The following is a 72,089-nucleotide window of genomic DNA, read 5'->3' on the forward strand; positions in this document are numbered from 1 at the left end:
TGGCGGGTCCACTGAACAGAACAGGTATACAGAGGCGGGTTCACAGAACAGGTAGGCAGTGGCAGGATCACTGAACACAATAGGTATGCAGTGGCGTGTTCACTAAACAGGTATACAGTGGCGGGTCCACTGAACAGAACAGGTATACAGTGGCGGGTTCACTGAACAGGTATACAGTGGCGGGTCCACTGAACAGAACAGGTATACAGTGGCGGGTTCACAGAACAGGTATGCAGTGGCAGGATCACTGAACACAATAGTTATGCAGTGGCGTGTTCACTAAACAGGTATACAGTGGCGGGTCCACTGAACAGAACAGGTATACAGTGGCGGGTTCACTGAACAGGTATACAGTGGCGAGTCCACTGAACAGAACAGGTATACAGTGGCGGGTTCACAGAACAGGTATGCAGTGGCAGGATCACTGAACACAATAGGTATGCAGTGGCGTGTTCACTAAACAGGTATACAGTGGCGGGTCCACTGAACAGAACAGGTGTACAGTGGCGGGTCCACTGAACAGAACAGGTATACAGTGGCGGGTTCACAGAACAGGTATACAGTGGCGGGTCCACTGAACAGAACAGGTATACAGTGGCGGGTTCACAGAACAGGTATGCAGTGGCAGGATCACTGAACACAATAGGTATGCAGTGGCGTGTTCACTAAACAGGTATACAGTGGCGGGTCCACTGAACAGAACAGGTATACAGTGGCGGGTTCACTGAACAGGTATACAGTGGCGGGTCCACTGAACAGAACAGGTATACAGTGGCGGGTTCACAGAACAGGTATGCAGTGGCAGGTTCACTGAACACAACAGGTATGCAGTGGCGGGTTCACTGAACAGGTATACAGTGGCGGGTCCACTGAACAGAACAGGTATACAGTGGCGGGTCCACTGAACAGAACAGGTATACAGTGGCGGGTCCACTGAACAGAACAGGTATACAGTGGCGTGTTCACTAAACAGGTATACAGTGGCGGGTCCACTGAACAGAACAGGTATACAGTGGCGGGTTCACTGAACAGAACAGGTATACAGTGGCGGGTCCACTGAACAGAACAGGTATACAGTGGCGGGTTCACAGAACAGGTATACAGTGGCGGGTCCACTGAACAGAACAGGTATACAGAGGCGGGTTCACAGAACAGGTAGGCAGTGGCAGGATCACTGAACACAATAGGTATGCAGTGGCGTGTTCACTAAACAGGTATACAGTGGCGGGTCCACTGAACAGAACAGGTATACAGTGGCGGGTTCACTGAACAGGTATACAGTGGCGGGTCCACTGAACAGAACAGGTATACAGTGGCGGGTTCACAGAACAGGTATGCAGTGGCAGGATCACTGAACACAATAGGTATGCAGTGGCGTGTTCACTAAACAGGTATACAGTGGCGGGTCCACTGAACAGAACAGGTATACAGTGGCGGGTTCACTGAACAGGTATACAGTGGCGGGTCCACTGAACAGAACAGGTATACAGTGGCGGGTTCACAGAACAGGTATGCAGTGGCAGGATCACTGAACACAATAGGTATGCAGTGGCGTGTTCACTAAACAGGTATACAGTGGCGGGTCCACTGAACAGAACAGGTGTACAGTGGCGGGTCCACTGAACAGAACAGGTATACAGTGGCGGGTCCACTGAACAGAACAGGTATACAGTGGCGGGTTCACAGAACAGGTATACAGTGGCGGGTCCACTGAACAGAACAGGTATACAGTGGCGGGTTCACAGAACAGGTATGCAGTGGCAGGATCACTGAACACAATAGGTATGCAGTGGCGTGTTCACTAAACAGGTATACAGTGGCGGGTCCACTGAACAGAACAGGTATACAGTGGCGGGTTCACTGAACAGGTATACAGTGGCGGGTCCACTGAACAGAACAGGTATACAGTGGCGGGTTCACAGAACAGGTATGCAGTGGCAGGTTCACTGAACACAACAGGTATGCAGTGGCGGGTTCACTGAACAGGTATACAGTGGCGGGTCCACTGAACAGAACAGGTATACAGTGGCGGGTCCACTGAACAGAACAGGTATACAGTGGCGGGTCCACTGAACAGAACAGGTATACAGTGGCGGGTTCACAGAACAGGTATACAGTGGCGGGTCCACTGAACAGAACAGGTATACAGTGGCGGGTTCACAGAACAGGTATGCAGTGGCAGGATCACTGAACAGGTATGCAGTGGCAGGATCACTGAACAGGTATGGAGTGGCAGGATCACAGTACAGGTATGCAGTGGGCTGAGGGCTCACTGAACAGAACAGGTATGCAGTGGCAGGATCACTGAACAGGTATGGAGTGGCAGGATCACAGTACAGGTATGCAGTGGGCTGAGGGCTCACTGAACAGAACAGGTATGCAGCCAGGAAGAAGTTAAGCCTAACTAATATTTCCCTATGAGAGACAGTCTGCAGCAGCTCGCCCTACTCTCACTAATGCAGGCACACGAGTGGCCGTAATGGCCGCCGCTGCCTGCCTTATATAAGGGGGGGGGGGGGGGGCTCCAGGGGCTAGTGTAGCCTAATTGGCTACACTGGGCCTGCTGACTGTGATGTAGAGGGTCAAAGTTGACCCTCAGTGCATTATGGGGCGAACCGAACTTCTTCCGCAAAAGGTTCGCGTGCGGTATCCGCACGCGAACCACCTACGTTCGCGCGAACCACGTTCGCGCGAACCACGTTCGCCGGCGAACCGTTCGGCCCAACTCTATACACCATATTGGGCTCTCGATTTCTCTTCAACTTTAGGGTCTGTTGACGGCTCATGCATGCGCAGCAGCACGAACCCGATCAGGCTTGACTTTCCCTGCTGAAGCCCAGTCGGGCCTGTGCTACTGTGCAGGTGAAGGTCGAGGAGTATGGGGGAAGCCTAGAGGATTCAGAGGCTTCCTTCTCCCTCATGACCGGTGCATGTTATTGTGTAATGACATGTGATGGGTCATGGAGAAGAAGCAACCAGCGGGGATGAAGATGATGTGGAGCAGACGGAGCAGCATGCTGGGACAGGTGAGATGCTTTGCTTACAAAACTTCGCAGGGGTCCCAGGGAGCAAGTCAGGGGAGACCTGGGGGGGGGGGGGGGGGGGGCTTGATCAGCTGATCAGGGGGCTTGGGGTAATGGCTGCCTTTAAAGGCTGGACTTATACTTTTTCTACCCCAGGCCAAGTAGTTTACCCCTATGCCAGTCCATGTGTAGATCCCTCTTCTATGTGTAATATCCATGTACTATAGCCGCTCTCTTTCATGTACAGCTCCCTTGGGCATCAGCTTCCCTTTTTCATGTGTTACTTCCCTATTACAGCCTTCTTTTTTTATATGTAGCCACCCCTATTTCACATCTAGGTCCCCCCTTGGGCTTCAGCTACCCAAGGCCCGGACCTTTGGGACCTTTCCTGAAATCTGCCCCTGCTCCCTTTGCCTCTATGGTAGCTCTGGCCATGCATAGGTTGAAAGCAAGACATATATTTACTGAAGTTAACCAATATACAGTCTGCATGGTTTAGGTAGGCCCATTGACAAGGCATCACAGGGCATGGGAAGTAGTAACCAAATGACTGGCGGGTACCCCGTACCATCTGAACTGTAAAGGGCACTGTAGCAGCTATCCAAGGAGAATAGGATGAATGTCTGCTGAGCTGCTAATTGTGAACCTGGCTGCAGTCTGCTCACATTCAATTCAATTAACATTTCAATTACTACCTGTTTAACATATCAGTGATGTTACAAAGCTTATTATTATGTTAATTAAATCTGACTTTTCCCTGTCTCATACAGGTTTCTTCAGTAAGCAGTGCAAAAAACAGACATCATTTGCAAGGTGCAAAATTCCATGCTAGCCAGTGAGGTCACAGAAAAGCGAGAATGAGATTGGAAAATATGGATTTCATCTTTTTAAAGTATGCATTAAATATATATATCATGCTAAACCTGGAATGCCTAGCCATGACTTGAGCTTTGGTTGAGACACTGGCGTTGCCCTTAGCTCACTCCCCATTATCCTCAGTATAGCAGCACAAAGTCTAAGAATGTTCCTTCTGTCATCTTTCCCTTTAAAGAGAACCCAAGGTGGGGTTCTGACAATGCAATCCACGTACAGAGGCTGGGTCTGCCTATACTGCCCAGCCTCTGTTGCTATTTCAATCCCCCCCTAAGTTCCCCCTGCGCTCTGCAATCCCCCATAAATCACAGCCGCGCTGTGTTCACCTCTGTATTGTCAGTCTTAGCTCTCCCCCCGCCTCCTGCATAGCTCCGGTCCCCGCCCGCGTCCCTTCCCTCCAATCAGCGGGGAGGGAAGGGACGCGAGCGGGGACCGGAGCTATGCAGGAGGCGAGGGGAGCAGCAGACTGACAGTACAGAGGTAAACACAGCCTGCTGTGACATGCTGCGTGTCGGCAGCGCGGCTGTGATTTATGGGTGATCGCAGAGCGCAGGGGGGGCTTAGGGGGGATCTGGATAGCAACAGAGGCTGGGCTGTATAGGCAGACCCAGCCTCTGTATGCGGATTTCATTGTCAGACCCCCACCTCAGGTTCTCCTTAAAGGGGAATTGTAAATTTGATTAAAACAAACTGTTTCACTTACCTGCTAGTCCTGCACGATCCTCCGTTCTCCCGCCATGTGTAAGTTTGGTTACTGGGACATTACTTTCTTCACGTCCCAGCCTGCAATAGCGTCCTGTTATTAGCGCAGGGCGCTATTGCAGGCTGAAACACGAAGAAAGCTTCACATAGCCTGGGGTGCGCAGGCTCATTTGTCGTTGACTTACACGTCGGCGGTAATGAAAATAAGACACGGTGGGAGAACGGAGGATAGTGCAGGACCGGCGTGGGACAGGACAGCTGCTGGGGGCTTGGGGAAGCCCCAGGTAAGTGAAACAGTTTGTTTTAATCAAATTTACAGTTCCGCTTTAAAGTGACACTGAAGTGAATAAAAAAAAAAACTTATCATGAATTGTTTGAGTAGTACGGATAATTAATAGAACATTAGTAGCAAAGAAAAGAGTCTCATGCTTTTATTTTCAGTAATATAGCCTTTTTTTATGACATTGCATAATTCTCTATTATTTGCAGTTTACAAACCACACTGTTTGAAGTGCTTCAGAAAATAGCACTGTAGTTGACCAAGTTGGGTCGAAGAGCTCAGAGAAGCTCTTTTGCATAGATAACAGCTGAAGTTTTTTAACTCTTCCTGTACTGGAAACAATATGAGACTCATATCTTTGCTACTAGAGTTCTATTTCTTAGCTGTACTACACATACAATTTATTATATCATAAGCTTATTTTCACTTCAGATTCCCTTTAAGAAAAAGAGGAGTTGCCAGCAGGTGACTATTCTTGTCATATTACTGTTTAAGGTTTGAAGAACTCCCATTAATGGTGTCCTTTCCCACATGTTCTCCCAACAAGAGGACCCTTTCCTTACCCCTTACCCATGTGTTTGGAACACACAGCAGGAGCGGTTCTTCCATGAAGCAATGTGAATCACGTGCTTTAGGGCGGCAACAATTAGAGGTTGGCAAGAGACGGAACGCCTCCCAAAATGTCCTCCTCTTAGCATTCCAGGGATGGGATTGCCCTTTGCCTTTCCATAGTCCTGTATGCACGGCTACAGCGATGCCTGATGTGACCTGTTACATGCTGCCGGGTCACATGAGAGGCCGCTGCCGCTAAGCTGCTGAGAAAGGGTGAGTGATAAGGTGCCTGTGTAGCACATACCCGGCATCCTTGGCAAATACTGTAAATGATGCGGGCCAGCAGGGAGATGTTATGATGAAGGAAACAGAGGGAGGTAAGCGTAGTGCCAGTGCTGGCAATGCACAGCCCGATGTGTCTCCTCTCCTGTCCGACTTTGCACACACACATCTGTTCCCTCGGTCCACTGCTGTCCCCCCCGCTGAAATTCCATGCCTCTGGACTCCTCAGAAGACACACCCACACTGCGCATGCTCAAGCCCGGTTTTACGCATGTGGTTTACGGACCCACTCATCTTTTGTAATACTCTGCATCATAAGCCTTTTTTGGGAGGAGTCCTGAAGGCACAAAATCTTAGCTGGAACATCGGTGGACCAAGTGCATAGAGAGAGGACTTAAGGGGGGGGGGGGCGGGGGAAGAGATCTGAAGCCAACAAAGTAGCACTGCAGCTGGTCTATGGAACTTTTAGTCCCTATATTGTTCTTGCTGCGTTTTTTCTTTAAGCCATGGAATGAAAGAAACATGAAAACGGAAGTATAACTCATGCCAGTAAACTGATGTTTCCTGATGTAATACTTGCTTCAACACGCTTCTACACACTGCAGAAAATGTATCTAGTGTCACTGGAGGCTGAATGGTGTCAGACTGTACTTGCTAGAATAGCTCTAAAGAAACCGCTGTGGCTCTCACTCTTAGAAATAAAATGAATAAACTGCATGTAAGACCTTAATAGACTTATCACTTCAGAGTGGCAACTGGGAGACGCATCTTTTCCTCACACAGGTCAGAATAGTCACAGCTTTGGGAGTCTTTCTTTAGACTTTTAGGGTATTGTCCTTAAAGTGGAATTACACTGTGACATAAGATACCAACTCCTTATTGTCTATGTAGTTATCTTACCTGCTTTTGGTCCAAAGTAATGTCATCTGTGTGAGAATAGAATTCCCCTCATCGACTCCATGTTATGATGTTAGAAGCAGCCACTGCATAGTCACACCATCTCCTGTTCAGTCGATTGGATGGGGGTATGGGCAGAGCTTTCATATCTGTTATCTGTTCAGTGGTCACAGAATTCAAGAGTTCCATCGCTTGAGGACATAACGATTATACACAGTAAGGGACTGTTCAGACTATGAGCCTGATTCACAAAGCGTTGCTAACAGTTAGCACGCTGGTGAAAAGCTCTTTATCACGCCTAAACTCAGTTTAGGCATGATAAGTTTAGGTGTGATAAGTTTAGGCGTGATAAGTTTAAGCACCAACTGGGTTAGCACCGCAGTGCACAACTGATCAAAAGTTTTGCGCACTCAAAGTCTGGTGCACTTTGCATAGAATTTAATGGCGCTGCATTGCGTGCGGGACTTTGCGCGCGATCTAAACTTATCTAAACTTATCATGCCTAAACTTATCATGCCTAAACTGGCTTTTCACCAGTGTGGTGCAATGGTTATCACGCCTAAAGTCTCTAACTGGGTTAGCACTGCTTTGTGAATCGAGTCCCATGTGCGTTCCTAGCCGTTTTTACAGAACGCGTACAGGCAGACTTTCCGCATAGAAACGGCTACTAATGTTTTCCAATGGTCTTGTTCACATGTATGCGTATGAGACGCATACGTTTCTCATCCGCATTGCTGCACGCAGTTCTGTGAGTCACGCATAGAAACGGACGCAATGAAAGTCTATGGATCAAAAACGCGTACTATTGCGTTTTTAGCGTACGTTTCCCTCGGCGGTTCCCATCATTCTTTTTTTTTCCTGGGTCACGTGTGTGTGCAAAACGCAATAGAAAACGCATTAGTGCGCAAGAAAAACGCATGCGTTTTTCAACTTGCATTTCTTTGAATTTATACGCGTTCTACAAACGCTGACAGTCTGAACAGGCCCTTGGGGCTATGGCCCACTAGAGCATCTTTTAGCCGGGTTTCAGAATTGCCAGTGATTCCTAAAAGCTAGGCTAATGAAAGCGAATGAATGGAGGTGACCCCATAGGAGCAGGTCCTGCAGCATTTTTGGTTATCACGCCTAAAGTCTTTTAGGCGTGATAACTGAGTTATCACCGCTTTGTGAATCGAGCCCTTAGTGTCTGTAACTGCAGATCACCTAGTCATTTCTCCAGTCTCCACTGACTTTAAAGGAATATTGGAGGGGTCGGGGGAAAATGAGTTGAGCTTACCTGGGGCGTCTAATGGTCCCCTGTAGACGTCCTCTGCCTGCACAGCCACTCACTGATGCTCCGGCCCAGCCTCCGGTTCACTTCTGGAATTTCAAACTTTAAAGTCTGAAAACCACTGTGCTAGTGCGCTTGCGTTGCCGTGTCCTCGCTCCCGCTGATGTCACCAGAAGCGTACTGCGCAGGCCCAGTATGGTCTGTGCCTGCGCCGTGTGCTCCTGGTGACAACAGCGGGAGCGAGAGCACAGCAACGCAGGTGCAGTGGTTTTCAGACTTTAAAGTCTGAAATTCCAGACTTGAACCGGAGGCTGGGCCGGAGCATCAGTGAGTAGCTGTGCGGGCACAGGATGTTTGCGGGGGACCATTAGAGTCCCTGGGTAAGTTCAACTCATTTTACCCCCACCCCCCTACAGTATTCCTTTAAGGCAATGGAGAATTAGACATTCCCATATTCAGTCTCTCTTATTTTTTCTTCTTTTTTTTTTTATAAACGTTTCTATTATTTCAATACAAAGTGTTCTTTAACCAGTGTCCTTTAAAGCAGTGTTTCCCAACCCTGTCCTCAAGGCCCACCAACAGTGCATGTTTTGTGGAAATCCACAGAGGTAGTTAATCAGCTCTGCTGCTACACTAATTACCCCACCTGTGCATGCAGGGCCGGGCCGAGGCAGAGGCTGAAGAGGCTCCAGCCTCAGGGCGCAGTGTATGAGGGGGCGCACAGTTCATTCAGCTGTCATTAACAATTGTATTTGAAGCACAAAGAAATAAGAAAAGGGCTTACATAGCAGTGACTGCAAGCCAGATAGATTAACGTGTTGGGGAGGTTGGGGGCCCTGGGGAGCCTCTTAGTTTAATAGAAATTAGTGTGTGACGGGTGGGAGGGATGGAGGGGCGCACTTTGCTGTCTTAGCCTTGGGTGCTGAAGGACCTTGTCCCGGCTCTGTGTGCATGTTTGTGGTTTTCTGCAAAACATGCACTGTTGGTGGGCCTAGAGGACAGGGTTGGGGAACTATGCTTTAAAGAGAGTCTGAAGCCATTAAAATTGCCTCTTTTTATTTCCCAGTCCTCTTCAGCATTAAGATCAAAGATGATTTGCCGCATTCCTGCGGCAGAACGATGTATTTATCCCCCCGAAATCCCCGGGGCAAAACTATGCCTTCTTTCATTGAGAGGGGCGGGGAGAGGCAGAGATTGACTGAACTGGAGGCAGAGCTACTGCGTTTAGCTCTGCCTCATCCTGGGCAGCAAAATCTGCAACTTGGAAAGTCGTAGAATTTTGCCCTGGGATTTAGGGGGGATAAATACCTTGTTCCGCTGCAGTGATGCGGTGAATCATCTCTGATCTTATTGCTGACCAGGACTGGGAAAGAAAAAAATAATTTTAATGGCTTTAGTCTCTCTTTAAAGGACCCCTATGGCAAAAGCTTGTAAAATTTAAAATACCTAAAAACACGTACAAATACATATAAGAAGTATGTTTCTTCCAGAGTAAAATGAGCTAGACATTACTTTTCTCCTATATTGCTGCTAATTACAGTAGGTAGTAGAAATCTGGCAGAACTGACAGGTTTTGGACTAGACCATCTCCTCATGGGGGATTCTCCGGGTTTTCTTTATTTTCAAAAGCACTTAGTGGACGACTGTTACTCAGTCCAATTGACAGAATAATGTGCAAACAGGTGAGTGGGTGGGGGCAACCTGCATCTTTGTATGGATCCTTTCCAGGGAGTGCTTATGTAAAGAGTAAATTAAATACTGAGAACCCCTGATGAGGAGATAGACTAGTCAAAGACCTGTCAATTCCATCAAGTTTCTACTAACTACTGAAAGTGACAGCAACATAGGAGAAAATTCATTTATAGCTCATTTTACCCTGGAAGAACCATACTTCTTATTTGTATGTGTTTATACTGTAAGTATTTTAAATCTTATGGTTTTTTTTTTGTGTGCTATAGTGGTTCTTTAACAATGAGTTTGTTTCCGTTTCAGGGGATGAAATAACATGATGCACATAGGTGCGTGTGTTTATGTGTATGTGTGTGCGTGTGTGTGTGTTTCAGGCCTTAAGTGGAATAATAGGAGAAAAACATCTTCCTTTAGTTGAAGAGATGCTTTGTTAAAAAGGGGAATTAATAATTATTCTCCCACATATTCAGTTCCTGACTTATCTACTATAATTAAAATGTAACAAATTTTCCAGTAGCATAAATCTGAATATGTACTTCCCTTGGTTGCCTGATTATACACAGGTAGTACATTAATTAGAACACGCAATGAGAGAGCCAAGTATTATCTTACCATCAGCTTTTGTATCCTAACGGAACAGAAAAAGGCCATCAGCCTTTTCCTAATTGCAGAATGGTGGCTAAAGGCTACACGGGGATGGCTTGTGAGGTCTTAGCAAACACAAGCCCTATGACAGGCTCTCTCTCTCTCTCTCTCTCTCTTGGCTTGACAGCTCCTTGACACTCTGTTATTTCTGGGCTTTCTCCACTGTAAGGCTTCAAATCAAGTTTACCGGCCTTGTGGAGTGGAGGGCGTCTTAAGATCAATACCAGGTTTTATTAGCAAAGTGTGCTTGTCAAAAAATTGTTGCATTGGATTAAGGGAGGGGAGAGGCTCTCTGCTCCATTCCAGCAGCTTTGAAGGGGAAAAGAAATGTAATTCAAAGCCTTTGTTTCGTTGCGTAATGGATCTAAAAAAAAAAAGGCAAAATATCATTAAATCTGCTTGGTGGCTGGCCTGCATAATTCATCTGAATGGCATAAAATATGAATGCTACTAAGAAGTAGCTGTCAGGAGTGAAAAGAGAAATTGCTGTGTTGTTTAGAACACTGTAGCTTACTCAGTGATTGTCACAACTTGGGCGGTCACGGAATATCCAGCTTAGAGTCCAGATAAACTCTGGAGGTGATTAGTTGGTCAGTTCAGGCAGTATTTACATTTCTATCCCTTGCACAGGAATATGTCCATGAAGAGTAGTGTTGTTGTTCGAATTAGGCAATGCGTGTTTCGGAACCTGAAAACAAGCACTCAGCACAGAACAGCGGGATGGCTGCATCTCATTTAAAACAACCCTGGGAGGCTTGCAATGCCTCTATTGGGTACTTACCCTCAGAGAAGGATCAACAACATAGGCAGGCGCCTGGGACCTAGTGGGTGTCAAGAAGCCAAGCAGGTGGTTTTCGGCGCCCGTGGAAACGACTAGGCACCCCATAGCAGCAATGTAATGCTACGCGGAATTGCATCTCCCTCTGATTTGCAACAGCTCAAAGGGGTAATATTATTTAATGCTGCCAGGGAGTTTTGTGGCTGCAGGAAGAGCTGTCATTTAGCTCTCCCGGCGCCCAACTCATCAGCAGCACGTAGATACGTACGCATCAAGGAGCCCAACAGCCACTTTCTTTGACCTCTCTCCCTTTCAGCTTACCAAAAAACCACAGGGGGGGGGGAGCAAATCTACTACCTTGCCTAGGGCCCCATTACATCTTAATCCATCTCTGATTAGCCTGGGAGGGGGAAGCCTCTGGATCCTGGAGAGACTTACCCATTCTCCTCCATTGGCTCGATCCAGTGCTGAGACCCCCCGAGCAGCATGGACTTACTGGGGCTCCAGTGGAAAAAGAAGAGCTTAATCAGGTCCATGCTGATTCTCAGGCTCAGATAACTCGCTCATGCAGAGTAGCACAGACTCAATCAGGCCCATCCTTTTCTGCCAAAGCCCCGAGTGGGTCTGTGCTTGCATGCACAAGGTAAGTGATCTTTAGGGGTCCCAGCACTGGAGCAGGGTGGTGAAGGAGGACAAGGGAAGCCTCTCCAGGATCCAGAGGCTTCCCTCTCCAGAGGTGAGTACCTGTAGGGGCACTTTTTTTTCCCTACAGGTACACTTTAACTCTGATACTTACTCCTTCTTATGCCTAATACACACCATACAATTTTCTGTTAGATTTCACCAAACAATTTTCAGAAATGCTGGGTACACACGTTGCGATTTCCCACTTGATCCGCGGGATCGATCGGGATTGATTATTTCCAACATGTTCGATCGGGTTTTCGATCGATACAGCCTGCGAATCGAGCGGGAAATCGCAACGTGTGTACCCAGCATTTGATTTTTCTCTTAGATTTTCTGTTAGATTATTTTCTGTAGAGACTGGTTATCATTATCTCTAGTGCATTGTCTTCTGGTTATCTCCTGCTGAGTAGAACAATGCCTAATTGCTAAGCAGACAGATGGTTAGATAGATAATTTCAAACATGTTGGAACTTATCTATCTGGCAGGTAAATCTAACAGAAAATCCAACAGAAAATTGTATGGAGTGTACCTAGCATTAAGGTGGCCATACACTGATCGATTTGCCATCAGATTTGACCAACAGATAGATCCCACTCTGATCGAATCTGATCAGAGAGGGATTGTATGGCTGCCTTTACTGCAAACAGATTGTAAATCGATTTCAGCATGAAACCGATCACAATCTGTGGTGGTGCTGCCGCTGCCCCCCCCCCCCCCCCCCATACATTACCTGCTCCGCCGGCGCGGGTCCCCGCTGTCACCGCTGTCTTCTTCTCCGCTGGGCTCCGGGTTCTGGCTGGCTCCACTTCTTTCTGTCCGGGGAAGTGAAGAAGTGAAGCCTGCTGGACTCGGAGCCCAGCACAGAGACGGAGCAGCGGTGACAGTGGGGATACGCACCGGCCGGATCAGGTAATGTATTGCCGCTGTATTGCGTCGGTCATCGGGCATCCGAACGCCGCTATCAACGCACTCAGAGTCCCGACCCGCCGGCGATCGAGAAAAATCTTCCGCACGGATGGCTTGAAGGGAATCGACGGGAATGATTGATTTCGGACGGAAATCAATCGTTTGCGCAACGATTTCACAGCAGATTCGATCACAGTTATCGAATCTGCTGTATATCGGCGGGAAAATCGTTAGGTATATGTGCCCCTTTAGAAGGAGGACGTGTGAAACAACTCATCCTACTGTTCCATGCTGAAATGGTGCTAATGAGGAGTCAAGAAAGGGTAACTCTCTTAAATAAGATTATATTAACTGCTAGCCCTACTATAGCTGTCACTAAAGATGGGCCAAACTGTTCTGCTGAATAGTTCGCTAAGAACAAGGGGTGTTCGCGTTTGCCCGCTCAGTCGAATACATGTTCGACCTGCCCCCTATACATTAAATGGAGCCAAACTTTGACCCCTCACCCCAGAGTCAGCAGACACATGGCAGCCAATTAGCTTTCCCTCCCACCTGGACCGCCCCCCTACCTATCAGAAAGCTAACACAGCAGCCATTTTGCAGTCTATGTTTGGCTTCTGTGCTAGCCAGGCAGATGAGGGACAGTATGTGTTGACAAGGAGAGAGTTAGGTAGGCCTGTGTTCTGTGTCCTCAGTGCAGATTATTGCTGCCGCCACACAAAATATTCTTTGTGGGGAGGAAATATGTGCTAGGACATATTTTCGGGGGGGGGGGGGGGGAGGGGCTAGACGCTTTGTGTATGGGGAGGTGTGTGGGCTCTTACCGCACCTCCCTTGTGGCTGCGTCCCCCTCCGTTCCAAGCGGCGGTAGCGACATGGTATTCAAGTTATGAGGACGCCCTTTGACCCTCACGCTGCACGCAGTACGCTTTGTCGGCTTTGCGCTGGCGCTCCCTTCCTATCATAATCGTGCGCCTGGCTGATGCGTCCCAGGCACACATTGATTATTACATGAGGGGAGCGTCGGCACCCCTCATGTCCCCCCCCCCCCCCCCAGCTAGGCCTTATTTTCGGAGTAGATCTTATATTTCAAGCATGCTTGAAATATAAGGTAGGCCTTATTTTCGGGGTAGGTCTTATTTTAGGGGAAAGACGGTAGTAGTGCACCGACCATAACCCAATAATCCTTCACACCACTACTGGCTGTAATGTACCTCAATAGCTGGAGACCGATGTGCAGAGAGCAGCAACTCTTGCAACTTACCAAATGGGAACCCTTGAGTGGAAACAGGGACCTCCAGTTGGCACTGGGCAAGAGCGCTTGCAGAAATGCAGAACCAATGGTGTGACGACCAGGCGTGTGACCTGATAGGAACTGTAGCACCCCCATGGGCTGAGTTTGGCTTGTCTCTATCTGTTCTTTTTCTAGATTTCCCTCTATTTCGTCTTCTTCGCTTTCTATGTTTAACCTAAAGGTTATGATTTGAATTAGTGTGGATCAGAGTATAAAATGATAAAGATGCACAAAAGGACAGAACAATGAAATTGTTTTGTGTAGCCCTGTCGTGATGGAGGTGTAAGGCATGATGATGGTATGCTAAGAACAATATGATAAAGTCTAATATGATGAATTATCAGCAAATGAGTTTGTGCATAATAGTTGCGTTGAATGACAACTGTCCACTCCCACGTAGTTTGCAGATATAAGAAAATGAGAAAGGAGAAACTGGAACCATCAGTTGCTTTGAAAACGCCCTGTGGGTGGGGCAAAATGCGTAAGCAGGTGGCGGGGACCATCACAGTGAGCGCTCACGTGGTCACACTCCAAACCACCGTCACGTATGGAGACCCATCAACCCGGAAGGTGGTGAGACGTTAAGGGGAGCAGTGCGGATTAAAGGGACGCCTCTCCGCAAGCCCCCGAAGTCATGCAAAGGTGGGAGATGGGGTCCTGTAAAAGATAAGTGCGGAGGTTGAGCCCAGCGTCACACGGAGAAGCCTCTATAGATGACACACGCTCAGATACACCAGTAAGCAGAGACTGCATCAGAATGGTAAAACCTATTATTATGCACTTGAAAGGAATGGTGATTTAACCAATATATAAGGATACCAGCATAAACCCAGCGAAGTCTATGAAAAAAAAACAACAGCAGACTTGCAGCAAGTGATTTAAAGTTACCAACATAGGCAAGCTTGCTATTAGACTTTGAAGGCAGGGGAATTTATATATATTAGAAGCATATGGGGTAGGAATGGTAGATCTTCAGAGAGTGTGTGCATGCAGCCTCGGTGTGCGTCGGTGGTGGGACCACATATGACCAATAAGGATTGTGGGTCGTCCATTTTTGTGTAGGCAACGAGCTGGGCAATTTGGACAGACCAATTACAATCTGTGAACAAATCTAGGAAAAGATGGAGCGCTCCATGGTGCATTACCAAAGGGTGATTTTATTTGCAAATTTAAAAGTTATACTCACAAGAATGAAGTAAACAGCTCGCCTATCAGCGGTAAAGCCAACCGCTTCACTCTCAAACAGGTGGGCAACAACGCGCTGTGGCCAGCAGCGCAATCTCCGAGGAACGGGAAAGACGTCTTGCTGTGGGAATGGGCATGGCTTGAGGTCAGCGTGCGTATGACGGCATGATGCATTTCGGCGCTCTGCGCCTTCGTCAGATGACCATGAAAGTGACTGTCGCCTCTGGGCAGGAGCGCAAGGATTTTCGTTTTCAATTACAATCTGTGGTCAGTGGTGATTATATCAGGGCACTCACTGTGCTGGTTCATGTTTTTAGGTACATGTTTTTAAATGTTTTGATATTAACCATTTTGTATTGTGAAACCTGTCACATAATAAAATTTGGAAACTTTTTGATGCACATGTAGCAGTACTGTAAAACGATGTTGGAGGCTGGCACATCCAGTAGAAAAAGCTCTTTATTGAAAAAACATTAAAAGCAGTGGTAATACAGCGACAGCCCGCTGTTTCAGGTGTCAGCCCTTTCTCAAGCTGTTTCAACCAGCTGGTTGAAACAGCTTGAGAAAGGGCTGACACCTGAAACAGCGGGCTGTCGCTGTATTACCACTGCTTTTAATGTTTTTTCAATAAAGAGCTTTTTCTACTGGATGTGCCAGCCTCCAACATCGTTTTACGCTTGGATGGGACCCTTGGGTGCGAGGATCCATTGAGGCTTGGGCACCCATTGCCCTATATATGAGTGCCACTCTTTTTATCTGTGTGTAAGACATGTAGCAGTACTGGTAATGTTATTTTGAATGGAAGGTTTTAGAATTTGCCTGCCTGTTAAAGTCTAGGGCAATTCGCAGATTCGTAAATTTTGCGGAAATTCGCGTTGGCGAAACTTAAATTTGATGTTTAGCCCATCACTAGTTGTCACAAGTTTTTTTTTAATTCCACCTCATTATTTTGCTAACTTTTTTATCAGCTTCTTCTTTCTTCCCCGGCAAGCTAGCAAAACCATTCTCCTTGGCTGTATGTGACACGATCCAGGGCTACCTTCAGGGCATCACAGGGGGACTGCTATATGGGGCCCAAATGAATCTAAGGCACAGCGACGAGTGCCACACATGGGCCCCAGCTGCAATTTGTGCCTGTCCTTCTGTCTGCCCATTAATGTGATAAGAGGTGCTGGGAGGTTCATCCAGGAGTTACTTTAGTCCAATGATCTGCAAAATTGGCTCTCCAGCTGTTAACCAGTTCGCATTCAGTCGTTTTTCGCTTCATGCATCCGAACAATGTTCACCTCCCATTCATTAGCCTATAACTTTATTACTACTTATCACAATGAACTGATCTATATCTTGTTTTTTCCGCCACCAATTAGGCTTTCTTTGGGGGGTACATTTTACTAAGAGCCACTTTACTGTAAATGCATTTTAAAAGGAAGAATAAGAAGAAAACGGAAACAAATCATTATTTCTCACTTTTCGGCAATTATAGTTTTAAAATAATACATGCCTCCATAATTAAAACCCACGTATTGTATATGCCCATTTGTCCCGTTTATTACACCATTTAAATTATGTCCCTATCACAATGTATGGCGACAATATTTTATTTGGAAATAAAAGTGCATTTTTTCCGTTTTGCATTCATCACTATTTACAAGCTTATAATAAAAAAAAAAAAGAAATATTTCATCTTTACATAGATATTTAAAAAGTTTAGACCCTTAGGTAAATATTTGTGTTTTTTTTTTTTTTTTAATTGTAATGTTTTTTTTTTTTTTTTATTAAACATTTTATGTGGGTATTTTTGGGAGGGTGGGATTGAAATTGTATTTTTTTTGTAAATATATGTGTATTTTTATTTTTATTTACCATTTAGATGTAGTTTACTTTTTGGCCACAAGATGGCAGCCATGAGTTGTTTACAGTGACGTCACTCTAAGCGTACCACGTACGCTTAGAGCGACATAGGAGGCAGAAAAAGCGTAGCTTCCGAGAGAAGCTGTCGCTTTTTCTGCGGGGGAGAGGAATCAGTGATCGGGCACCGTTGCCCGATTCACTGATTCACTGGCTAACAAACCGCCGGCCGATCGCGCGCGTGCACGCGCGCGATCGGCCGCGTGGACGCGCAGGAGCGCACATGGCTTCCTGGACGTGAGTTTCACGTCCAGGAATGCGAAATAGTTAAGGAACTACAAGTCCCACAATGCATTTGTCTTTATAAATCATGACTGTGGCTGTCAGAACCCCGCAATGCATTGAGTGACTTGTAGTTCCTTACCAGCTGGCAAGCCAAGTTTGCAGATCTCTGCCTTAGTCAGTGATTAAAGTAAACCTAAGACAAACGGGAGAAAAGGACTTTTACTTACCAGGAGCTCCTTCCAGCCTCCTGCAGTCAGAGTAGAAGGAGAAGCAAGAGGAGAGCAAAAGAGGTCATCATTGGAAAAAGCAGCTTGTTGTGCTGTGTGGGGAGTCTGACAGTGAGCAAGAAAGGGGGAGGCAGGAGAGCAACAGTGTTTCATTTGACTTGCACAGCAGAAGGGAGGAGGTGGCGCTGCTATCCTGAGTGAGGAGGAATGGAGTGGCTGAGGGTGAGCAGTTTGTTTGTCACAGACTTATAGCCAGCCAGTGTGCTATTGTGTTGAGCTGCAGCATGTCATGTGAGAACATTTAATAAAGCAAGTAAGTAAATTGTCGGGTGCTGTGCTATCATTCCAAATCGGGAAGGGAGGGCATCCTTTCAAGTTTGCCTCAGGCAGCGAAAAGTCTAGAAATGGCCCTGGATGTAGCAATCATGAATGCAGACGTTGCTATCACACTGGGGTCCCTGGATCAAAGGTGCTTGGAATAGTGATAAACATTAGGATTCCTCTTACTTAGGTAAGTATCTAACTTTTTTATTAATTAGACGCTTTAAAGGGAACCTGAACCAAGCAAAACACATGAAACTGTGAGAGAACGCGGAAAAGCCGCCGCGTGTGCTGACAGCAAGGCAGCTGATTCCGCGTCCAATGCGGCGGTTTGCACGCGGAAGCGTGCTTCTGGTAACATGGCAGAACGCGGAAAAGCTGCCGCATGTATTGACAGCAAGGCAGCTGGTTCCGCGTCCAGCGCGGCGGGTTGCACTCAGCAGCATGTGTCTGGTGTGGCTGAGTCTGTTAGTTCACACAGGCTTAGGAACACGCGCGTGCGCACGCTGAGAGGCAGAACTTTTATGATGGGCACGGGGGGATCAGCTGACCAAGCCGATCAGCTGACCCCAGAGCTGGTAACTATTGGTTGATCACTTAGGGGTGGCGCCAGAGAGCACTACTCCATATATAGTTACTGCTGGCCAGTCACAAGTGTTCTGCCGTTGCGAACACTACGTGGAAGCACTCAGACCTTAGTCAGATCCTACAGTGTGTTTGAACCAGGAGGACCTGGGAATTCACACTGAGCCAGATTTATTGTGTTATCATTCTGTTATATGTTAGACTAGTTCCAGGGTGTAGAGACCACGGACCTCACACCCAGACTAGGGAACTTGTGTTATCATTCTGTTATTCATCAGACTAGTTCCAGGGTGTAGAGACCACGGACCTCACACCCAAGACTAGGAAACTTGTGTTATAATTCTATTATTCATCAGACTAGTTCCAGGGTGTAGAGACCACGGACCTCACACCCAAGACTAGGAAACTTGTGTTATCATTCTGTTATGCATCAGAATAGTTCCAGGGTGTAGAGACCACGGACCTCACACCCAGACTTGGGAACTTGTTATACATCAGATTAGTTCCAGGGTGTAGAGACTACGGACCTCACACCCAGACTAGGCATTGTTTGATATCTGTTATGACTTATTGCTTTCCTGACTACTCCTCTGATTTCTGATTCGGTACCTTGCACATCTGATATTCCGTTGCCAAACCCTGCTTGCCTTGGATACCGAATCATCCTTCTGTCTTTGTACTTTGTCTGTCCGTGTGTTGCCTACCTGGCTTGCCCGACCTCGAGAGCTATCTCTCCCCTTAAGAGATAGTCTCCGGATCAGATAGAGACATACACCTTCAGGTGTCACTCACTCTCTGGCCCTTCCTACCACCAGCCTGACTCCACCCCTTGGAGAGTCTCAGGCTGCTGGAAGGTTCCTGTACTCTCTAAAACCAGTATTGCCTATACTGCCAAAGATCACCTGCTCATCAGGTGTGTTTCTCAAAGTATTACTGTTACACCAAACACTCTTATATAGATAGGTGTCCAGAGGTTAGTAATATATCTGTATTATCTGTGATTCTGCAGATCATCAATAATCAGGTATATATCTGTATTCTTGGTGATACTGCAGATCACCAATAATCAGATTCTCTCTGCGTGCTGACACCGATCGTTACAGAAACACCATGAAACAGCCTTATTTAATCGACTGGAGTTACTGTATACTTTAATTTCAGTCAGAAAATAGCACTAGTGAGACACTGTATTGCTTTTCCATGGTTGAAATATTTTAGGGAACTTCATCAAAGTGTCTTTGTCTTAAAAAAAAATGTAAACACAGCATACCATACAACACCTAGTCAAAAGGTCTACAGAGGATGAAAAAGGAAGGAGCCAACCAGCAGCAAGTTTTGTTGATATATGTCTTTTAAAGAAGAGTCAAGGCTTAAAAGCCTCATAGCAACAGAAACCATTCATACAGGTCCTTTCAGCTTTGAGTGTGTTCTCAATGTATCAATAAGTGCTTTCATAGCTGTGTGACAATAAGCTATGAAGTGCTTCTCTACTGCACTTTCATCATTGCAAACCAAGGCTGGTTTCCAATGCTTAGAAACATATGTGTCTACTACACAGATGAATAAAATGGGCGAAAACTTTTCCAAAAGAAAATGGAAAAACCATCACAGCAACTTGCTGCAATAAGTCTAAATTGTTCTAAATGAGATAAATGACTGTGGGCCAGATGCACTGTATGGAGGTAAAGCTGGCGTGCTCTAGTAGCGCACAGCAATTTTAAATGTGGTAATGCTGTGACTATACTTGTCATGGGTGTGAGGATTACAGTGTTCACACTTGTTTTATGACCCTAGCAAGATGGTCCCCAGGCTGAGAAGGAACCAGGGCAGTGTAGGCAAGGGAAAGGGCGTGGACATTGGAGGGCCCCCAGAAAAGTTTTGCTGGGGAACCCTTGATTTGTAGTTACGGGCCGGCACTGATAATTGACATTATGCTGCGTGTAACCATAGCAAAATGCATCTTAACCCGGTAACGTGTATTGCGCTAATGGGTTAACTACTGTCCCGTCTCTATCCATGCCATTCTCCTCTCTCTGTCTCACACACACATTTGCACTTTTTTTTTTGCAGGTTTTTTTTTTATTTTGCAGTTACCACGAGGCCTATCAGAAACATGGGAAGTGTGAGATTTGTGATCTAGGAACATGCAGGGCCGGCCTTAGGTTTTACAGCGCCCTGAGCGAAGCCTGATTATGGTGCCCCCCCCCCCCCCCCTCATCCTACACACACACACACGGAATAGGTAATATTGGGATGGACAGACAGACAAATAGAGAGAGAGACAGAGAGAGAGAGACAGAGAGAGACAGAGAGAGGAGAGAGAGAGACAGAGAGAGAGACAGAGAGAGAGAGGGAGAGACAGAGAGAGACAGAGAGAGGAGAGAGAGAGAGACAGAGAGAGACAGAGAGAGACAGAGAGAGACAGAGAGAGAGAGAGAGAGAGACAGAGAGAGACAGAGAGAGACAGAGAGAGGAGAGAGAGAGAGACAGAGAGAGGAGAGAGAGACAGAGAGAGAGACAGAGAGAGAGAGGGAGAGACAGAGAGAGACAGAGAGAGGAGACAGAGAGAGAGAGAGAGAGACAGAGAGAGACAGAGAGAGACAGAGAGAGAGAGAGAGAGAGACAGAGAGAGACAGAGAGAGGAGAGAGAGAGAGACAGAGAGAGGAGAGAGAGAGAGAGAGAGAGACAGAGAGAGGAGAGAGAGATAGAGACAGAGAGAGGAGAGAGAGAGACAGAGAGAGGAGAGAGAGAGACAGAGAGAGGAGAGAGAGAGACAGAGAGAGGAGAGAGAGAGAGACAGAGAGAGGAGAGAGAGAGAGAGAGAGACAGAGAGAGGAGAGAGAGAGACAGAGAGAGGAGAGAGAGAGACAGAGAGAGGAGAGAGAGACAGAGAGAGAGAGGGAGAGAGACAGAGAGAGAGAGGGAGAGAGACAGAGAGAGAGAGGGAGAGGGACAGAGAGAGGAGAGAGAGGAGAGAGAAACAGAGAGAGAGAGGGAGAGAGACAGAGAGAGAGAGGGAGAGAGACAGAGAGAGAGAGGGAGAGAGACAGAGAGAGGAGAGAGAGAGAGAGAGAGAGAGAGACAGACAGAGAGAGACAGAGAGAGGAGAGAGAGGAGAGAGAAACAGAGAGAGGAGAGAGACAGAGAGAGGAGAGAGACAGAGAGAGGAGAGAGACAGAGAGAGACAGAGAGAGGAGGGAGAGACAGAGAGAGGAGGGAGAGACAGAGAGAGGAGGGAGAGACAGAGAGGAGGGAGAGACAGAGAGGAGGGAGAGACAGAGAGGAGGGAGAGACAGAGAGGAGGGAGAGACAGAGAGGAGGAAAGAGAGAGGACGAGAGAGACAGACAGATATAGGGATGGAGGGATAGGAGGGAGAAAAAAAGAGAGAGAGAAAAACATAGGGGGGGAGGGGGAGAGAGAGGGATGGATGGATGGATAGATAGATAGATAGATAGATAGATAGATAGACAGGATATAGGAATAGATAATCTAGGGACATATATGAGAGAGAGAGACAGAGCTATAGGGATGGATGTATGTTTGGGGAGAGAGAGAGAGACAGACAGATATAGATGGATGGATGGGAGGAGTAGAGAGAGAGACAGATATATAGGGATGGATGGATGCATGGGGAGATAGAGAGACAGACAGATATAGGGATGGATGGATGGATGGATGGTAGGAGTAGAGAGAGGGGGAAGAGAGACAGAGAGAGTGAGTGAGTGAGTGTGTGTGCTGCACAAAGTACGGTCCATTAAGGCTGCATTTCTATCTATGTAAAGCCCCTGGGCCCTGAGTGACTGACCTGCCTCTCTGCTGTCCCCCTTGCTTGCAGTTTGCTGGCACTCTGTGGGAGCTGGGCGATGTGCTCTTGTCACACAGACCTGTGGGCTGCAACAAGTTCCCCTCTGTGGTGGCTCCCTCCATCCCCGGCACTCAGACTGCCAGCCATGTAGTTCAGCGGTGGGTGGTCCAGCAGCATTGATGGCAGAGCGAGGGAAGCCGCTGTATACTTCAAATACAGGAAGTGCTCATTCAGGAAAGCACTTCCTGTATTTGAGATACACAGCGCCACCACTGGGCTCCCTCTGTCATCACAGCTGCCGATTCACCCACAGCTGAACAGGGCTGACAGTGAGTGCCGGAGATCGGAGGGAGCCGCGAGTGAGGGGAATAGAAACCCCTGCACATGCGCCCCTTGGAGGCCGGCGCCCTGTGCGACCGCTCCGGTCGCACAGGTCAAAGGCCGGCGGGTTCCTGAGCAGTTTATAGATATGTGGAGAGAATCTTTTTATGAGTTCAGTGGCACTATTGTCTTTGTTAAGAATACCATTCCAGCTATTTTATATAATCAGCTGGCTGGTACCACTCACAATCCCTGAAGTATGGAATGGCCCCCCTCTAAAGGTGTCCATACATAGTTGACTTGGCGTCCGATCGACCATCCAAATCGACAATTATTATCAAATAGGATGAAAATCGGTGCCACCAATAACATGCCCGATCAATGATGTGACCAGTCTTGGTCCAAAATTGGTCCCCAGTATTTGATCAGAAATGCTTGTAAATCCCCGTCTGACATGGTCGATTAGGTGTGTGGCGGTAATGTCCTGCGATATTAGGATGAGCAAAGAACACAATGGAACCCCGGGCGCTGCCCCCTAGTGTAAACAGAGCCGGGGCAAGGTCCTCCAGCACCCAAGGCTGAGACACTAAAGTCCGCCCCTCCATCCTTCCCACCCCAGCCGTCACACTCTGATTACTATTAGACTAAGAGGCGCCCCAGGGCCCCCAACACCTTAATATCTAGTTATCTGGCTTGCAGTCACTACCATGTAACCCTTTTTCGTATTTCCCTCTGCTTCAAACACAATAGGGGAATGATAACTGAGTGCGCAACCCTCCTACACTGCGCCCTGAGGCTGGAGCCTCTCTCGCCTCTGCCTTGGCCCGGCCCTGACTATAAATGTCTCCCCTGTGCATTAATTTATACTTTACCTGTCTTCTGTTGCCCGCTGATGTGCCCATCCATCTTCCGCTTCCTCCATTTGCGCCTTACACGCTGCCAGTGTATAGCAAGTGGCGCGTAGGGGACATTACAAATGCGCCACATGCTACACATCGGTAGCATGTGAAGCTCAAATGGAGGAAGCAGAAGATGCATGAGCATGGGGCGTGCGGAGGCAGTGGATAGGTAAAGTATAAATGCATGCACAAGGAGGGGAGGGGGGCACATTTACAGTATGAAAGTAAGGGGAGAACAGCTTTCCTAAATTAAGAGATGTGCCAAAATCAATGGTTACCACAAAGCCGTTGAACTCTGCAGCACGGCACTCGGGATTTCAGATGCCACCTTAGATACACAGCTGTAGTTCTAACTTAGCTGTCAATGCAGCACCCAGGATCTTCTCAACTATCAGCCACCTCCCTAGTCACAACATCAAGCATTTTAGGCAATGACATCAACAGTGCACACACAAGCAATCTGTGCCAGCATAGTAGCATGGAACCAATCAGGCTTGACTATTTTTGCCGAAGCTCAAGTGGATCCAATGAACAATCTACTGGGGAGGCACCAGTGTGTAGCTAAGGAGCTATGGGTCCCGGTGCAAGTTTTACATTGGGCCCCCCAAGCACTCTATACATAACAATTGATATGGTGCACCAAAACCTGCCAAGGAGAACAACAGCGTCAGAGGTTCAAGTAGGGGATGGGAAACAGTTTGTTAATCATTATTACCATTTAAAGCATCTATTGAAGTAATTATTACCAACACAGGGCCAATAGAGAGCTAATATTGTGATTGAGGGAGGGCCCCTCTGACCCAAGGGCCCTGATGCGGTTGCTACCTTTGCAACCCCTATTGCTACGCCACTGGGAGGCACATTGGGGTCATGATCTTCAGGGGTCCAGGTGACAGTGCTGCCACTGAGGCAAAGAGGGCAATTGCCCCAGGGCCCTGACTGCTCCAGTGGCCCCCGCGCCACCGGACCCCCTAAGTAGCATTTCCGGACTGCTCCCTGTGGATCTGCACTTTGGGTGGTTCAGCTGCCTTGGAATATCTCACCTGTCCAGGCGGCAGCTCCTTCCCGATTTTAAGACAGCTGAACTACTGAATGGGGGCCACAGGGAGCAGTCAGGGGAGGCCACCTGGGGTGTCTCCCGGACCTGATTTTCATGATAGGGGGCCAAGTTACTTTTGCGTTGGGGCCCCTGTGTGGCTTGAACCGGCCCTGCAGAAGTCTCAGTGCTGGAACGGCCTGGTGGAAGAGAACAGGGCAAACGTCTGTAGGACCCAGAGGCTTGTGGGATTGCAAACCTCACAGCTTTGCTTTTAAATACAGCTGTAATAAGTTAATTGAAGGTCATTGCTCGCTACTAATCCTGCCACTACTATCATGTGACTCCAAATGGTGATAGCTGTCCAATGAGAGAGCAGCTTAGTGAGGTAGGGAGGGGTGGGCTGAATTTACAACACAAATAACATTTAAGCCAGAAATGGAGAAAAAAATACAGCAGCAAAACATATACTGTTGTCACAGTTTTGTTTACTTCACTGTATTTGGCCATAAGGTAGCTTGTTGAAATCAATATTTTTCAGTTTTTCTTCCTGAATCTTTCAACACATTAGTTTTAATGTGGGCAGCAGTAAATTGCAGGAAGTCCAGTCACACGGCATGCTGCTACTGTGTGCTGAAACCCCCCTTGTGAGCGGCAGGCAAGGCAAAGCAGCTGCCAAAGCAGTCGGCGGGTTTGATGGACATCGATTAATCACCGCGTGTCAAGGAAAGGGACACAGGGGCCCGTCTGTGATTATTTCCTGTCATTTTTGTAATACAATTTACTGTATTTTTCCCCTCTCTTTTAAAAGCACTTAGATTATGATATATAAATTCTTTATTGCTTGCTGCTAGTGTTTGAACTTTGATTAGTCTGGGACTGACCTCAATTTTATAGGCATCAGTCACATCACAGACGAGAACAAGCTCTCTCCAGCACAAGCAGATGTTAATCTGTCCGAGGTTAGCCGAGGAGTCCAGGTATTCCTTTTATGCTTTGGATTTCTATTTTAATTGTCTGTAATACTGTTCTTAAATTTGGAAAGTCATCTACTGCTTTCTATGAAGGAGATATACGAGATCTGCAAACAGCATTCAACAATCCAACGTTGGTTCACATATAAAAAGATGTCCTGTCCTGTCAGATTTTGACAGTTGGCATCAGTTTTATATATATTTCTATGTCTGTGTTTACACATAAATCTGTTTTGTATCACGTGCAGGGCCGGGCCGAGGCATAGGCTGGAGAGGCTCCAGCCTCAGGGTGCAGTGTAAGAGGGGGCGCACAATTCATTCAGCTGTCATTTCTAATTGTGTATGAAGCAGAAAGAAATAAGAATAGGGGATACATAGCAGTGACTGCAAGCCAGATAACTAGAGATTAAGGTGTTGGGGAGGTTGTGGGCCCTGTGGCCCTCTTAGTCTAATAGCAATCAGTGTGTGACAGCTGGGGTGGGAGGGATGGAGGGGCGCACTTTGGTCTCTCAGCCTTGGGTGCTGGCGGACCTTGTCCCAGCTCTGATCACGTGTATGTGTTTCTATGGCTACATTCACACATAAAAGGTGTACATTTCCTGTCCAATCAGGTAAAACTGATTTGGGTTGGAGCACTTTCAAAAAACGTGCTCCAACCCAACTGATAGAATTCCGGGCACCATGGCTTGTGGAAATTTAAATAGAGGCATTGCATAGCAGGCGGGCAGCAGCAGGCCCAATAACAAAACCTGCTGTTAACACATTGAGGTCATCTGAACGTTTAGGCTAGGTTCACAGAGGTCAGTTGCATTGCGTACACATTCTAGTGTGTGTGAACTGCAATGGAGACTGGACATATATGTTAATTCAGAGGCTGCATAAAGAAAGTTAGAATAACGTGATCAGATGCAACGCAGTATAGTGAACAGACCCATAGAATTGTATGGGCAGTGAGTTGACATGGAAAATTATTCTGTAAGACAAATGAGCATTGTGAACTAGCACTTAATGGATACCCGACATTACATGTGGCATGATTAGATAGACACGTGTATGTACAGTGTCTAGCGCACAAATAACTATGCTGTGTTCCTTTTTTTCTTTCTCTGCCTGAAAGCATTAAACATCAGGTATATAAGTGGCAGTTCCTGTCTGAGTCAGATAAAAACAAGGAACACCAAGAGCCCCAATAGTGTAATATGTACTGGTAAATGGTTACTAGATAGAGTAAATATTAATGCTCACAAACCAGGGTTACCATTAGGCAACCACTGTAAAGGCAGGTGGGGAGATTTTCCTGACCCCACTCAGGAATAAGAAGTTGCTCTCTGTAGATGAGAAAAAGGGGGTTCAACCCTCCACCCAGGGTGGACTCAATATTATGCAGAACAGAGGTGCCAAAAGGATAAAAGGAAGCTAAATGAGCTTAAACAACAAATTCTTGGTAAATAGAGGAGGCTCTTCTACTGACCACATATGCTATTGCTCTGTTGTTATTGCCTGATGAAGCAGGATCAAACCTGCGAAACACGTTGCATATTTGGAGTTCATAAATAAAATATATTGACTGTCTTTACTACAGTCGTTGTGTATCTACTTGGAGGAGGTAAGTCCACCACTGCCTCCTCTATTTACCAAGAATTTGGTTTTTAAGTTCATTTAGCTTCCTTTTATCCTTTTGGCGCCTCTGTTCTCCTGTCTGAGTCAGGACCGGGTCAGACTACAGTGTGACCCTCACTGATAAAAAAAATACAACTACAAAACACTTTCCTAGCAGAAAATGGCTTATGTGAGCAGGAAAGAGGTAAAAAGGGTCAATAGTTCATAGATTTTAGCTCTGGCATACTTCATTGAATGTGTCATTGAACAAAAACAATAAAACAGTAAAAAGTAGATTTAAATATAAAATAAAACTGTGGAATATCTTAAAAAGTCATTTTTATGAGAAGGGGGATAGATACAATGTTTTATTTCATTAGTTTATTTTCACCTCGGGTGTCCTTTAACCAGTTCACCCCTAAGGGTTTTTACCCTAACGGACCAGAGCAATTTTCCCCTGTCAGTGCTCCTCCCTTTTATTCCCTAATAACTTTATTACAACTTATCACAGGAAAATGATCTATACCTCGTTTTTTTCGCCACCAATTAGGCTTTATTATATATATTTATTCTAAATGCGTTTTAATGGGAAAAATACAAAAATAATGGAAAAAAAATCATTATTTCTTAGTTTTCAGCCATTATAGTTTTAAAGTTAAACATTCTCCTGTAGATAAAACCAACACATTTTATTTGCCCAGTTTTCTCGATTATTAAACCGTTTAAATTATGTTCCTATCACAATGTATGGTAACAATATATTATTTTGGAATATAGGTGTTATTTTTCTGGTTTGTTTGTTTTTCTGTTCTGGCCATAATTACAAGCTTCTTTGTAGTAAAGTAAAATTAATTTTCCCTCATAAAATATAGATTAAAAAATCTGAGTCCCTAAGGAAACTATTTATTTATTTATTTATTTTAAGCTGACTTTTTTTTTCACAAGTGTTTTTTTTTCTGGGGGGGGGGGGGGGGGAGGGGAGTTGAAAGTGTAATTTATTAATTTTATTAATATTGTGTATGTACATAGTATGTATGTGCCTGTATGTGTAATGTACTTTTTGGCCACAAGATAGCACTAGTGAACACTCTCCCGTTATAGGAATTGTTCACTTTTTTTTTTTTACATTTTGTTAAACTGTGACAGTTTCCTGTTTTTGTGAATGGACGTGGCCGCTGTTCGCGGTCACGTCCATTCACTCCAGGCATTGTGATTTGGTAGAGGACCGTTCGGTCCTCTTCCCCAATCACTTAACATCCCAATGGAAACGGCGGCAGTAGCGGCGCGCACACGTGTGGAGCAGCGGCGGGAACGCGCAATGTATTAAAACGTCATGTTGCTGTTAGCAGACTAAAGCATGACGTTTTAATACGTGCGATTGTCATTAAATGGTTAAAGAGAATCTATAAGATCCCCCCAAGGGACACTTACCTCGGGAGGGGGAAAGCTCTGGATCCTAACGAGGATTCTCCCATCCTCATACACCTCAGCGATCCAGCACTGGCCTAGAAGCTCCCACAAAACCACAGCCAACAAGGACGGGGAAGCCTCATTAGGATCCAGAGGATTTCCCCTCTTGAGGTAAGAAATTCCTCCAGGGAAGGGGGAGGGGGTGTTTCTTACGGATTTTCTTTAACCTCTTGAGGACCGCAGTGTTAAACCCCCCTAAAGACCAGGCCATTTTATGTAAAATAGGCCACTGCAGCTTTAAGGCCAGGCTGCAGGGCCGCACAACACAGCAAACAAGTGATCTCCCCCCTTTACTCCCCACCAACAGAGCTTCCTCTTGATGGGGTCTGATCAACTCCTCCCCCCCCCCCCCCCCCCCCCCGTGTTTATTTTTTTTAATACAAATATTTATTTTATTTTTTTACTAATAAATTTCTCTATTTTTTATTTATTTTTCCCCTAGGCTCACCCTCCTTCCCCCCGCCAGCCAATCACTGTGATCAGCTGTCATAGGCATCAGCCTATGACAGCCGATCACCTCCGATCCCCTGGAGGAGACAGCCGTGTCACACGGCTGTCCCCAGTACAGCACTGCTGCTGATCGCAGCACTGTACAATGTAATTAGACGGAGGTTTCACCGTCTAACAGTCTCCCGAGCGGTCATCGTTCCACCTACCAACAGGAGATGCATGCGCAGCCTGCACACGATCTCCTGCAAACTGCCGCCCCAGGACTTTACGCCGATCGGCATTAGGCGGTCCTGGGGCTGCCACTGCGGCCACACCCAACAGCATGACGCGGTCGGCAAGCATTAAAAACATCATTTTTGTTTTATTTTAATTTTTAGCTGAACAGTCTAACTTGATAGGAACATACAGGTGGAACTCGAAAAATTTGAATATCGTGCAAAAGTTAATTTATTTCAGTAATTCAACTTAAAAGGTGAAACTAATATATGAAATAGACTCATTACATGCAAAGCGAGATAGTACAAGACTTTATTTGTTATAATTTTGATTATGGCTTACAGCTTATGGATACCTCAATATCAAAATCTCAGACCATTAAAATATTGTGAAAATATTCCAGGCTCAAAGTGTCAGACTCTAAACAGCTGATTCATCCAAAACACCTGCAAAGGGTTCTTTGTCATATATAATTTTCACCTTTTAAGTTGAATTACTGCAATAAATGGACTTTTGCACAACATTCTAATTTTTTACGAGATTCACCTGTAAATATGTGGATATTCGACTTTCTAAGCAATCAGGTGGTGTATTTTGAGCCGTCTCTGAAGATGAACTTTAAAATACATGAATCTACATTAATCTAAGCATAAATATAATTCAATATAATCAAACCCTTTTAATGGATAAGAGCAAATCACCGATTCCCATGGGGTACTGTACATTGCTTATATCATCTTGTTAAGTGTCCACGCCGCCCAACGCGGTCCTGTTTAGCCAGCACTGCAGGCAAATGTCACACAAGAAATGGATCCGGAGTATCTCTGCTTTTCTCCCCATCAAGAGTCCTATAGACTTCAATGGATGCTTTGTGATAGAAATCAGTCATTTTTCACGGCAATGACATATTCAGAGTCCAAAAGCTCCACTCCACAAAGAGTCTCATCCTTTTGAGGCTGACAGGAGAGGCTTCTTTATGTGATATATGGCACATTGCTGCTGTTATAGCGGAGGATTGCTTCAGCCGGCTCGCTATCCATTTGGCACCAACGGCACAAAGGTTAGAATATTTCATGAAATGTTTTCTTCCATTCGCTTATTATTTCATTTATTATTTTTATATCTTCTGCAGGATCTAAGCAAAAAGCAGAGCTCGGGAACACTGGAAGTTTGGGGCCTGGCTAAAAATAATGTGAATTAAAGGACAACTATAAATAAGTGTTATAAAATTGCAAAGTACAAATTATGTAATTAAAATGTCGCGTCTGAGCAATCGCCTGGCTTGTGCACGGAACAGCTGCTGACAGGCGGTGAATTCACATCTTTTAGCCTCCCTAATATATCTGGCAGTAAAGTGTTGTACCGTGTTAGCCATGAGTAAAAGCAAGAAGTTTTGAATCAGGATGATTCAATAGATATACAGAGGCACCAAAAGAGTAAAAATGCATAAAATGGTTAAAATATTTAGGTGGCGGTGGTGGACCAACCACTCAAAAAGGGACTTGAAACTGTCGCTTGAAGTACAAACAGTTTATTCACATACTCCACGAACAATATTGCAACGCGTTTCACGGGCAAGATCCCGCTTCAGCAGGCATTCAAACACGGGAGTAATACACCAGCGTAGGTCCGTTATATGTTTGGCACCTCTGTGACAGAGGTGCCAAACATATAACGGACCTACTCTGGTGTATTACTCCCGTGTTTGAATGCCTGATGAAGCGGGATCTTGCCCGTGAAACGCGTTGCAATATTGTTCGTGGAGTATGTGAATAAACTGTTTGTACTTCAAGCGACAGTTTCAAGTCCCTTTTTGAGTGGTTGGTCCACCACCGCCACCTAAATATTTTAACCATTTTATGCATTTTTACTCTTTTGGCGCCTCTGTATATCTATTGAGTCAAGATTCTCTACCCTCGGTGGAAGGGTGACCAAACCCCTTTTTTTCCTTCTTCAGAGAGCGACATCTTAATCCTAAATGGGGACAGGTCTAATCTCCCCACCTGCCTATACAGTGGTTACCTGAGCGGTAACCCATGTTTGTGAGTATAATACTCACCTACCAAATTTCTTCCCCCGTCTAATCCAATACATACTACACTATATTGTGCTCTCGGTTTCCTTCTTCTTATCTTGAATCAGGATGATACCATTTATTGGCTAACTTAGAGATGGATAAACAGTGAGCTTTCGACTTATAAAAAGCCGTCGTCGGACTGGTTCCTGACCAAAACTGAAAAACACAGCTTATATACACTGACATACAGAGAGGAGAAACATTCTTTAGCAAACATAAATGTAATTAGATGCCTTAACTGTTACTGAGGAGGCTTTCCAAGGCATCCTATCTAAATTGATAAGATCAATAGAATCCTCAACATGACATAAAGCAGACTCTAGTGATGAAGAGACATCGTAAATTCCGAATTCAAATGGTAACTGGCCTGGTTACATGCACCATTAATTCTAAGCTTAAGAGAATTGTGGCATTTAAATCCAGCACTTGAAAGCAAATAAAATGAATAGTGACAGTGAATTCCATCTTACACAGCATATGGCACAAAAATGAATGAAACGATAGAAAAATTAAAATTAAAATAATTGTGGCATTTAAAACCCATCGTACCAGCACAAGAAGTTAGAGTCCTTGTTTAAAGGATACCACAACTGACATGTGGCATAATGAGATAGACATGGGTATGTACAGTGCCTAGCACACAGATAACTATGCTGTGTTCCTTTTTTTCTTTCTCTGCCTGAAAGAGGTAAATATCAGGTATGTAAGTGGCTGACTCAGTCCTGACTCAGACAGGAAGTGACTACAGTGTGACCTTCACTGATAAGAAATTCCAACTATAAAACACTTTCCTAGAAGAAAATGGCTTCTGAGAGCAAGAAAGAGATAAAAAAAGGGGGAAATTCTTATCAGTGAGGGTCACACTGTAGTCACTTCCTGTCTGAGTCAGGACTGAGTCAGCCACTTACATATCTGATATTTACCTCTTTCAGGCAGAGAAAGAAAAAAAGGAACACAGCATAGTTATTTGTGTGCTAGGCACTGTACATACCCATGTCTATCTCATTATGCCACATGTCAGTTGTGGTATCCTTTAAACCATCTTCTACAGTTTTGAACCAATGTATAAACTTAGTTTCTTGTGTTAGTCTCATGTTTCCCGATTTGAAGCCACCCATTAATACAGTGACGCGAAAATCGCTTAAACTGTGTCCAGGTAAACAAAAGTGTGTTGGTATTGGGAGGTCAGTATATTTTGCAATATCCTTTTTCCTGCTGTTAATAGTGGATCTGTGGTGTGTCATGCGATCATGCAGTGGTTGACTTGTTTCTCCCACATAAATTCCTTTGGGGCATTTTGCACACATGATCACGTATACCACATTAGATGAGTCGCAGGAAAAGGTGCCTTGTACTTTGTATTCCTGTTGTGTACCTGGTATTAGTATCCTGTCAGTGGAATGGATGTGTTTACAGGTCCCACACTTTTTCCCTCGGCAGGAGAATGTTCCATTCTGTTCTTGCCTATTTAAGGCATTCATCACTATTATCTGCTTAAAATTGGGTGGCTGTCGGAACGCTAGGAGGGGAGGTTCAGGGAATATCTTTTTCAGTCTCTGATCCTTGTGTAGAACAGGATGAAGTTCTTTTGCAATCTTTCTTAAGATTTCCAGGCGTGGGTTGTAGGTTACTACCAGTAGGACACAGCTCTCTTCCTGGCTCTGCTTGTACTCCAGGAGCTGAGTCCTAGGGATGTTGTTAGCTTTCTTGATTTGGGTCTCAGCCATTAGAGGATTGTATCCCTGTTTTATGAAATTCTTCTTCAGGTAATCCAGGTGTTTGTCTTTGTCATCCTTGTCAGAACAGATCCGATTGCATCTTATTGCCTGGCTGTAAATTATGGAATTCTTTATATGTTTGGGGTGGAAACTGTCATACCTGAGGTATGTGGGACGATCCGTCGGTTTGCGGTACATGGACGTTTGTAAGCTGTTCCCTCTGATGTATATGGTGGTGTCAAGAAAGTTAATCTCCCTGTGAGAGTAGCTCAATTTCAGTTTGGTTGTGGGATGGAAGGCATTGAAGTTCCTGTGAAATTGGATAAGATCCTCCTCACTTGCAGACCAGATGATCAAGATGTCGTCGATAAAACGGAAGTAGGCCATGGGTTTTATATGACAAGTATTCAGGTAATCTTCTTCAATCTTTGCCATGAAGAGATTTGCATATTGCGGTGCAAACCGTGAGCCCATTGCCACTCCCATTTGTTGTAAATAGAGGTCCTCCCCAAAAGTGAAATAATTGTGGGTGAGAACGAATCTCATTAGTCCAGCAATTGAGTTTATAGGTGTGCCCAAACCTTGAAGATATTTTCGACAGGCCGCAATACCATCATTGTGGGGAATGTTGGTTTACAGAGACTCTATATCCATAGTGGCAAGAATGGTGCCCCCAGGCACTGGGCCAATGGCTGCCAGTTGGTTCAGGAGGTGTGTAGTATCCTGTATGTAGCTGGGTCTTTTACAGACTAGAGGCTTCAAAATGTTTTCCAACCACCCTGAGATATTCTCTGTGAGAGTTCCATTCCCTGAGATTATGGGCCTGCCTGGGTTCCCCTCTTTGTGGACTTTGGGAAGCATGTAAAATCAGGCGGTTCTCGGCTTTTCCGGGATAAGAGTCTGTACTCGGCTTTTCCGGATAATAGTCTGTACTAATAATAATAATAATTCTGGAGGAGCCCAGTTCACCCAGCATCAAACTGACCTGACGTGAGTCAGAACACCTGATCAATGTACTTGTTGTAGTTGGTCTATGACTTAAAAAGTATTAGATGACAACAATGACAACAGGCAGACAAGTAACCTATTTAAAAAGAAAAACAGTAATGGCACCTCCCATATTACTTTCACTAAAGATTTCGGGCTTGATTCACTAAACCGGGATAAGTCATATCACAGCCGTTTTCGCGCATATTTTCGCGTTAGCGTGCAATCGCGAATTTGCACGCGCAATTGTGCATTTTTTGCACGCGAACACAAAAATGCTTGCGAAAACGGCCGTGATATGAGTTTTTATGCTTTAGTGAATCAAGCCCTTCCTTACAGTTTGTCAGATACTAATAATTATACAGAAATAGAATGAACAATTGCGGAATTAGAGGTCCATGATTGCAGAATTAGGGGTCCTGGCACTCTTAAGGCCTGTACCCACAACACAACTTTCCCTGCTGATTTCTCCTTTCCCAGCGATACTTTGAGTGATGAGAGGTCATTTCTGCGATCTCGGGATATAGGTACAGGCGCGCGATCACGCGAACATAATTTAATGTTGCAGGGTAATAATGACTGTCACGGTGGATCAGATCTTTAAAGAGAACCTGTACTGAGTAAAAATATTTAAAATAAACACATGAGGTAACTTCAAATGAACATTGCATAGTTACCTTGCCATCAGTTCCTCTCAGAAGCTCTCCATTTTCTTCTGATAATAATCCCTTACAGTTCTGACAATATTTTGTCAGATCTGAAATATATCAGTTGCTGTGAGTAAAATATCAGTTGCTGTCAGTTATAGCTGAGAGGAAAACTGATGTACCAGGTAATGTCCATGTTTCCCTATGGCTCAAGTGGGCGATGTTACAGTTTAACTGTGTGCTGACCAGAAAGCTGTTATGGGTAATGGCCATTTTCAAAATGGAGGATGGAAAATTCCCTTGATCACAGTGAACAAATAGGACGCGGGGCAGGAGAAAGACACTGAGGAGTAGACTACAAGGGAGGTAAGTATGACTTGTGTATGCTTATTTTGACTTTTAATTTTCAGTTCAGGTTTTCTTTAAGATCCCCGCAGATTCCCGTGCAAAGTACCACGATCTCTTGAAGTCTCGTTCACGCCTGTCATGTGCCATCAAGAGACGTCACTCATACCCACTGGCCCAGAAGATGGATCGGGGATTAGCACCAATTACAGTACAGTGGCTGAACTCTCACAGGAAAATAATTAAACATGTTGGAAGTATGATCAGGGAAGCGCTGACAATGAGGATCACATGTAACCCAAGGACAGATTTATACTTTTAGCACCCCTAGGCCAACTTTCTTTTTGCCCCCCTTCCATCAGCATCAGTACATGTACATCTCTTTTCCATGTGTAAAATCCATGTACAGTAGCCTCTCTCTTTCATTGGTAGCTCTCTTGAACAGCAGCATCATTTTTCCTTGTGTTGCTTCCCATTTGCAGCCTCCTCCTCCATATGCAGCAACTCTTCTTCAATATCCAGCCGCCACTCTTCCAGCTCTGGCTGCCCCCTTGGGCTGCAGCTGCCCAAGGCCTGGACCTTTGTGGCTTTTCCAAAAATCCGGCCCTGATGTAAACCAGTGATTACAACATTTTGGTCTGGAAAACAGTGCCTCTGGAAAAGTAATTTCCAAAAAGTTTTCAGCTCCTCACAGTGTTCTTTGGTCTATCAAATCACATTGGAGATGAACATTCTAAATAGCTGGGAGAAATGGTCACCATTATAGCATGAATAAACTGGGGTGAAGGGGGGGTCCATGGCTAATGAGAGAGTAATATGAGAGAATGGACAGTTTTGGGAGGAAACAGATATTGAGATTAATGTGTTATAATCTGAAAACATCAGGAGAAAACAACTTGTATTGGGTCAAGAATATGGGGTGAGAGTTTTTGAATGGCAAGGGTATGTAGGAGTGTAGGATGGGGAGGAGGAGGACAAGAGGGAAGAAAAGGCAGGGTGATATACAGTGGCGTAGCTAAGGAGCTGTGGTCCCCGATGCAAGTTTTACATTGCCCCCCCCCCCAAGCACTCTATACATAACAATTGATATGGCACACCAAAACCTGCCAAGGGCCACTAGTGTCAGAGGTGCAAGAAGGGAATGGGGAGCAGTTTGTTAATGATTACCACTATTCAAAGTATCTATAGAAGTGATTATTATGAGCACAGGACCAATAGAGAGCTAATACTAAAGTTCAGGGAGGGCCCTACGGGCCCCCTCTAGAGCAAGGGCCCCGATGCGGTCGCAACCTCTGCACCCCCTATTGCTATGCCCCTGGTGATATTTGACTGGTTTAATGATTATTAGGTGGGTAAGAGGGTGAATAGAGTGAAGAACTCATACTAAACATTAAGAACCTGAGTTCACTAACGCAGTTGTGTCTGCTTTTCAGCAACACATCAGTGTTACAAATGCTGAAAAGCGGACAGAAGCGGACACAACTGCGTTAGTGGGCTCAGACCCCTATAAAGAGGAATTTTAAAAATGCAACAATGTTGCAAACTAATAACCAGTTGAAAGAAATGTTTCCATAAAGCCTTTAAAGTTTAAACACATCTGGTAGTGGTAAAATAAATTTGGAAAAGAAAAAGCAAGAACAACAATACTATACTATTGTGATATATTCAAATGATGAAAGTACATCTCATTATAATTGGTGGTTGTTTAGTTATTTTTTAAATCAAGGTCAGGAGCTGCTTATGCTTGATCTCAGTCCTTGGCCTTTAGAACTGATGTGATTTCCTTCAGACGCGTCCTCCACCCCTGTGAGCCTCTGCAGCTCTCGTTGCGATGTTGTAATGTTATTACCGTGGCGTTGTAACTCTTGCCAACAAGGAGGTGTCTGGAAAAAAGCAGAACATTGATGGAGTTGATTTGATTGGTGAGGGCCTGCAGGGACAGAGCGCTGAAATCCCACCAGCTGACAGATGCTTGTAATAGCAGAGACGGCACACGGCGAGATAATCCAGCATCTAATAACTTTAATGCAATTCTCCTCTTCCACCGAGCAGGTAGTGTCACCTTGCCTCCCCTCCACCATGGACCTGCACCTCCCAGCAAACACAGGCTTCTGCACAGGCACATTCTGCTTGACCTGGGGAATGGGCCGAATATTACTCTCCGCAGACAGCTGTCATTTATGGTGGTAAAAAGAAAAGGCACAACTCTGCTTTGATTTTAAAGCAGGAGATTATTTTCAAAGAATAACCTGGAGCAAATGTACAACTAATCAGCGAATTGCTGATGCTATCAAAGAAATAGGCTTAGCGTCGTGTCCCCTGTGCTCTTATACCGAGGGTGTAGCTTTGATTGATGTATTTATTTAGTGTGAAGAGCTGTTTAAATCTGTACATAATGTATATACACACAGTTAAGGCTTTTATCAACCTGTTCGGCAATTTAAAAAGGAAGATAGTGTTATATTGCAACAGGATCTGGATAGGATGGCTATATGGGCACATACATGGCAGATGAAATTCAATGTTGACAAATGTAAAGTCATGCATTTTGGTCGTACCAATGGTCTAACACCATACAAAATAAATGGGATACAGTTGGGGACATCAAACTTGGAGAAGGACTTAGGAGTACTCATCGACAACAAGTTAAATAATCGTACTCAATGCCAAGCCGCTGCAGCTAAAGCTAACAAAATTTTGGGATGCATTAAAAGGGAAATAAAAACTCGAGATGCTAGCATAATATTGCCCCTGTTTAACTCTCTAGTAAGGCCACATCTGGAATATGGAATTCAGTTCTGGGCACCACATTACAAAAAAGATATTGCAGTTCTAGAGCAGGTGCAGAGACGAGCAACAAAATTGATACGTGGGATGGAAGGTCTCACTTACCAAGAAAGGTTAGATAAACTGGGTTTATTTAGTCTAGAGAAAAGACGCCTTAGAGGAGATCTAATTAACATGTATAAATACATCAGAGGGCAATATAATAGCTTGGCGGATGAGCTTTTTGTCCCTAGGCCTTCTCAAAGGACTAGAGGACATGATCTGCGCATGGAGGAAAAACGTTTTAGCCATTTATTTAGGAAAGGGTTCTTTACAGTAAGAGTGATTAAGATGTGGAATGCATTGCCACAGGAAGTCGTTATGGCAAACTCTATACCTGCATTTAAAGGGGGCTTAGATGCTTTCCTTGCGTTGAATGACATCCATGGCTACAATTACTAGGTAATGCCAATGATGTTGATCCAGGGATTTTATCTGATTGCCATCTGGAGTCGGGAAGGAATTTTTACCTTGTAAGGGTTTTTTCGCCTTCCTCTGGATCAACAGGGATATGTGAGGGAGCAGGCTGGTGTTGTACTTGTACTGGTTGAACTCGATGGACGTATGTCTTTTTTCAACCAAAGTAACTATGTAACTATGTAACTATGTAAAAGTGTAACTCCAGGCACACCATTTTTTTCCAAGTTTTGAATAAATCAGTGAGGGGATTTTTGTTGTTATCTGTTCTCTTGGTGATAAGATTTCTCCACATATCAAGTTTGTACTGGACATAAAGTGAAATTGTTATGGTTGTCACCAGAGCATCATCATAAATCTCTAAAAAGCGGGATTGTCACCATAAAAATTAAATTTCAACAGCAACTGGTCTGGGTGCATTAAAGCGGAATATAACCCTGCATTTTAACTTTGCTCTAAAACATTATTTACAGCATATTATATGCAACCAGCATTTTTTTTTACTAGACCAGCATTGGAAGGGTTACACACAGAGCTTTAAAGTTCTGTGTATAGAAATGCAGACGCATCCGAAGTTTAGATAGATACATTTAAGTAAACACAATGTAACAAGTGGTGAATGTTACACACTCACTGGCTGTCCTCCAGCTCCTGCACAGTCACATTCCACTCTTGTTACATTGTGTTTACTTAAATGTATCTATCTAAACTTCGGATGCCTCTGCATTTCTATCCACGGAACGTTAAAGCTCTGTGTGTAACCCTTCCAATGCTGGTCTACTTTTCTGCTGTTATGATTTGGAGTTATCACATACTTAAAGGAGTCATCAGGCAAAATCATACAAAATGAGTGCTATTTACTGGGGGCTTCCTCCAGCTCCAAGCTCCCAGGAAGTCCCTCCACGTAGCTCTGCTGCCAGCTGTTCGCCGGAGCTCCGACCCGGTCCCTTGCGATGATGTCAGAGCGACCTCGGGGTCGCTCTGTACTGCGCCTGCGCGAGCGGCGCTGTCAATCACCACCACGTGGGCCAGAGAAGACTGGGCAGACGCAGTAGTTCTGCGCCTGCGCAGTCTGCTCTGGCCCACGTGGTGGTGATTGAGAGTGCCGCTCGCGCAGGCGCAGTACAGAGCGACCCCGAGGTCACTCTGACGTCATTGCCGGGGACCGGGTCAGAGCTCCGGCGAACAGCTGGCTGCAGAGCTGTGGCAAAGGGATGTCCTGGGAGCTTGGAGCTGGAGGAAGCCCCCGGTAAGTAGCACTCATTTTGTAACATTTTGCCTGATGACTCCTTTAAGGAGCATTGGCCGTTTAGTAGTCAGTGCCAAACAGTTGCATGCTGGGGGTTCTTTTTATCTATAATATATTCCTCCTCTTCTATTTTCCTGCCTAGCTGCCTATCTGAAACACAACCCCCCTGCTCACTTGTGTTTACAAGCAAGGCTGAGGTGACTCAGCGATTGGAGGAGAAAAGAAAAAAAAGTAAAAGGCAGAAATGACATCAGGATTTAGCCTAAACTGTGGGCAAAAGACATGGTTCCCACCAGGAACAGAATTCTCTTCATTTACTGTATAACATTCACTGAAATCAAAACGTGGACAGTATAATACATGTGTTATGCAAGTAGATCAAGTATTTATCTACTTATATATGTGTTTTTTTTTCCCTGGGATAGTATGGCCAATCCTACTGCTTTAAAGAGGAACCTTACACAAAGATAGTAGTAATTGGTCATCATCATTTGTAATGATATAAATTATCAATTTTGCTGAGTTCTTTCTCTGTTGTTAAGCTGGCGAAGCTGGCGACTACAGGGAAATTCAGGTGCCAGGCTGTTCCTGGTAATTATTGTTTTTTTCCCCGTTTTTTTCCCCGTTTTTTTTTAACCACAAGGGAGGTGGGGTCTTAGGGTTAGGCACCACTGGGGGGGGTGGGTCTTAAGGTTAGGCACCACCAGGGGGGTCTTAGGGTTAGGCACCACTGGGGTGGTCTTAGGGTTAGGTACCACCGGGGGGGGGGGGTGGCCCCTGAAATTCACGTATGCCTATAAATGAGTATTTTCACTGACATAGATTTATTGCTTGTAAAGCTAAGCTTTGATAATAATATTTAAAAAAAAAACTTGATCAATTTCAAAACTTCTATGTTATACTTCTACATTTAAAAACTAAATAAAATTGAGCAAATCTCAGTGTCAGTTTCAGTGAAATGTATCCAGAATGGTGTGAAATACTAAAGCAGTCCGCAGGTTTGTTTGCTTTTTTTTTTCTAGTTTGATTTATATCTAGGTACGTCTGTTTTCCATGTTCTTTCACATTTTATGTGACCTTAAAATAAGACTGGTTTTGAAATATTTAATTCCCTTACTATATTAACCTTTAGCTTTTGCAGTGAACTTATGTAAGTACATTCCATTTTCTCGGTAATGTAGAAGCGTACCTTTCCGACACATCTCCAGAGTCCACCCTCATCAGACTATTTGTTAGACTTCCCTCTTTTTTGACTCCTTCTTCACTGACATTCTATATTATTGGCAAAACTGAATCTTGGTAGAAGAAAGTGCTTTAGTGTTTGTTCAGTTCCCATTTCTGTAATATATTCTCCAATGTTAGAAAGGAAGAAATGTAAATGCTCTGTGTTTTTAGACTATAGCCCTCCTCCTAAACCTGCAAACCCATTTAAAGCAAGCCTGAACCAGAGGCGGGACAAGGTCCTCCAGCACCCAAGGCTGAGACACCAAAGTGCGCCCCTCCATCCCTGCCACCCCAGCCATCACACACTGATTGCTATTAGACTAAGAGGTGCCACAGGGCCCACAACCTCCCCAACACCTTAATCTCTAGTTATCTGGCTTGCAGTCACTGCCATTTATCCCCTTTTCTTATTTCTTTCTGCTACAAACACAATTAGGAATGACAGCTGAATGAATTGTGCGCCCCCTCCCACACTGCGCCCTGAGGCTGGAGCCTCTCCAGCCTATGCCTCGGCCCGGCCCTGGCCTGAACTCTTGCACAGAACAGACGGAAAACAGAGAGAAGCACATCCTGTATGTATTTAGAGAGTTTAGCCTGTCTAATTACCCTTCATCTGTGACTAATCACAAGTGCAATTTGATCTCTCAGCTGTGTCAGCTGGCTACCTCAACTGAGCAGCTACTTTGTAAACACAGGATGTTATTCCTATATTTGCTTCCATGAAAGCAGGAAGTAAAGACACTGCAGATTTATTGTAGGATTTGTATCAGATGTAACAAAGAAAAAATTTTTTTAAAGGTTATTATGCTGTTGCTTATATTTTAGAGCAGAGAGAAAGTTCTGAATTCAGTTCCGCTTTAAACCTAAATAAGTTAAAAATATATGTGCACTTGCTGCAGTTTGTCATTCAACTGCAGCATCTAGTACTGTTCAATTCTCTATTACTTCAAAGTAGATTTTTCATTCTACTTTAAATTAATTTGTACCTGAACAGACATGTGACACGATGAAGTAAACAGGAGTACATAGTGCTGGTCCTACAAATAACTTGTCTGAGGTATCTTTCGATTTTTTTTTCATTTCAAGGGCTAGATTCACAAAGCGGTGCTAACCTAGTTAGCACGCCTAAAGACTTTGGGCGTGTAAAGTAGGGTGCTAACTAGGTTAGCACCGTTTTTAAAATGAACTCGCGTGCAAAGTATCGTGCGCAAAACTTTGTGCGCACAGTGTGGTGCGCATGAAACGTTGCATTGTGGTGCGTCAAAAACGGCACACCCGAAGTGCCTATAAGGTCGCATGGGAACATGGCGGGTGCGAGTGCGTTTTTATAGGGGGCTGGGTCTGTGAGTCTGATTGGCTGCCATGTGCCTGCTGACTGGGATGTAAGGGATCAAAGTTTAGCCCAATGATGATGTATGGGTGTGAGTCGAATATTGCCATGCGCTTGCCACTCACGGCAAGCACGAATACCTGATCTTCACCGAATAGTGCTCACCAGCGAAGCATTCGGGCCATCTCTACTAACTACTGAGGGTTTCCTTGGCTACCTAATGCTGAGGGACAACAATGAAAAACAAGAGAACACCAACCAGCATAGGCTTCACACGAATATATCTTATAGGCGCCTTATAAGCGCATCGGGTGTGCCGTTTTCGTTGCACCACGATGCGATGAAAAACTTTGTGCACGCACACCACAGTGCCTTTGCGTGCGAGTTCATTTTTACATGCCTAAACTCAGTTTAGGCGTGAAGAGGGGCTTTTCACAAGCGTGCTAACAGCACCGCTTTGTGAATCAAGCCCCAAGTGTTAAAAAACAGAACATTTATCTATGCAAATGATTCAATCGAGCAGCAACTCAAATTCAGTCTGCTGTCCTGAAAAGTAAACCGATACAAAACACGGTTAAAGGAAAACAATGTGCACAAACAATTTCATTCTACTCGACATGCATAGACCTTAAAGTGAACCTCCGGACTAAAAATCTACTCAGCAGAACTGAAAAGACTTGGTGTTTCTTTAACAGTTTCACAGCATCAGAACTTTGTTTTTCTTACCAAAGCATCATTTTTTGCTGTATTTTTATCTAAGCTCCACCCATCAAAGAAAAAAGCCTGGGCTTTTTTCCCTGATGCTGTGCAGAGCATGATGGGATTTCCTATGTTGTTATTCACGTTGCTTAGCAACTGGGAGGGGTGATCAGGACACTGGACAGTTGGAACTGTGTCTCATGCTCCCTGTCACCTCATTACAACCAAAAAGATGGGTGCGATCATGAAATCAAACATTTGCATGTTCTTTTAAAACAGGGTGGGTAAGAGATTATATTACCTATCTATTTTAAATAACATGAGTAATGTAACTTAATGAAAGTATATTTGTTTAGGCTGAAGTTCCTCTTTAAATGTGCATGTCAAGTTAGAATACGCACATAGTTGACAGCGCAGGCGAAGACCCTGTACTGCAATGGTGGGCCCTGCTGCATGTTTGCTTTAAGATAAGGAGGGACATCCATCTTTTAGCAGACTGTACTGCCTCTCCCTGCACAGTGCTGGCTTTTTGTGTCTAGATATGCCTTATTTCCATTGAGAATTATGGGAGATTTACTGACAGGTTGGCACTGCCGCCTTCCACAGCTCAAGGCACAATGCCCTGCAAAGAACCTTACAGTTAACTCCTGTGACACCACTGTAAATAATAACACTAGGCTAAATAATTTCAGCACTGAGGGCATTCTACATAAGTAATTATATTCAGCACAAAAAAAGTGAGAAACCAACATCTTGAACTGAGACATACACAGACTTTTTTGTCATCGTCTATCAGACAGAAAGAGAAATAGACCAGTAGTAAGGGAACACATTTGCGAGCGAGCACACATAAAGACACACACAGACACACATCTTGGATTCGTGTTAGGTGGGTGGGTATGTTTTCTATAATGGGAAGCTGTTAAAACTTATTTTTAGGTCCCTTCACTGTAGCTATTTATACCGATACAGAGATGCAGAGGGGGGTATATACAGTGGCTAGCAAAAGTATTCGGCCCCCTTGAATTTTTCCACATTTTGTCACATTACTGCCACAAACATTAATCAATTTTATTGGAATTTCACATGAAAGACTAACACAAAGTGGTGTACACATGAGAAGTGGAATGAAAATTATACATGATTCCAAACATTTTTTACAAATGAATAACTGCAAAGTGGGGTGTGCGTAATTATTCATCCCCTTTTGATCTAAGTGCAGTCAGTTGCCCATAGACATTGCCTGATGAGTGCTAATGACTAAATAGAGTACACCTGTGTGTAATCTAATGTCAGTACAAATACAGCTGCTCTGTGACGGCGTCAGAGGTTGTCTAAGAGAATATTGGGAGCAACAACACCATGAAGTCCAAACAACACACCAGGCAGGTCAGGGATAAAGTTATTGAGAAATTTAAATCAGGCTTAGGCTACAAAAAGATTTCCAAAGCCTTGAACATCCCACGGAGCACTGTTCAAGCGATCATCCAGAAATGGAAGGAGTATGGAACAACTGTAAACCTACCAAGACAAGGCCGTCCACCTTAATTCACAGGCCAAACAAGGAGAGCGCTGATCAGAAATGCAATCAAGAGGCCCATGGTGACTCCGGACGAGCTGCAGAGATCTACAGCTCAGGTGGGGGAATCTGTCCATAGGACAACTATTAGTTGTGCACTGCACAAAGTTGGCCTTTATGGAAGAGTGGCAAGAAGAAAGCCATTGTTAACAGAACAGCATAAGAAGTCCCGTTTGCAGTTTGCCACAAGCCATGTGAGGGACAAAGCAACCATGTGGAAGAAGGCTCTCTAGTCAGATGAGACCAAAATGGAACTTTTTGGTCAAGATGCAAAACGCTATGTGTGGCAGAAAACTAACACTGCACATCACTCTGAACGCACTATCCCCACTGTCAAATATGGTGGTGGCAGCATCATGCTCTGGGGTGCTTCTCTTCAGCAGGGACAGGGAAGCTGGTCAGGGTTGATGGGAAGATGGATGGAGCCAAATACAGGGCAATCTTGGAAGAAAACCTCTTGGAGTCTGCAAAAGACATGAGACTGGGGTGGAGGTTCACCTTCCAGCAGGACAACGACACTAAACATAAAGCCAGGGAAACAATGGAATGGTGTAAAACAAAACATATTCATGTGTTAGAATGGCCCAGTCAAAGTCCAGATCCAAATCCAATTGAGAATCTGTGGCAAGATCTGAAAACTGCTGTTCACAAACGCTGTCCATCTAATCTGACTAAGCTGGAGCTGTTTTGCAAAGAAGAATGGGCAAGGATTTCAGTCACAAGATGTGCAAAGCTGGTAGAGACATACCCTAAAAGACTGGCAGCTGTGATTGCAGCAAAAGGTGGTTCTACAAAGTATTGACTCAGGGGGCTGAATAATTACGCACACCCCACTTTGCAGTTATTTATTTGTAAAAAATGTTCGGAATCATGTATGATTTTCGTTCCACTTCTCACGTGTACACCACTTTGTATTGGTCTTTCATGTGGAATTCCAATAAAATGTATTCATGTTCCTGGCAGTAATGTGCCAAAATGTGGAAAACTTCAAGGGGGCCAAATACTATTGCAAGCCACTGTATACCATACTCCTATGTGAGCATATCGACATATTTCTCTTCATTCACATCCCCTATTTATGTTTTAATGTTGTGTTATCTGTTGCCTCTGAATTAGGGAGCTGGCAGTTTACTTTAACGGATATTAATAAAAGTTACATTTTAATAGGCCATTTAATAGGCCTGCCATTTAATCTAGTGCTTGCCAGGCAGATTACTGTCAGTATAGCCCTCAGTAAGATGGGCACTTAAGCAGTGGGGTAGCTTAGGAGCTATGGGCCTCGGTGCAAGTTTTATGTTGGGACCCCCAAGCATTCTATATATAACAATTTATATGGTGCAACGAAAACAGCCAAGGACAACCACAGTGTCAGAGGTGCAAGAAGGGGATGGAGAACATTTTTGTAAATGATTACCACTATTCAAAGCATTTCTAGAACTGACTATTAACAGCACAGGACCAATAGAGAGCTAATATTACAGTTGAGGGAGGGCCCCATGGGGCCCTTTTGGCCCAAGGGCCCCATTGCGGTCGCAACTTCTGCACCCCCTATTGCTACGCCACTGCATCTAAGCAACACCGCAGTTTTTAACTCCCTTGATCTTTTTGGGAAGAGAGGTGAGGTCAGAGGCTTACACATCATCTGAACATACAGTGGGTTGCAAAAGTATTCGGCCCCCTTGAAGTTTTCCACATTTTGTCATATTACTGCCACAAACATGAATCAATTTTATTGGCATTCCACATGAAAGACCAACACAAAGTGGTGTACACATGAGAAATGGAACAAAAATCATACATGATTCCAATTTTTTTTTACAAATAAATAACTGCAAAGTGGTGTGTGCATAATTATTCGGCCCCCTTTGAACTGAGTGCACTCAGTTGCCTATAGACATTGCCTGATGAGTTCTAATGACTAAATAGAGTGCACCTGTGTGTAATCTAATGTCAGTACAAATACAGATGCTCTGTGAGGGCCTCAGAGGTTGTCTAAGAGAATATTGGGAGCAACAACACCGTGAAGTCCAAAGAACACACAAGACAGGTCAGGGATAAAGTTATTGAGAAATTTAAAGCAGGCTTAGGCTACAAAAAGATTTCCAAAGCCTTGAACATCCTACGGAGCACTGTTCAAGCGATCATTCAGAAATGGAAGGAGTATGGCACAACTGTAAACCTACCAAGACAAGGCCGTCCACCTAAACTCACAGGCCGAACAAGGAGAGTGCTAATCAGAAACGCAGTCAAGATGCCCATGGTGACTCTGGACGAGCTGCAGAGATCTACAGCTGAGGTGGGGGAATCTGTCCATAGGACAACTATTAGTCATGCACTGTACAAAGTTGGCCTTTATGGAAGAGTGGCAAGAAGAAAGCCATTGTTAACAGAAAGCATAAGAAGTCCCGTTTGCAGTTTGCCACAAGCCATGTGGGGGACACAGCAAACATGTGGAAGAAGGTGCTCTGGTCATATGAGACCAAAATGGAACTTTTTGGCCAAAATGAGAAACGCTATGTGTGGCGGAAAACTAACACTGCACATCAGTCTAACCACACCACCCCCACTGTCAAATATTGTGATGGCAGCATCATGCTCGGGGGGTGCATCTCTTCAGCAGGGAAGATGGATGGAGCCAAATACAGGGCAAACTCGGAAGAAAACCTCTTGGAGACTGCAAAAGACTTGAGACTGGGGCGGAGGTTCACCTTCCAGCAGGACAATGACCCTAAACATAAAGCCAGGACAACAATGGAATGGTTTAAAACAAAACATATCCATGTGTTAGAATGGCCCAGTCAAAGTCCAGATCTAAATCCAATTGAGAATCTGTGGCAAGATCTGAAAACTGCTGTTCACAAACGCTGTCCATCTAATCTGACTGAGCTGGAGTTGTTTTGCAAAGAAGAATGGGCAAGGATTTCAGTCTCTAGATGTGCAAAGCTGGTAGAGACATACCTTAAAAGACTGGCAGCTGTAATTGCAGCAAAAGGTGGTTCTACAAAGTATTGACTCAGGGGGCTGAATAATTACGCACATCCCACTTTGCAGTTATTTATTTGTAAAAAAATGTTTGGAATGATGTATGATTTTTGATCCACTTCTCACATGTACACCACATTGTATTGGTCTTTCACGTGGAATTCCAATAAAATTGATGCATGTTTTTGGCAGTAATGTGACAAAATGTGGAAAACGTCAAGGGGGCCGAATACTTTTGCAACCCACTGTATATAGCTAACAATCGGTTCAGGGCCTCACAGGTCCCCTTTGTCAAGGCACAGTACAGATATGATATATATTGTAGCTTATCTGTACTGTGCCTTGACAAAAGGGACCCTGTGAGGCCCCAAAAAGATTGCTGGCTACATGTGGTCACTGGTCAGATGATGTGATTTTTGGTGATGGAAAAATAAAGTTCAGTTGAATTGAAGTGTTTGGACCTTCTTTCGGGTAATTTGGATTCCCTCTGGCAACGGGTCAAGCACCTGTCTTTGCACTTTCTAAGGTGTGCAATACTTTTGACTCAAAGCTTTCAGATCACTCTATATCCCCAACCACACCCTTCCCTTCCCCCCACTACCACCACCATAGCATTACCATTAGCTACTACAGGGCACCAGAGGAGAGGAACCAATCCCTTTTTTTTGACAAAGCTGCTTTCAAGAAGAGAGAAGATTTCTCCCTTCTTAAAGTGGAATATAACCCTGCATTTCAACTTGGCTCTAAAACATTATTTACAGTATATTATATGCAACCAGCATTTTTTTTTTTACTAGACCAGCATTGGAAGGGTTACACAGTGCTTTAAAGTTCCTGGAGATTTCTGCAGACGCCTCCGAAGCTGACATAGATACATTTTGTTTACATAAATGTATCTAAGTGTTGAATGTGACTCATCTCTCTGACTGAGAAGAAGTTGGAGGACAACCAAAGAGTGTGTAGCATTTCTCAATAGATACATACTGTATAACTAAATAGAATGTAACAATCTGAACTTCTGCATATCTCTCCACTGAACTTTAAACCTCTGTGTTTAACCCTTCCAATGCTGGTCTAGTAAAAAAAAAAAATGCTTTTTGCATATAATATGCTGTAAATAATGTTTTAGAGCAAAGTTGAAATGCAGGGTTATATTCCGCTTTAAGAGGTTTAATAGGCTTAGAAAGGAGGACGGGAAAGAGCCTCACTGTTTTAATAGGCTTTAATAACGTAAAGAATAAAATAAATATTTAAAATAATATCTATATTTGGGTTGGTTAAAAAGTAGGAGATGGAAGTGTGGTGGTCCTGAATAATGCTCTCCAGAAACTTTAGAAATCATCCGATATGATTTGCATGGACAATTGAATCAGCCGGTATGGTGTATGCAAAGCAGGCTGATAAATTACTTGCATGAAGCTATGTTTTTTTACTCCTGTAATTTAATCAGGTTACTGGTGTGCACTTAATGGAGTCTGGGTCTAGAAGTCTAGAGTTGTACAACAGACAAGGGGACATGATCTGCGCATGGAGGAAAAACGTTTTTGCTATGTATTTAGAAAGGGGTCCTTCACAGTAAGAGTGGTTACAATTCTGGATTATTTTACTTTAGGGATATGTGCGGGTCTTTGCCTAATCTGCACCCTTGTTCTGCTATCAAAGGACCTGTTGACCCTGGTACTGGTGGTAGACATAGACTCTCCAATGGTGTGAGTTCTTAGTAGCCATGACTCCTGCATGGGTCAGGGCAGTGGACTACTTTCCTGCAAGTGACTACCTGGTTCTGACCATTTGGGATTGCTCCACCAGTGAAAAGAAGGACAGAGAATTGCATACACACTTAATTTTCTGGTTCCTGCAGCCAATGCTGTCTTCCCATGTGAAATCAGTATGTTCTGCAGCCAATGGGACATTCCCATAGGTTATCGCAGGTCTCTCTGCCAACTGAATCTTACTAGGGGGTATTGCAAAGGCTTTTTTCCTCAAATAAGCACAATTCAACTTTATATAACAAAAATATTTAACTCCCTAGGTTAAAAAAACAGAAGTTTAACAAGGTACCCGCTTATTACTTATATTAAAAAAAGGTAGGTGAGAGAGGTATATGGAGGCTGACATATCTATTTTCTTTTAAACAATGTAAATAACCTGGCTGTCCTGCTGATCCTTTGTCAGTAATGTTTTTAGCCATAGACAGTGGAGAAGCATGCAGATCAGGTGTTTCTGACCTGAGTCTGACTGTATTATCTGCACGCTTGTTTTAGGCGTGTGGTTCAGAATCTACAGATGCCAGAATTCTCCTTTTTAAGGACCACATGGGCCCCCCTTGCTCTGAGCCTTAGGACTCGTACACACTCACAACCAATGTCACCCTTGTACCAATGTACCTGATCCCCTTGGGCGATATTGCTGGGCCCTGCTGCACACACGTGGCAGCTATGTAGCTGAAGACATACTGGGGTCGATTCAGTATACAGTGCTAAGTGTTAGCACGGCTACTTAGCACGCCTCTTCACGCCTAAACCAGCTGTTTGCGCATTAAAACATCGCATCGCGCGCAAAGTCCCGCGTGCAAAACTTTGCGCGTGTAAAGTCCGGTGTGCGCAAAACACTGCATCGCGGTGGCCCTTTAACGTCGCATTGGATGCGACCTTAACGTAGCACCCATGCAACGTTAAAGTCACATGCATTAAACATTAAAGTCGCATCCAATGCGACGTTATAGGGTCATCACGATGCGACGTTCCACGCGCACCGGACTTTGCACACAGGACTTTGCGCGTGGACTGATTTGGAAAACAGTGCTAACCTAGTTAGCATCCTAGTTAACACGCCTAAAGTGTTTAGGTGTGCTAACTCGGTTAGCACCGTTTACTGAATCAAGCCCACTGTGTTGCTATGCCGGAGAGCGGCGGTGAGTGGCTTGTGCGTGACGTCATGTGGCAGGTGGGGGGACCAGGGTGAACAATGGGTTTGGCGGAGGATTGGCATTACTGGGGTTGGGTAGCCCAGTGAATGGCTTGTGGGTTGGGGGTCACCGGCTGCCCTACACATGCCTGACTGTCAGCTGAGGTGGCAGATATCAGCCAACTTAAGTCAGTCATAGCAGCTGCTATGGCTATTGCTATGTCCCTGCTGCTTGTGCTAACAGTAGGCAATGCTGAACTTGTTTACTAACCACACACTGCTGTGTCATCCAGGTCCCTGTAGGCGTTTGAGCTTTAGGGCTCGATTCAGTAAACGGTGCTAACCCAGTTAGCACGCCTAAAGGCTTTGGTCGTGCTAACTAGGGTGCTAAGTAGTTAGCACATACAAACTACTTAGCACCGTAGTTAGCACATGCAAACTTAGCACCGTAGTTAGCACATGCAAACTACTTAGCACCGTAGTTAGGACATGCAAACTACTACTTATCACCGTGCTAACTAGGGTGCTAAGCTCCATGATTAGATACCCCTGGTCTTGCTAATTATGAGCTTGTAAAATATAGAATATTTGGAAATTTAAATTCAATCTGAGCTCTGTATATTATGTGACAATCATTATATTATTGTTAACAATACCTCTCATCTTCCACAGTGATAATTGATGCTGAAGCTACTGTTGGAAAAGTTAGGAGGCGCACTGCTACACTGCATATTCTGTCATATGTTCCTTTTCTTTGTTGAATAAACACTGATTTTTTTTTAAAAAAACTAGGGTGCTAAGTAGTTTACATGTGCTAACTACGGTGCTAAGTAGTTTACATGTGCTAACTACGGTGCTAAGTAGTTTGCATGTGCTAACTACTTAGCACGTGCAAAGCTTGTTAGCACATGCAAAGTGGCTTTTCACTGGCGTGCTAACACTTAGCACCCTTTTCTGAATCAAGCCCTTAGTCTTCTAAACTGAGATGAATACAGAGGACGTTGCTCTTTAGTGGCCAGAGAAACAAGCTGGTATATAAACAAACACAACACTGAGTGCTGTTAGTATTGTATCCCTTGTACAGATGGGTGAAAGATTGCCCTGACGCCCTTGCAAGTGGTAATGGGGTAATTTTATGTAACTGTAATGCTTGTACCCACCTTGCAATTTTTCTGATGATTTTCCCCACTACTGCATTTTTTGGAGCGACAGGTGGACGTTGAGCGATCATGTGAACGTTGTTTAGCGTCACGCAGCGAGAAATGCCATCCCGGCAAAACAGAACTTTAAGAACTCCGTGGAGTCTCGATCGCGCCCTTTGCGTACTGTGAGCTCTCACAGGGCCAATTCGCTCATGAAGCAAGGTGAAACATTTGTATCAGGCACAGAGATTACAGGGGCAGCATGTTTGCACTGTGTTTACACTAACAGCATGCAGTCAGAGTAGGAGGAGAAGCAAGAGGAGAGCGAGCGAGGTGAAGAGGTAATCATTGGGGAAAAGCAGCTTGCTGTGTTGTGTGAGAAGTCTGACAGTGAGTGAGGAGGGGGAAGGCAGGGAGCAGCAGTGTTTCATTTGACTTACACAGCAGAAGGGAGAAGATGGCACTGCTGGCCTGACTGAGGAGAAATGGAGGCTGGCCAACTGGCTGAGGGTGAGCAGTTTGTTTGTCACAGACTCAAAGCCGGCCAGCATGCTAATGTGTTGATTTGAGCTGCAGCATGTTGTGTGAACACATTAAATGAAGCAGAGTAAATTGTCAGGTGCTGTGCCATCATTCCAAATGGGGGGGCATCCTTACAAGCTTGCCTAAGGCAGAAAAAAGTCTAGAACTGACCCTGGGCTCGCATACCACCACCACGTAGATGGACCGGGAAGCGCTCATAATCAGGGAGATGTCGCTGAATCCATCTTCCTTCGTTGTGAGGTGAGTATTAGACTTTAGAATAACATTTTCCTGCATCAAGGCATAGAGATCCTTTGCACATCACATGGCACACACCAGTCACTACATACACACCACTGTGTACAAGCAATAGCTGACACAAAATCACCCACAGCTGCAGGTTCCTCCTCATTATGCAGCACCTTTCCTCTGCTGTAAGGAACAGCTCTCCCTTGTACACAGCCGGTTCAGATCTCTGCCATCTCTGCTCCAGGGAAAGCTGGCAGGATCATTCCGCCTCACAGCTGAACACATTTTACAGATGTTCCATTGAAAATGCGACCGTGCATTACAAGCTGAAACACTTGAGTACGGCAGCGTATCGTACATGACCCAGCGGCAGGGGACGGGACATGTGTCTCTGTGTGCGTGTCTGTGTGTGCGCCGGGCTACATACAAAAGCCAGGCTCCTGTGGATAGAAAATGGAGATGTGGCAGATTATTGTGAAAACAAGCCTGGCTTTTATCTGACTCACTTAAGAGCAGAGGGCACCATGATACCATCAGAGACGCCACTCAGATGTGGCCAGAATAGGAATTGCTGGTTGAGAGTGATTCAGCACGTCATGCATTTATATTGCATTGTTTTCTTCCTTCTTTTTTACAGCCATTATTTATGTCTCTGCCTCTCTCTGTTACATTTACTAAAGGATGTGCTATTCAAAGATTATAACATTACTGATCCACTTGTTTTGCTTTCTTTTCTGTTATAGGCCAACTCCGGGCTTTCTGGACTTATTGTCCACACATTAGGCACTTGCAGTGGCACAGCAACAGGGGATGAAGATGTTGGAACCACCCTGGGACCCTTGAACCAGAGGGACTCACTAAGGGTGTACATATTAGTAAGCCGCGGCGGGTAAGTTGGGCGCCGGGAGCGCCGAATGACGGCTCTCGCTGCTGCCGCGAAACCCCCCGGCAGTGGTGAATATTATTCCCCCTCCAAGTCGTCGCAACTCGGTAGGAGGAGTAATTCGGGGTCCAGTGATCGCTGGACCCCCAAATTCCTGTTACACACCCCGCGCAGCATATCATTGCTGCTGTGGGGGGGGGCCTGGTTTCGGCACCCAGTCTGAAACCGCCTGCATCTCACTAGGGGCCCTTCCTCATGTGCAGCATTAGAATTACGGTGCTATTCTAGTAATGGTCACTTCTATATATGCTTTGAATGGTGGTTATCATTAACAAAACTGCCCCCCTCCTCTGCTTACACCTCTCATACTGTAAATGCCCATTGTAGATTTTGTTGTGTAATATACATTGTATAGACTGTTGGGGGGCCCAATGTAAAACTAGCGCTGGGGCCCAAAGCTCCGTAGCTACGCCACCAGGCACAGATGATGCTAAAAATGCAGCTAAATATGGTCAGCCTTTAAACCTGCTGCTGTCTTTTTGCTCTCACACCTAATTCAAATGGTTTACAAGGATGCACACTGAAATGTGAGCAGTTCATTCCTCCTGTGCCTGCATATGTCATATGGAATCATGTAAAGGCTTTTGTATAGACTGTTACCTCTCCTACCTAGGATGACGCATGTCGTCAGGCAGGGTTCGGGGCTTAATCCCTTGGGTGACAGTGCCAGGTTGAGGCTGTTACCGAAGGTATGCAGACGGGGTGGGTATGGAGGGGCAGACAGAGCAGTGCACAAGGAGCATCATAGAGTGGGCGGGGTGAGTGATAAGAACAATGACACTTGACAAAGGCCTGCGTGCCGAAACGTTGTGCTAGTTGTGGCTATGGTACAAATAAAATAAGCTAATACTGCTAAATCCAGGTGGAGACCCACTACTTTCCCTTTGCTGTTGTACATCTTGCACCATTAGGGATCCAGGTGCAGGCTAGGTAACTCCCTGGTCCTCAAATCCCTATTAGCAGTTTGAGTAATGCCCTCAGCTGAGACGATCCAACACGCTAAGGAGAGAAGAAAGAAACAAACTGAATAACATCAAACTAATATTAAACTGACACTGAAGTATACTGGCTGCCTATCACACAAAGATAGGCAGCCAGTATATTCAATTTATAACACTAACCAAACTTCCAACAGAAAAGCTCTCGGTAATGCAACTCTTTCATACATTACCGAACCAACCCTCAGATACCACCTACAATGCACTCTCTGCTCTGGAAATGTACTTCTCCTGTCATCTACATTAGTAAACTCCTTACCCCTACACTTTTAGGACTTCTTATGACCTTATCATCTCCAGTGGAACTCTTTTTCACAATCCATTCATTATTCCTCAGTACTCCATCTCCCTCTAGATCAAAGTTGTCAAACACAATCACAATAGGGCACAAAATCTAAAACACATACTAAGTTTTGGGCCAAACTGTTTGTTAAGATTTGAAAAGAGAGATTATCTGGTTTTCTTCCTAAAACATCAGGTGAAATACCTAAATGTAGCCACTATTATTAGTTTGGTTTTCTGGTTGTGAAGGCAGCATTCTGTCATCTGCAGTAAAAGAAAGGAGGATAACACCTACCTGTGCTGTATACATTACTTCCTGAAGGTGCTCGCAGCAAACTACAAAGTATTTGTATTGCGTGAGGCCCAGGCAGGTAGGTAACAGGCTTTGTTAGCAGAAGTTGGCGCTAAGGAGACTAGAACACCTAAGCTGCAAGTTCCAAAGAGGGAATCCCAAAACCCTCAAAAATCAAATATAAACAATTTATAAATAAGGAACACGCGCTAGTGATAATGATTTAATCTATAAAATTCTCATGTACATAGATAAAATGCTAAAAAAAACCACACCTATAACAAAACACTCATGCCTTTCATACTATTCACAATCATACCATAAATTCATCAGGTGTATCCAAAACCTCTTCCTAACAACCTGAGCTAATTAAGATCTACACCTAGACTCTAGATTGCTTGTTGGCAGTCCTTAATAGCATATGATTCCTGGAGCATAGAAAAAAGGCTTTTTTCTTTTCTTTCTTTCTTTCCAGCAACTATTCCAAAAATAGATCGTATATTAAGATCCTATTCATGAGAAGAGTTGATCAATTTTGTGCAATAAACAGGTGTCAGTTCCAACAGTGCATCACTCAGCCTCAGTGGATTCAGCCCGTTTGATATGTGCTGTCAGTTTTTCACACAGGCATCTTCTAAGACTTTATAAGTCACACTGCATAGATCAGCCTCAGTGGATTCAGCCCGTTTCATATGTGCTAACAGTCTCGTTTACAAGCGCTTTTTCAAGCGTGACTTTACAGCAAACTATGTTCAATCAGAGTACCTCTATGTCTTAGAAGCTCCTCTCCCCGATCTTCAAGCTATAGACTCAGCCGGGTACTTCAGAGCTCCCTTTTCCGTTCAGCTCTCGGCGATGCTTGGTCGCATACGTCACTTCCTGCTGACAAGTTCAGTGTGACGCCCGCTGTCTGTTCCAGCAAGCCGTAAGCTGCTCTTTCTGGTGACGTCACCTTAAAGCAATAGGATCCTTTGATGTGCAAATGGTCGCTAAGCGCTATTGCGGCCAGTTTAGTTCCTAAATGCTCCAGAAACGGTTTGTTCAGTTACAAGAGAACCTCTACGCGTTTCAGCTATAATACGTTAGCCTTCTTCAGGAGGATACAGGGTTGACAGCTTCAAACAGCTAACAGCTATTTCACATAAAACAAATTCTTGCTGGCAGCTTTTGGAGGTATGAATAGGAAGGGCAAAGACACTATGCTTGCCCTGCATATATGCCAACTGGAGACCTGCACCTACCCATATATACGACCAATCATAATGGACGATGGGAAGAATGTACACGCGCATGCACACAAGACAAAAGAATAAGTCTGTATTCTGCAAGGTGCCCTGGGTAAAAGCACTGAGTGTTCTACTGCGTGGTGCCTTCCTGTTTTCTATGATCATGTATACAACAAAGATTGGTGCTTTTCATTCACTGCTTTCCTTTTACGGTAGAGTCTCGGCTATCCGGCACTGATGGGTATCAGGTGACGCCAGATAAGTGTGCTTTCTGGTTGCTTGAGACTCAATGTTAAAAATAGGAATAGCTAATACAGCATAGCTCCCAATTGTCCCTCTTTTGGAGGGACAGTCCCTCTTTGGGAGCCCTGTCCCTCTTTCCTCATTTGTCCCTCTTGCTGGACTCATGTACAGATCTATGTAAATATATGTATTTCTCTACAAAAAAATATCTTTAATATACTCTAAAAATAATAATATACTCTAAATTTTATTTATATCCTTTAAATTGATATATTTCTTATTTTCAAGAGTTAATATGAAGGAAAATGAACCAGGATAGAAGAGATCAGTGTGAGTTGAATTATAAAACAACATATTTTTTCCTATGCAATCTTTATGGTATGTGTGACTAGGGGTGTGTCGGGGGCGGGATTAGGAGTATGTCGGGGGTGTAGCCTAAGTGTCCTGCTTTCTTATCTCAAAATGTTGGTAGGTATGAATACAGTACTATATCCCACTCTATATACGTTCCATAAACTTTGTATTAAAGGTTGAAATACAAAAATTGAAAGTATATTAAACCTGGGGAAGCTGTGGAACCAAGTCTTTAAAGGGAACCATAGATGAAAAAAATAAAGATTTTATACATACCTGGGGCTTCCTCCAGCCCCATATGCTCCGATCGCTCCCACGCCGCCATGAGAACCGGCTCTTCGCTGTTCCATCAGTCGGAGCCAGTCTAAGCGTAAGGGAAGTGCGCTGTTTGCGTATCTCTGCAGCAGCCTCTAGAGACACATGTAGAGGGCGCACTTCTCCTGCGTAGCTGGCTCCGATGACGTCAGTGACGGGACCCGGTTCTCGTAGATGCAGGCAGCGGAGGACGGCGGCGTGGGAGCGATCGGAGCGGATGGGGCTGGAGGAAGCCCTAGGTATGTATAACATCTTTTTCATTTTCTCGTCTCAGGTTCATCTCTGGTTCCCTTTAAGCACCGCAGAGCCCACAAACCACAAGCAAGCCTAAAATGTTGACCTTCACCACTGCGAGTACTGCCAGTGATTTGTGCTAGTTGGTTGAGACTGCTGGTTAGTTATAATCTGTCCTTTTAATCATGCACATTTGAAGCTCTCACTTGCCACATAAAATGGTGAAGCAGGCTGAAGTTTGACACCTCTGCTCTGGCTCTTTATAGCCTGAAAACTCACCTCTTCAGCAAGCATATCTGATAAGGCATTTTACTTAGCTACTGATCCAGCCATTTCTCATTTTTTATTTTTCAGTTAGGCTATAACAGCTTACTGACTCCCTTTATCTTGTGTTGCATCCTCATGTTCCCTTACATTCTGCCAGCAGGGCAATGCCTCCAAACGTATTGCTGCAAATTGGCTTGCCTTTTCTGCAATGTACATCCCACCATGTATCCAGTATGGCAACATTTTCTGTATTTCTCCTCTCTGCATCTTATGATAACATTTATAGTATGTGCATATCACTGCAGTTGTAAAGGCGTGTATAAAATAGAGGCACAAGGAACAATGGGCGCCCATTTTAGTTAATCAAATTATAGTTAATATCTACTGATAGTCTTCATTTGTTAAGTGTAAATAGTGTAAATTATCATAATAAAATATCGGTATATATTAACAATATTTTACTACAACTTAACTTAACCCTACTCTCGCACAGCCCCTCCCCACTCCGATCCCTAACCCTAAAACCCCTCTTCCTGACGACTAACCCTAAAACCACCCTCCCTGAAACTTAACCCTAAAGCCCCTCTTCTTGATGCCTAACCCTAAAACCCCCCTTGTTGACACCTAACACCAAAAAGCCCCCATCCTGATGCCTAACCCTAAACACCCTTCTTGACGCCTACCCCAAAAACCCGCTTTCTTGACGCCTAACCCTAAAATACCCCTTCCTAACCTTATAATACTGAAAACAATAACTTTCAAAAGCAATAAATTTCAAAAATGAATAATTTGTAAATACTAAAAATGTCAAACACGAAAACGATCTGATAATTATCCCGTGCCAATTTTTCTGCTTTGAGCGCCTAATAGCTGATATTTGCATTAGCCCCTATGGGGCGTCCAAATCGTCTATTAGCTGTGGGCGCCCAAATTTCACACTCCAATGGTAAGGTGGCACAAAATATGCTGGCACTGTTTAACTCTATAACAATATTATATGAGTTGTGTAGTACTGATAAATGTCATAGCAACAGCACAGCAGGGTGGCATATCAGTAAAAATGAAAAAAAGAAAATGTGTGCAACAATATTTATTTATAGCAATATTTTCAAATAAGCGTTCTTTCACTTTGACCTTCACTCATTTACAAAATATCGCGTATAGTGGTGACATAGGTCCTTCAGATGTTTGTAGTTAGGCAGAGTCACCTTTTAATAATGCATAAAAATGCTCCTGGTTGCCAGAAGCCATGTGACTTTTATTAGAATGAATGGAAGGTCGCATGAGAGAGCTTGAGAATGGCAGCTGTTATTCGCGGTGAGAAAGGGGAGTTCTTTCTTCTCAGAATAATAACATGAGTTGACAGCGCTGACTTGTGCCCCATTGATCCATGCAGAATGTGTATTTTAATGATAGATCTGCTTTCTTGTATTCACCATTTCTTAGAAATGTCTCAGAACTTGCATTTTTTTCTGAAGAGTTTGTGGAGCAGAATTTAAAAAAAGAACAAATTGCTATTTCAAAAAAAAAAAACCTTCTATCTGCTGTAAGTTAGGTGCAGTAACACCGTAAAACATATGTCAACACACTAATCCGTGTGATAACAGCTGGTAATGAATACTGCACCGGCAGCAGATTGAAAGCCTATGTAAAGTCTCAAATCTAAACACTTCGGTATTACATGGTAAGCACTGTGTCAACAAGTGTGTCCATGATACCGACTAGACTGCTCGCGAAGGAATAGAATTGCTAATGAGTGACGCCGACATGGACTGGTGCTAAATGCGTCAAATGTAAACTAACATACTTAAAAGAAGGTGTTGATGGAGCCTAGTTCCATGGAAACAGGCAAGTACATCACTGAAATACATGCATGTGAAACCTCATGTCTGACAACAGTTGGTAATTCTGCTCAGAGCCACTGAAGATAAGTTACGTCAGCATTGCTTTGGAAGAGATCCATTTCCTGGAAGTCTAAATAGAAACACCAGACATGATGTAAAAGAAGGTGTGTTTTATGTACATATGTGTAATTAAAGCAAATCTGAAGGGAGGAAACTCATCTTCAAGTTTGATACATTGCTCCAACTAAGTAGCCTACGTCAACAAAGTATATACGCTGTATGATACAAAGTTAATTCTACCATCGAGATGACATACCATTTCATGTAAGCTAACAAGGTTTCATTATTTTGACTTACATATGGTTGGTGGCTGTAGCGATTGGCAGTGCCTCATTCACTTAATGCCGTTAAATTTGCACTTTAAAGGGAACCTAAACTGAGAAGGATATGGATTTTTACTTTTAAAATAATACCAGTTGCCTGAATCGCCTGCTGATCCTGCTGATCCTGTGTCTCTAATACTTTTAGCCACAGCCCCTGAACAAGCATGCAGATCAGGTGCTCTGACTGAAGTCAGACTGGATTAGCTGCATGCTTGTTTCAGGGTGTGATTCAGCCACTATTGCAGCCACAGAGATCAGCTGGACTGCCAGGCAACTGGTATTGTTTAACAGGAAACATCCATATCACTCTCAGTTAAGGTTCCCTTTAATGTCATGCCGTTGACTTGATTGCCACCTCTCCTCTCCTTCCCAGGCGGTCAGCCCTTCCTCGCAGCCTTATTCCCTGCACTTCAGTAAGTTAGCTAACACTTCAGAGTGCCCCTCCTGCCTGCCAACCTGACTGCCTGCTGTGCCCCACTGTACTCCCATGGGCATGATAGAGAACGAGCTGGCCCAGAAACTGCAGTGCCACTTGGTGCTGGAGGACAGCATGGTGGTGGCCTTCCTGGATGGCAATCTGACAGAGAAGAACTTAACTGCGGACGTGCATTGTAAATGTTGTTAGATCTGGGCATGCAGTTGAAAATGTAGGGCTGTTCGATGTGTAGGCTAGTACATCTGAGCATCATACCTACAGTAAGTAGAGGGAAGGCTCTGGATACAGTAGAGCCTTCACAGTCCTTGTTCCATCGCATCGTTCCTACGCCATTCCCGGTTGAAGTTACTCCTTTTGCTAGGTCTTCAGCACTCCTCAGGCAGCCTGAGGAGTGCTGAAGGAGTACATGTCCCTGAGTAGTTCCTAAGGTGAGCACATCCATACTGCTCATCCACAAGGCCGGACTTGGACATACTCACTCAGTAAGGATGCACTGTTCTTCAGAACTATTCAGGGACACAAGTAGTTCTGAAGGCTGTCTGAGCAGTGCTGAAGAGCTACTTGACCTAGCAGGTTCAATAACTTCAATCAGGGATGGCACAGGAACAATGGGACAGACCAAGGATGATGATATACTTGAGCCTTCCCTCTACTTAGGTATGTATTAAAACTTAAGTGAGTTCCCTCACAACACCTTCGCACTCCCCTGAAGCCAGGCCTCATCCACTTTCAAGCTGGGAAGAGGATGATAGGTGGTAAAAGTTATACCCTTCTACATTAAAGGGACTTCGAGCAGTGCCTGTGGGTATGCCTTTAAGCATACCCACAACTAATTAATTATATCCTCACACCTACCGGCATGATGTTTGTAATTATATACCCCTGGGTTCCTTGTATTTCATTGCATTGCACTGAATGGAGCTGCCAACACTGGGGAAAGTGTCGTCCTGCATAATACAATGCTGAATAAGAAATCCAAGATGGCGGCCATGATTTCGATCGCGAAAATAACGAACACTAAAAGGCGTAGGGTGGCGGTTTATATATCATTGGAAAGAGGAGAAAGAGAGCTTCAAAATGTTATGCATCTTTCCATAGTTACTGCACTGCTCGGAGTCCCTTTAAAGGTCACCACTAATGATACAATCTTGAGTGTACAATTTTACCAAATCCATGCAGTAGAAGGATGAATTGAATAAATGTAATTTGAACAGATACTACTACAAAGATACTGTTAATGTGTACTACAAAGATACTACTACTAAAGAAGTGATAAGACAGTACAATCAAGATTATCCAAAGAGGCGCCTGGAGATGGCAGCCTCGGCAGCTTGCTCTGTCTTTCTATGTTTGTTTTATGTATTTTTGTTTTTCAACATTGCCTTGTGCAACCCAACCCGGATAACCTTCACCAGTGAACAACTACTGAGCATTCGGAACTTAGCTAAATATAATCTACCCCTGGATATTTCATCTACTCTTGATCTTCTGGGGATTCTGACCAGTGGAGCTACAGTGCTGAACCAGGCAGTGAGGCTTAGAAGAAGAGGGAAATGCTCCGGGATCCAGACTCGCTTTCGATGCAGAGGACTGCGCTCTCCACTACCTGGAATCATACTCTCTAATGTCAGGTCCATATGCAACAAACTATATGAGCTTCAACTACTGATCAGAACAAAGAAGGACTTTTATCTCTCTGCGGCTATTTGCTTCACAGAAACTTGGCTATCTGAGCTTATTCCAGACAACGCTCTGCCGATTAATGGATTTACACTCTACAGATCTGACCGGGACCCACTTACTTCTGGCAAAACCAAAGGTGGAGGACTCTGCTTCTATATTAATGATAGATGGTGCACGGGTGTTACAGTTATTAAGAGGACATGCTCGGCTGGGCTGGAAACACTTCATAAACTGCAGACCCTACTATTCACCCCGTGAGTTTTCTTCATTTATTTTGGCTGCTGTGTACATCCCTCCACAAACATGTATGCAGCCTGCGCTCCAAGATCTCTCAGATCAAATCACTGAGGTGGAAAGGGAGTACCCAGATTCTTTTTTTATCATACTAGGGGATTTCAACAGTGCTAATCTTTCCAAAGAACTCCCCAAATACAGGCAACACGTCACAAGCGCAACTAGAGAAGGTAAGACACTTGATCACTGTTACACTACGACTAAGGACTCGTATCACTCTGTCAGCAGGGCAGCTTTGGGGAACTCTGATCATGCTGTTATACAGCTTATCCCAACATACATCCAAAGACTAAAAACTGCCAAACCTGTAGTGACCACAGTTAAGAAATGGACTAGTCAAGCTGTAGAAAAACTGCAGAGCTGCTTTGATTTAACTGACTGGAATTTATTTAAAGAATCCTCCAGTGAGCCGAAATGAATACACTGACGCTGTGACATCATATATTACCTTTTGTGAAGAGTCCTGCATCCCCACAAAAAAGTGCACCAGGTACAATAACGATAAACCCTGGTTTACATCACATCTTAGGAAGCTGTGCCTCGATAAATAAAGGGCATATCGTACAGGCGATAAAGTCCTCTACAAAGCTGCGAAATACAAACTGCAGAGAGCCATTAGTGACGCAAAAAAAGATTATTCTCAAAAACTTGAGGAAAATTTTTCTAACGCCGATTAATCCACAATATGGAAATCTCTACATGAAATTACCAGCTACAGGAAGAAATCTCCTCCCCCCTCACTACATAACCTGCAGCTTGCAGATGAACTGAATACATTTTATTGCAGGTTTGACACTACCAACAAAAGCCAAACACAACAAGTCAATTTGCATCTCTGCCACAGGCAAACTGAACACTCTTCCTGCCAGCCAAAGTCTCCACCCCCTGCGGTGCCTCAGCAACTACACAACACAGGAGGCCAGACACAATCTATTGACCTGTCCCCAGATGCGCATGCTCTAACAATATGCCAATCAGATGTAAATGGACTCTTTAAAAAACAAAACACCAGGAAAGCAATGGGACCAGACGCTGTGTCTGCGAAATGCTTGAATCTCTGTGCCGACCAATTAGCGCCTGTATTTACAGACATATTCAAAGCATCTCTAGAACTCTCAATTGTTCCTGCCTGTTTTAAAAGCGCAACTATTGTACCAATTCAAAAAAAAAAAAAACCTACATGTTTAAATGATTACAGGCCTGTTGTCCTGACATCACTGGTCATGAAAGCATTTGAAAAACTGATAATGACTTATCTGAAATCCATCACAGATCCCCTGCTGGACTCTTTGCAATTTGCCTACAGGCCTAACAGATCCGCAGACGATGCCGTGAACATGTGTATGCATTATGTACTACAGCATTTAGATATCCCAGGAACCTACACCAGGATTTTATTTATAGATTTCAGCTCTGCATTTAATACCATAATTCCATCACTGCTGCACAGCAAGCTCTCCCAGCTACACATACCTGAATCCCTCTGCAAATGGATAACCGACTTCTTAACCGACAGAAGACAGCATGTTAGACTTGGTAAACTCACATCAAGCTCTCTGACAGTCAGTACTGGTGCACCCCAGGGCTGTGTGCTTTCCCCACTGCTGTACTCACTTTACACCAATGACTGCATCTCCACAGATCCATCTGTTAAGGTTCTGAAGTTTGCAGACGACACAACAGTTGTTGGTCTCATTCAAAACGGGGATGAGTCTGCATACAGGCATGTGGTGGGACAGCTTTCCTCCTGGTGCAGTAGCAACAACTTGGAACTAAATGCTCTCAAAACCATGGAGATGATAATAGACTTTAGGAGATCTCCCCCCCAGCACCTCTCCTTAACCATAAATGGATCCACAATAACCCAAGTAGAGTCATTCAAGTTTCTTGGGTCCACGATCTCAAACGACTTAAAATGGGACAACAACACTGCCACTATTGTCAAGAAAGCACAACAGAGAATGTACCATCTGCGGCAGCTGAAAAAGTTTGGCCTACCTCAAAATCTAATGGTGCAGTTCTACACTGCAATCATAGAATCCACCATAACATCATCCATGACTGTATGGTTCAGCTCCTGCTCAGCATTAGAAAAGGGGAGGCTGCAGCGCATCATCCGATCAGCGGAAAGGATAATTGGCTGTAGCTTACCTTCCCTGCAGGATCTTTACACTAGCAGGTGCAGAAAGAGAGCATCCAAAATTGCCTCTGACCCCTCTCACCCAGCTCACTCCATCTTCCAGCGCATGCCTTCAGGAGTAAGATTCCGGTCAATCACTACCAAAACCTCCAGACACAGGAACAGTTTTTTTCCTCAAGCGGTAGCCATACTTAATGCTGAACCACGTTAGAGCTGCTAGGACTGAAAGTAATCAGCACAGAACTAAACATGAACAATTCTCACATTGCTTACTGCCACTATACTTATAATGTCCTTAACTTGTAATATTCACACTGTCTGTCCTTGTATTGTTTTTGTTTGTGTTTGTTAAGCAACTGCCAAGACAAATTCCTTGTAGGTGCAAACTTACTTGGCGAAAATAAATTGATTCTGATTCTGATTCTGATATTGTTCTGTATGCTCTTGGCCCCTTTTCAAAAGTACTACGTGGGGCGAAAGGGGGCACAAGGATACTATCATAGTGACATGCCAAAAATTAAATCATGAAAAGGACCTTTTTTTTATCCCTCATATAAAGTTTCTTCTTGGAGATAGTCTAAATGTAGCAGTGTTGGGGTGCAAGGCCAGCTGAAGTATGGAGGGGAGTGGCCGAGTCAGCAGTGGGATATCAGCAGGGTCAGCACTGCTGTGGATGGAGTACAGAAATGTAAGTGGAAATGCAGGTCTTGCCCGGGATCCGTTGAAAATGGCTCCTGAGCTGCCTGTATGAAAAGGGCGCCTCCATAGACATCAATGTTATTTCTGCAAATATCGGCTACAAGGTGGTAAAAGGGTGCCCGAGTTTTGATATAGGCTACAAGCGGGTGCCCCTTGGTAGCACATATTTTATTTAGCTACTTTCAGCTACAGTAAGGCACCACCTTGTAGTCCATATTTTTTTTGGGCTACAAGGTTTTCGGGTACAGTAAGCCACGCCTTTGTAGCCCAAATTTTTTATTCAGCTACAAGGTTTTTGATTCTGCTACAAAAGTGCACCCTTTTATAGCCAAGATTTTTGATTCAGGGGTGCAGTGGGGGGTTAGGATTAGGCATCACAAGCAAGGGGGGGGGATCTTAGGGTTAGGCACCACTAGGGGGGTTTAGGGTTAGGCACCACCTGGGGGATCTTAGGGTTAGGCACCACCTGGGGGGTCTTAAGGTTAGGCATCACCAGGGGAGTCTTAGGGTTAGGCACCACTAGAGGGGTTTAGGGTTAGGCACAACCTGGGGGGGGGGGGTCTTAGGATTAAGCACCACCAGGGGGGTCTTAGGGTAAGGTACCACCAGGGAGGGGTTAGGGTTAGGCACCACCAGGGGGGTTAGGTTTAGGAGCCATCAGGGGAGGGTTCTGTGTGAGAAGTTAGGACATAGTAATCACTTTTCTCAGCTATATCTAGAGCCCTTTTATAGCCCAACAAATTTTGCCTATAACAGCATGCTTTTTATAAACTAAAACTGGCTTTTTCGGCTACACCAGGAGCCCTTTGTAGACAAATTTGGCATATATGGGCTACACCAGACACCCTTTGTAGCCGAATTTGGCATATTTAGGCTACACCAGACACCCTTTGCAGCTGAATTTGGAATATATGGGCTACACAAGGCACCCTTTGTAGCCAAATCTGGAATATATGGGCTGCACCAGGCGCCCTTTGTAGCCGAAGTTGGTATATGGGCTACACTAGGCGCCCTTTTTTTCCAGGCGCCCTTTTCAAATAGACGCGTCGTGCCCTGTTGGGGAGCAGTGGGAGACTGTTCAATCAAGAAATGTTTTTTATTGTCATGATTTATTCCAAATATGTTACGGTTAATCGTTTTTTGTAAACAGCAAGGGGTTCAAAATGACCACCCTGTTGGATCCATATTGTTAAAGAGTAAAGAGGACTTCCATATTCCACCAAAAGCCCTCCCTGGTGAGCAATTTAATTACAGCGCAGGTAGATTTGGGCACAGCCGCCGCCACCATAGGCTGTAATAGGAATTACAGCTATAGCAGCGCACACAGAGTAACTCCGGCGCCGTCAGAGGACGGAGCTGAAATTACTTTTAAAACACAATAATTCGGCTTTCAGCAATTGCTGGAAGCCAAATTATTTAATTCCCCACCATCCATGGCAGCCAGGAGGGGGAATAGTATTTAACACGGCCGGGAACGTGTGCAGCAGCAGTATCAGCCATATACCGGCTGTATCCTGTGCCCAAGTCTCCCGCTCCGATTTCATATGTATCCCTCCCTGGACCTACCACCACATGTAGGATAGCTACTTTCATGTTAGTTTTCAAACTTGGAACCTATGAATCCAATCTGTTTTAGCTCCATGCTAAATAAAGGATAGTGTAACATCAGTAAACTTGATGGCTGCGGATACGCATGCTATACCCGCAGCCGCCTTTGTTCCCTGTTCACAGGCCTTATCCGTCCCGGCAGCATCCAGTACGCCGGGAACGGCATTGTCTCTTACTCATAGGGTCTCTGTGTCGCGCGGGTGCGCGCGGAGACAGGACCTTTATAATGGAAGAAGGCGTGTCAGCTGACCTGCCGGTCGGCTGACGTCGGGAGTGACTCGCGCCGCTCAGATTGGCTGATTGCTAGGGGGCGTGGCGCTGGGCTCTCCTCGGCTTCTTAAGCCTTCACAGATCATTGGCAACTCGTCTGTTGTTGCGAATACACTCGTGTTAGCGCTCAGACCTAGTGAGGTTCCTGTTGATGATAGATGTATATGCAGTGTTTGCGATATACATCTATCTATAGTTAGTTATTATTACATTGTACTCTGATAACCTGTGTATGATTCTGGCTACTCTCTGACCTTGCTATTGCTAAACCGATTCTGTACCCCTGCCTTTCTGACTTAAGTTGCTGAACCTCTGCCTGATATTAACTACTCTCTCACCTGTCGATTTTGTACTATCTCTGCCTGCCTGTTATCGAACCTTGCCTGTCTGACTACTCTACTCACCAGTGGGCCCTTGCCACTGGTTAGGTGCTCTAGCTATTAGAACCTACCAGCCCCTCTGGTGAGGTCCAGACTTACTTGCATAGCTCTAGTGACTGATAGTACCTTGCCAGCTCCTCTGGCAAGGTCTAGTTAAACTATTCCGTAATTTGTGCTGTTAGTTCCTTACCAGCTCCTCTGGCAAGGTCTAGTTAAACTATTCAGTCATTTGTGCTGTTAGTACCTTACCAGCTCCTTTGTAAGGTTTAGCCAAACTTCGTTAATTCTTTCATTATTAGTACTTTGCCAGTTCCTCTGGTAAAGGTATTGTTATTTGTGTTGGTAGACCCTCCAACTCCTCTGGAGAAGTCTATACTGTGGCACCAAACACCACACCTTACTCTCAGCTAGCTATACTAGTATTATTGGTGATACTGCAGATCACCACATAATCAGGTATAGCGTCTGTATTATTGGTGATTCTGCAGATTACAAATAATCAGACATCTGAGTTGCAGCATCCAATCGTTACAGATAGATATTCCTATTACCTGTTTCAATCAATAATCATATTGTTGGTGTCTAAACCGATTGACTGTGACATTGTGATGCTGAATGCCAGAGGTAGCCAGAGTCACTCTTGCGTATATTTGTCTATCATCAGCGACTAACTTCACAAATCATGATCAAATGACTTCTATTATTGACATGGCAGAGCTTCAGTGATCTGTAGATTTATTAATTAGGGGTGTCCAATGCAATCTGTTCTTGTTGAGTTTTCATGTTATTGTATGAGACAAAATGGTTTGTCACCCAAGCTCCAATTCATTATAACGATGTAACACTAGGGAGGCACATGAAGATCCCAGATCTGTTTTCTAAATTCCTAAATGTGAAGTGATCTGAAAAGGAAGCAATGAACATGAATGTGGTTACCCAGCCAGGAAACAGCAGGCCAAGGGTAACTATAGTTATACAAAATCCAGGGGCATAACTAGAGGGGAGCAGCCACTGCGACTGCAGGGGGGGGGGGGGGGGGAGGCAGAGCTGTGGGAGGCCCCAACTACTAACCTTCCCTTCCTCCAATACAGGGAACTAAACTTCAGATCAGGTGTTTTTGTGGCTACACTTGTTATGGGTTTGAAGATCATGATGGCTGTACTTGCCCTTGTGGGCCACAAGGCTGTGATAGGGCATCAATGGGAGGCAGGAGAAGGGGTGTGAACATTGGAGGGGGGGGGGGGGGGGAGAGGCATGAATTGTAGTTATGCCCCTGATCGAATCTGCTATGTAGACTGGGAGCACACAAGTCCCCACATTGTCTTACTATAAACTAATTTATGCTGATAAGAACTGATGTTTTGCTGGTTTATGTGAAAGACATAAGTATACTCCAGTATTTGCTACTGTTTAAGAGCACAACAGGTGTCAGTGGTGGACTGCTTTAGTGATGGAGATTAGGCAATCTTAGGAGGTTGTGTACAATGTAGGCTTGCCGCCTGTTTATCTTTGCATACCAGGCTGTAGGTATGCCTTATGGGTACTTTCACCCTGCATCCATTGTGTTCCATTGCAACATGATGCAATTATATTGCAATGGTACCTTCACATTTATTCATAGTGGTGCGGTGGGGTGGATTACATCGGCATAATGTACAACGTCCTCCGTGCACAGCTCTTGGGTCACATGACACGTCAGGAGCTGTGCACGGATGCCGGAAAGCCGCTAAGAGCTACAGGAAGGTTAGAAGAGGGTGCTGGAGAGGCTCGGTAAGTATTTTATGCCCTGCAAACCCAACCAAAAAACCCCAAAGGACAGTTCCCATTACCCCTCAAGCATGTTGGCTAGTTTAGATTTCTGGTTGTCTGCGTTCTGGATAACGAGGACTTAGGGGGCCCGGAGCTGTAAGGGGACTCCAACTACTACTTCATTCCATCCTTCAGATTAGGTGCTTTTGTGGCTACACTTGTCATAGGTGTGAAGATCATGATGGCCACACTTGTTTTATGACCATTGCATGAGCCCACAGACTGTGAAGGTCACCAGGGGTAGGCAAGCAAAAGGGTGTGAACATTGGTGGGCCCCATCAAAGTTTTGCTGGGGGGCCCTTTGATTTGTAGTTACGCCCCTGCACCCATGCCTCCCCTTGGTGCCCTTGACGGCCTTGGGGCCCATCTCACAAGGGTCATAAAACAAGTATGGCCACAAAAACACCAGAACTGAAGTATAGTCCCTGTATCGGAGGAAGGTAAGGTTATTAGTTGGAACCTCCCACAGCTCTGGGCCCAAGTGCATCGCAGATGCTGCTTCCCTCTAGTTATGCTCCTGTGCGGTGCGTTATGCTTATGTTATTGCGTGGCTGTTACGCAGCGCCCGTAGCGTGAACTTAGCTTAGAAGCTCTAGTCTTCCAGCGTGGAAAGCACCAGGATGAGGTTGGATTACAAGCCTGGGATTTCTGCTTTGTAATTTAGCAATTCCGGTAGCTGATCTATATTGCTGGATGCCTTGTGTACAGCAGTTTATTTCTTTACAGCTTGTAAATCTCTCCCACGATCTTCCTTCTGAGCCCTCAGCTCATATGTCAAGCCGAACATTTAGTGGAAAATTATCTGCAGTCACTTCTTGTTTGCCCAGCTCATCGTGTTTCTTTTCTTTTCTTTTTTCTTCTTTTTTTTTTCCTGAGTGCCCTTTGGGGACATCGCTGAAATGTAAAGTAGTGAGAGATTCCTGGTACATGTGTCGCTTTATTCCGGAACATTGTCCCAGCAGTCCTAATGTGATAAGCAAATGTTATCAAATTAGCAGGTTGCAGAGTGGCGCAAAGCTGTGGATTTGATGGCTATCTCTGCCTCTGTGATAGGTGTCCTGACACGACGGAACGCTGCTAAAACGATACATGGCAAAGTACAGATGGGATTAAGAGCTGCCACTGAAGAATTTCTCGATGACTCTGTGAATCTAATTAGCAGCAACACAGTCCATTTAAACACTTCCTCTTCTCTGAAGACAGATGTAGCAGCTGGTTTTCCTATTTCAAACAGCAGACTATATTTATAGAAATTCCAACCTGCATGCATGGGCGGTGCTACACTGGGGCATGCTGCTGGGGCACTGGCCCCACCTGTGAATCACTGTGCCCCCTGAGTGCCCCCCTGCTCATTAACATACAGTTAAGGTAGCCATACACTGGTTGATTTGCCATCAGATCGACCAACAGATAGATCCCTCTCTGATCGAATATTATCAGAGAGGGATCGTATGGCTGCCTTTACTGCAAACAGATTGTGAATAGATTACAGCATGAAATTGATTCACCATCTGTGAAGCTGCCGCTTGTATGTTCTAACATTGACAGTGAATAGAGTCTGAAGAAGGCTTACAAGCTGAAAGATTACTGTATTTCTTTTAAATTAGAGTTTGTATTTTACAGACAGGAAGTTTTAAATCAGGATAATAACTAATAACATGCTTTGTTTTTTAACGTGGACCTGAATTCAGACCATCATCTCTGTTCTAAAAAAGTAGTAGTAACCTTTAAAGAAAAACATTTCTTTGTTACAGCATATGGCCGCATAGGGGTGCTGTTTTGGCTGGGAACGCGTAGTATCAGCCGCGTTCCCCAGCCTGACGGGTCCTGACGGCGAAACCGGAAGTGGCCGCCAGCGGGACCCGGAGCATCAGAGCGACTCGTCGTGGGCACCGATCAGCTGCAGGGGGCTGAGGTAAGCCCCAGGTGAGTAAAACTCAATTTATTTGTGTGACTTAAGGTTCACTTTAAGTCATAAGCCACCAGCAAGCAAAGAAATACTCAAAATGATTTTGATAGTATTTTTTCGTCTACTTTTTGGTACTTTTTCAAGTGCAGAGTGCTGAAAATTTATTTTAAACAGACAAAACATTATTTCCTAGGAGAAAACATTAATTGGATCCGGCCCAACATGTTTTATTGTTGTATGTGTATATGTAACGAGATCTCGTCTCACTTCCTGTTGTGAGTGAATCATTTTCTAGAAAAAAAAAAAAAAAAAAGAAATGAGAGTAAATAGCCATAAATGTGGAGATCCCATCGCTGGAATGCAGGACAATTGGGGAGGGGAGCAACCACGCTTTAATTCTAAGAATTTCTGGTCACTCTGAGGCACGTGATTCATGTTGCTTCATGGAAGTATCAGCCTTGCCCACAGAAAATAACCAAAACCCTTTTGAGATGACTAGCTCTAGAATCCTTCTTAATGTTTAGACCTTCCTGATGCTTTATCAAAACCAAACCCCAATCTCCTCACCATAAATGAAAACACTAACTTCCCCTTACCTCACATTCTATACTTTCCAACTGACACTCAACCATTTCCTATAACCAAAATTGATGCTCACCTTTTCTACTCTTTTCCTTCATGTCAAATCCAAGCACCATAGATAGAAATCATTATGACTACTACGTTTTACACTCAAACATCCCTCTCAAATTAATCTCCCATTAGCTGAAAACACCCAAGCTCTGGCATTCAATGTAGAACTGCTCCTCATACGTTTAGTTGCCTTTAACTCTTGGTGACTATATGAACTTTTGCATGTCAGATGTGTCTGTCAATCACTGCTTCTTTCAGCTGTTGTGTAGGCATGTTCATAGCTTCATGTATACTGTATATCCATCTTAGCATCTGCCTTCTTCTTCTGTCCTCATTTTTTCCGAGCATCAAGGACTTCTCCAAAGTATCTGGCCTTCTTATTATGGCCCTTGTGCAATTTGCTTTTTCTCCTAAGTCTCCTCCTGGGTGATATTTTCACACCTTATCAATAAAATGCCTTTTAAGCCATCAACAAGCAAGAAAATATGGTATAATATTTTAAACAGATAAAACATTATCTTCTAGGAGAAACTAGAATTGGACCAGGCCCAAAGCAGGGATGGTTGGTCGTAGTCAGCCAACTTTGCTACGCTGGAACTACGTGTAGTTTTACGCAATTACGCTTCGCCAAACTACGGCTTCGAAATCAAATATTCGTTTTGTATGCATTTCGTAGACTACGCATTAAAATGTGCAATTACACGTAGTGCAAAGCGTAGTGTATGCTTATGCCCGCATGCAGAAAATTGTACGCATTAATTCCTCTTTAAATGCTTATTCTGGGAACTCTTCTATGCGTACATTCCCCTTTTCCAATGCGTAAATTTGTAAGCATACAATCGCAC

General features: G+C 44.5%; 1 long non-coding RNA gene across 1 annotated transcript; it reads right to left on the reverse strand.

The window, feature by feature from the left end:
- Positions 1-29,761: 29,761 nt before the first annotated feature.
- Positions 29,762-57,233, reverse strand: LOC137525604 (uncharacterized). Its single transcript, XR_011022948.1, has 2 exons — positions 57,169-57,233; positions 29,762-30,283 (listed from the first exon to the last, which is right to left on the reverse strand). It is a non-coding gene; the product is annotated as an uncharacterized lncRNA (long non-coding RNA).
- Positions 57,234-72,089: the final 14,856 nt, after the last annotated feature.

The sequence above is a fragment of the Hyperolius riggenbachi genome, chromosome 7, assembly GCF_040937935.1.
Source record: "Hyperolius riggenbachi isolate aHypRig1 chromosome 7, aHypRig1.pri, whole genome shotgun sequence".
Taxonomy (NCBI): Eukaryota; Metazoa; Chordata; class Amphibia; order Anura; family Hyperoliidae; genus Hyperolius; species Hyperolius riggenbachi.